The 72,089-nt window shown below is 39.8% G+C and overlaps 3 protein-coding genes across 6 annotated transcripts; all 3 read right to left on the bottom strand.

Moving 5' to 3' along the window:
• Nucleotides 1–12,069: 12,069 nt before the first annotated feature.
• Nucleotides 12,070–17,690, bottom strand: LOC131250985 (cytochrome P450 76T24-like). Its single transcript, XM_058251416.1, has 2 exons — nucleotides 16,786–17,690; nucleotides 12,070–12,796 (listed from the first exon to the last, which is right to left on the bottom strand). Exons 1-2 carry the CDS (start codon nucleotides 17,674–17,676, stop codon nucleotides 12,191–12,193), a joined length of 1,497 nt encoding a protein of 498 aa, XP_058107399.1. The 5' UTR covers nucleotides 17,677–17,690; the 3' UTR covers nucleotides 12,070–12,190.
• A 6,872-nt stretch (nucleotides 17,691–24,562) lies between these two features.
• On the bottom strand, nucleotides 24,563–50,983 carry LOC131250984 (uncharacterized). Of its 4 annotated transcripts, XM_058251413.1 has the most exons (14): nucleotides 50,834–50,983; nucleotides 49,222–49,320; nucleotides 46,611–46,748; nucleotides 43,419–44,366; nucleotides 40,994–41,084; nucleotides 40,833–40,915; nucleotides 39,564–40,686; nucleotides 37,579–37,895; nucleotides 32,882–32,988; nucleotides 30,978–31,128; nucleotides 29,000–29,152; nucleotides 25,986–26,171; nucleotides 25,591–25,633; nucleotides 24,563–25,451 (listed from the first exon to the last, which is right to left on the bottom strand). In XM_058251413.1, exons 1-12 carry the CDS (start codon nucleotides 50,870–50,872, stop codon nucleotides 26,037–26,039), a joined length of 3,384 nt encoding a protein of 1,127 aa, XP_058107396.1. In that variant the 5' UTR covers nucleotides 50,873–50,983; the 3' UTR covers nucleotides 24,563–25,451; nucleotides 25,591–25,633; nucleotides 25,986–26,036. The 4 variants fall into 4 exon arrangements, with proteins under 4 accessions (XP_058107396.1, XP_058107395.1, XP_058107397.1 ...); XM_058251412.1 differs by lacking the exon at nucleotides 25,591–25,633; XM_058251414.1 differs by lacking the exon at nucleotides 25,591–25,633 and having other exon boundaries at nucleotides 37,579–37,886.
• Nucleotides 50,984–52,633: 1,650 nt separating this feature from the next.
• LOC131250982 (uncharacterized) lies at nucleotides 52,634–62,417 on the bottom strand. The gene is made up of 3 exons (XM_058251411.1): nucleotides 61,667–62,417; nucleotides 54,932–55,095; nucleotides 52,634–54,420 (listed from the first exon to the last, which is right to left on the bottom strand). The coding sequence occupies exons 1-3, from the start codon at nucleotides 62,298–62,300 to the stop codon at nucleotides 53,332–53,334; spliced, it is 1,887 nt and encodes a 628-aa protein (XP_058107394.1). The 5' UTR covers nucleotides 62,301–62,417; the 3' UTR covers nucleotides 52,634–53,331.
• Between the last annotated feature and the right edge of the window lie 9,672 nt (nucleotides 62,418–72,089).

Here is a 72,089-nt window from a genome sequence, read left to right as displayed (position 1 = left end):
TTGAAAAAGGATTCTTGAATCCTGCTTCCCGCTGCCGTAAAATAGGGACTTGTGGGCGATTGCAGATGGCCCACCATATCAGTCCATGTTACTGATCGGCACCGTCCATCAGACCTAAAATGGCCCACTTACCATGGTCTAGGTGTTCAAATTTCAAAAGAGCATAGAGAGAACGATCTCTAACCGATTGACAGACAATGGACAACAACAAGAAAGATGATGCAGGTCCCTTAGATATAATCTAAATAATGCTTTCTTGGGCTGAAATAATTAAAGGATTACGATGGATGGCGTGCATTCATCAAACGACAGGGAATGTGGGCCCCACCAGTTACGCAAGTCAGGCCTTACGCTTGCGTTATGCACGGACGTGCGTCCAGACGTCATGGGGCGATGTACGACCCAGATGACGATCGGATCTCTGATCCGAACCGTCTAAAAGCTCACCCAGCGGGTCTTTACCCTAGCCATGGAGAAATTTTTAATCCAAGGACGATCACTGTCTTGCAAACGCATTCCAAACGCAAGTCGGTCTGCGTTTCTACGTACGTGGTTTAAATGTGCTGGCTGCGTAAATTTTCCACCGATTCCAGCCACGAACTGACTCTCTTCATACCTATAAAATAAAGAGAGAATGGAGAAAGGGGGGATGGAATTCGAAGGGAAGCTAGGACGTGAAGCGTGGAGCAGCGAGAGGGAGTAGTATTTCATATATTTTTTTTCTTTTTTTCTTCTTTTTATTATTTCTTTTTAGAGGATAGTTTATCATGGCTGGCTAAACCTCTTAGCTAGGGCTAAGAGGTGAAGCTTGTGGAGTGATGGGAGTACTCCTACGGCTTTGATTCATGTTGAATTGATTTTGATGCTAGTTGATTTTATGGAATGCTTTCAGTTTTTAATGATGTATTGTGACTTAAATTACAATATATTTGCGATGGCTTTGAGTATGTCCATTCCCTTATTATGATTATGCAGTTAGGAAGCCCTGTTGTTCACCATTGCCCCTTGGACATGGTGGGATGATAGAATCCTTCCTAACATTCATATATCTTCTGATTGGTTGTGGATTGGTTTAGTTTTATTGTTTACCTTGTCTCATGGGCATGGATTTGTGATGGATTCATATCTAATTCTTATACCTTTCATCTCTTTGCATTCTAGATCAAAGGAAGTTTAGATTGTGCTTTAGTGATATACCTTCCAACTAGATGAAGATGAGACTCAAAGTCCAGTTGAGTTCATGAATCAAGAGTAGATCTCCCTGATCTCTACAAGTGGATCCTCTGAATCCCTAGTTTCCTACCTTTGAATTCTACATATTTTAGTTTACTATTTCATCATTATTCTTTAAATCCACCTGATTTAGATTTTATCTTTTTCTAGTTCTAGTTCTAGTTATTTTCAGATTACGTATAGGTTTTAGTCCCTTGGGATTCGACCTCGGTCTTATTGAGTTTATTACTACATCACAACCCTATACTTAGGGAATGAACACAATCCACAAAACAAAAATAAATCAACAACCCAGGCGGCAGGGCCGACCATGAGGGTTCAATCCACAAAAAAATAAAATAAATAAATAAATCAACAAAAGTAAAACTAATGCAGAAATTAAACTATGTTAATCTGGAAAAAAGATTCAGCGCATGATCTTTGTGATCAAACAACCACTGTAGGACAACCATAGCACTTGGGTAATAAAATCCCAAGCAGGGCAACCTTATGTCATAATTAGTGCTTGAAAGACCCAATTGAATTTACTTTCAAAGAAAAAAAAATCTACGAAAATTTGAAGGGTTTAAAAGAGAACTTACCTTAGCTATCTTGCACAAATCTGATCTATCTCAGTCTCTCCCCGGTAACGGTGTCAAAAACTTGATTGCTTGCCTCCAAGGGTAGAGGTTCGTAAGTAATATCTTGTGAATACTGGGTCAATCCCATAGGGAGATGAATTGCGAGAAGGTGAAAATCAAATGCAAAATAAACTAAATAATAAAAACTAAATTGATGATTTGATTTTGGGATTTTTGAATGGATATAATTTAACTGAATTAAAATAACACCCAAGCTTCAAAGTTCCACACATAAGTTAATGTTCCAAAATCATGATGACTTGGATAACACAACTAGGATCTGAGCACTATGGTCAGCCTAATCGGAAAATAAAACAATTTAAATATTTTAATAAATGATATAAAAGATTAGAAAAATCATAGATTTGCACCATTGATATATATTCTCAAGCGTCAGTGATTTAATTAAGAATTCAATATCAATGAGATAATGAAAATCAAATAAATATAACATGTTGATAACCTCTCCTATCTAGGAAATCTGATTGATCTAGGGTAAGCCTATCCATCAATGTGGATCTCATATGATGGAAACATATGGATCTCACAAGAGGATTAAAAACAAAACTTAAACAATAAATAACATGCATATATGATTCTTCTCATCATTAAAACAATCAATTATCATAACTTAAAGAATTATTAAACCCATATGCTTCCCTTCTAGCTTGGGCTAAAGGGAACTTAGAAAAATATAACTAGAATAGAGAAAGAAAGCAACAAGAAAGAAATAAATGAAATAAAAAAAGATCTAAAAGGAAAAAAACAACTTATAAAATCGAAAACCCTTTAAAAACCCTAAATCTTACCCTTGAATACTTTTAATAATGTTTGGAATGCTCTAGGTAGCCCTATTTATAAGTGGGGAACTCCAATTTTCATACAAAGTTGGAAAACTCTAGAAACCGCCTCAATTTTATGCAATTTTTTAAAATAGACTTCTCGCTACACAGTTTGTTTAAAGTAGATTTTTTGTTGTGCAGTTTTCCAAAATAGACTTCAGAGTATCAGAATACACTTTTTCAGGACGATTTCAGGATTCTTCCCTTCAAATCTTCGATTCTTTTCATTCTTCACTTGGTTTTCTTGGATCTTTGGTATATGAATTCTTCAATATTGGTCTCCTAAGATCCATCCCTTGCCTTGGTGATTCTGAAGCATCAAATCCATGCTTTTAGCACCCTTTTTCAATCCAAGCTCTTAAATTCACCTTGTAACACATATATGAGTAAAATAGAACATTAAACTGATTCATGTTCATAAAACCAAGATGTAAATGGGAAAAATTATGCAATATTTGAGTCTCAACAGCCACGAATCAGAGTTTCGTTCTTAGCTGATGGACGGGTTAGTTAGATTAAGAAATAGGAAAAAAAAAAGATTAAGAAGAAGAAGAATATTAAGAAGAAGAAGAAATAGATTCGTACACCTTGTCACAATGTCGAGATTGACCGATTGGGCGAGATCGGGTGGACCGTGGATGTTCGAGTAGCGTTGCTCGTCGGGCGGGCGGGCGGCGGCAGCGAGCTAGGTGGGAGGAAGAAAGAGATGGTCGTGCAGGTGGGATGGGTAGGGTTTTCCTTTACTTAATATATATATATATATATATATATATATATATAATATTTAAAAACCTAAACATATTCCTAATCGAGCCGAGTCGAGCTCGAGTTCGATTTTCGAGGGGAGTCAAGTTAAAATGGCCCTTGGTCAAACTCGGCTCGAACTCAACTCGAGCTCCACTATTTAAGCTTGACTCAGCTCGACTCAAACATTCAAACCGAGTCAATCTGAGCTGACTCGAGCAGAGTCGAGCTAGTTACTCGAGCCTTGACTCGTGAATAGCTCTAAGTGCGAATCGAGTAGGGCCATTCAGATCCGATCGTTTTTCGGATCAAGTTCAGACCGTGATCAATCCGGACCGATCCGAACCGAATGGATCCGATCTAATCCGATCCGGAGTGATTCTTATGAATATTTATCCTGTTGTATGGTCCACTTGAGCTTTGGATATGCATCAATTTTGGGTTCAACCACTAAATTGATTTGGAAAAATGAATAGACGGCGTAGATAAACCACATGCATTCACAGTGTGCCCCAACAGAGTTTCCTCAGTACAATAAGGGCCACTGAGTTTCGTGCACTGTGACAATGACAATGAGAGGGAGAGGGAGAGAGAGAGTTTTAACAAAAGAAAGAGGGATTAAATGAAGAGAGAGAGAGAGAGAGAGAGAGAGGAAGATGAGGAAGCTTGTTTTAAAAGAAAATGAAATATGCAGAGAATTTGTACATGTGATTTATTTGGTCAATCAACCATATGGGTAACAAATCCGGTCCGTTAAACAGTCATAGTCCCTTATAAACATATAAGCATGTGAAATATATAAAATATTATTTTTTTGTAATTAACAATTAGATATTCTTCTACAAGGAAATTGATTGTTAGAAATTCATTTTAACAATTCAAATTCAACTTGCATGTGTGGCTTAAGTGATTAGGATTATTTAATAATTTGTTTGCAAATAAAATTAAATTAGTATACCTTATTTGCTAAACGGATTGGATATGTGACACATATTCCTATTGTACCTATATAAAACTTGATGCATATACCCTTTCATAAGAGGCATTACATTTGAATAAAGAGAGAGATCCAACATGCAACAATTGTACGCCTGTACCCACTGAATTACGTGCACAGCACGTCAACATGGGTAGGTAGCTAAAGAGAGTTGCGAGAGTCCCTACTAAAGTGTCATCACCAAGTTCCGTGGACCCCACCATGATGTATGTTTCGTATCCACACCTTCCATCCATTTGGAGAGATCATTTCAAGGCAATATCCAAAGAATGAATTAAATCCAAAGCGCCAATGGACCCCAACACAGAAAGCAGTGGGGACAGTGACTCCCACCATTAAAAACTTCTAAAGGCCACAAAAGTTTTAAATCAACCTGATATTTGTGTGTTTCCTTATTTCTATCTTTTTCAACTTTTGAACAAGTTGGATTTCAAATAAACATTACAGTGGGCCTTAGGATAGTTTCAACGATGGGAATCACTCTCCTTACTGTTTTCTATGGTGGGTTCCACTACAACTTTTTATCTGCATCATTCTTTAGCTCATGCCCTAAAATGATATCTCAAAATAGATGGATGATGTGGATACAACACATTTATCGTAGTGTGGCCCACAGAACTTGGTGACATCACTTTAGTAGCCCACTCGCTCAACCTGTCGTTATCTAATACGACGGGACACAGGTAGCAGATAGCATCTAAGCTGCCAGTGGGTCTACATACGTGTCGTGCAAAGACCAACAAAGACGCACCTCGAGCTCTGAGTTGTACGAACGGCTCAAATGAGATCAAAATTACATAGGCCCATAATGATGTATTTATTATGTCCATTTTTCGTGATCATTTTAGAGCATTTTAAAAAAATGAATCATATCTAAAGCTCAAATGGACCACACCGAAAATAGCTGCGAGGATAATGATTTTCACGGTTAAAAATTTTGATTCGAATCATACCCAACCCGATCAGACTCGGTTTCCCTGAACAAGTCAGACTCAGTTCGGATCAGGCCAACCGTGCATCGGATCGGTTCGAGTCAGATGTCCCAGACTCGGTCCCGGATCAGATTGAATTTGGGTCGGCCTATGTAGATTTCGGACCAAATCTGATCTGACTCAGTCCGATGCCCAGCTCTAATTAAAATAATCTCTTAACTGGATGAACGGTGTATATATAATAAATATATCATGTTGTGGGCTCACGTAACTTTAAATAACCTTTCAAAAGTTAGCACATTCAATGACTATTACAATGTCAGAAGTGACATCACCAAGCTTTGTGGACCCCACCATGATGCATGTATTGTATCCATATCATCCAACCATTTTTAGAGATTGTTTTATGGTACAAGAAAAAAAAAATGAGATAGATCTAAAGTTCAAGTTGACCCACCACAGAAAACCGTGGGATCAGTTACACCCACCGTTGAAACATTTATAGGGCCCACCATGATGTATTTTTTTGATCCAACCTATTCAGAAGTTAACATAGAGGTAGATGAAGTGAAAAAAAAAAATACATAGGCATAATAGGAAACTTCTGTGGTCCCTAAGAAGTTTTGAACGGTGGATGTCACTGTCCCGCTGTTTTCTATAGTGGGGTCCACTTGAACTTTAGATCTATCTTATTATTTTTCTCATGCCATAAAACGATCTCTACAAATGGTTGGACGGCATGGATACAACACATGCATGGTGGGTCCGCAAAGCTTGTGACGTCACTTCAGTGGCAATTTGGCTACTGACCTTGTCGGTATCTAAGCCGCGCGCTCAGCGCTCGTCTTCGCACGCAAGTTCACACCTGGCGGACGCGGATTAGCTGAGTAGCGAATCTAGCTACCGAAGAGATCACCAAGTTCGGTGGGCTCAAACCATGATGTATGTTTTGTATTCACACCGTCCATCCATTTGGAGATATCATACTAGGGCATGATCCAAAGAATGAATTAGATCCAAATCTCGAGTGGACCCCACCACAGAAAACAGTGGGGAGAGTGACACCCACCACTAAAAAGTTCTAATGGTCATAAAAGTTTCTGATCAAGCTGATATTCGTGTTTTCCATTCTTTCATGTCTGCGTTAACACATGAACATGTTGGATCTCAAATAAACATCACGGTGTACCTTTGGAAGGTAAGGTTTCAACGGTGGGCGTCACTCCCCCACTGTTTTATGTGATGGGGTCCACTCCAACCTTGGATCTGCATCATTCTTTGGTTCGTACCCAAAATGATCTCTCCAAATGTATGAAGGTGTGGATACAACACATACATCATGGTGAGGCCCAAATAACTTGGTAACATCACTTCATTAGCGACTCTCGCTACTCAACCTATCAGTAGCTAATCCGCGTCCCAAGGTGGCGTCTGCGTAGCACACCAACCAATCCACTCCCGTGTGGAGGCGGATTGCCTGCCCCGGGGCATGGAGATATTCTTGTTGAAGCCTATTTTATTCTTATTTCTCTTTCCATGACTGTAGCTGCATGAAGTGGCCTCTAATCTTATTCCACGCAACGTTATAAAATGGTGGTGACTCTTCTGTGGAAACGGATCGGATGCTCACCGTGCCACTATCCAATGGCTATTGGTCGGTGCTCTGTGGGCCTCACCATGATGTGTGTGTTTCATCCATTCCGTCCAGCCATTCTTCCAGATCATTTTACAGTATGAACCCAAAAATGAAGTTGATCCAAATCTCAAGTGGACCGCACGGTGTTGATTGAACGCCCACCATTAAAAACTTCTTAGGGCCACAAAAGTTTTGGATCAAGCTGATATATATTTATTCCCTTCATCCAAGTCTGTATGACTTAATAAATAGGCTAGATGTCAAATAACCATTATAGTGGGCTTTAGGAGGTTTTTAACAGTGGACATCCAATCACTACAGTTTTCCAATGGTGTAGTCCAACTGAGATTTAGATCTACCTTAGTTTTGGGATCAAGCCCTAAAATTATCTTTCAAAATGAATGGACGGGGTGGATAAAACACATACATCATAGTAAGATCCACATAGCACCGACCACAAGCCACCTGTGGCAGCCTCACTTACCAAACCGCGTCCCTCTTCTATAGCTGTTTACAACTATATGTCCCATTCAAATCGTGAGTCTCTCTAGGGATGGATCATAAATATGAAATTAAATGGATGGTCAAACAATAAGTGGTCCAAATTTGAAAGAAAACTCTCCCAGGGCTAATATCATCTTACCAATATAATTTCTTTGGTTACAATCGGCTACATATGGGTCATTGATTCTGAAGGTCTTGATTGTCGCAGAATTGTGCCATGTGTACGCTTTGAAGAGTCAACACTGTTATACGGAGTTCGTAACTAACATTGAAGTCCTACCCTTCCTTCACGGGAAGGGTATGAAAAACAAAACCTCATTGGGCTATCATGATACGTGTGTGACATCTGTGATGTTGTAATTTATGTTTTCAGCCCTAAAGTCACGCAAGGTTACCATCCCTGACGTTCATGGCGACGGGGATTAGATAGTGAAAGGTTGAGTAGGGAGAGTCGCTATTGTAGTGACGTGAGTGATGAGCTGGGTAGAATCCGATTCGATCCGATCCAAAACCAAAGGCCGGGATCGGGCCGGCTCGTGTTGACCCATTCATATCTGATCATATATCGGATCGAGTTTGGATCAGTGATCAACTCAGACCGATCCGATCAGATTGGATCCGATCCGTTGGGGTTATATATGAGAAGGTATGGGGTTAACCATTTCCCAAGCAAGGTAGGTGACGTGAGGGAAGTAGGTGGCGCATTGATGAGGCCTGCATGGGCCAGGCAGGTAGCCAGCTGCGGCCAAACCTAAATTGGATTGCGAGTTACCCAGGACACTCTTATCCACACCGTCCATCCATTTTTCCAGCTTATTTAAAGGGTTGAACCCAAAGTTGAAGCATATCCAAATCTGAAGTGGATCATACCACAGGAAACAGTGGGAATAATGATTTCCACCGTTGAAACCTTTCTAGGCCCCACAGTGATGTCTATTCGTCATCCAACCTGTTAATAAGATTTTAAAAAAAAAGACATGTATTAAGGGAAAAAACAAATATAAGCTTAATCCAAAAATTCTATGACCCTCGAGAATTTTTCAACGATATAAGTTTGATTTACACTGTTTCATGTGGTGCGGTCCATTTGAGCTTTGGATATATTTAATTTTTGGTCACATGCTATAAACTTATATGATAAAATGGATGGACGGAGTGGATAAAATACATAGATGATGGTGAACACTGAACCCCAAAGAGTTTACTCAGTATGCATACACGGTAGGCAATCTGCTTCCCTTTAAACCCGGATCACGCAAACGTGACTTGTATAGCTGTACTCCACTTCTCTCTCCTAACAAGTAGGTCTTCTATCCCGCTCATATCATGAGGAGTTTTTCCAATTTTTTTATTTTCTTTAAATTATTAAAAAAAAAAAAGAAAAAGACTCAATCGGAACTGTACCCAACCCGATCCAACTTGGTTTCCCTGACCGAGTTGAACTCGATTCGGGTCAGGCTAGCGGTACATCAGCTTAGATCGAGTCAGCCGACCCGGACTCGGTCCCGGATCGGATTGATTTCGGATCAGTTATTTAAAAACTCGGATTGAATCGAGTTGGACCCAATCCGGTCCAACTCGAGGCCCACCTCTACACGTCACCAAGTTCCGTGGTACCCACCATGATATATATGTTGTATCCCACCGTCCATCCATTTGGAAATATCATTTTAGAGCATGATACAAAGAATGAGTTAGATCCAAATCTAGAGTGGACCCACCACAGAAAACAGTGGGAAGAGTGACATCCACTCCAAAGGTCCACCGTGATGTTTATCTGAGATCCAACGTGTTCATAAGTTAAGATAGACATGAAAGAAGGGAAAATACAAATATCAGCTACATGGAAAATTTCCGTGGCCCTTAGAAATTTTTAATGGTGGGTGTCACTCTCTCCACTGTTTTCAGTGGTGGGGTCCACTAGAGCTAGAGCTTTGGATCTGACTCATTCTTTGGCTCATGTCCTAAATTGATATCTCAAAATGGATGGACGGTGTGGATACAACACATACATCATGTGGGTCCCACAGAACTTGGTGACGTCACTTCAGTAGCTAGTCTCGCTACTCAACCTGTCAGTAGCTAATCCGCGTGCCCTCGTTAGTAGCCCAAGGTGCGCTCTCACGGTGCTCTCTCTCTCTCTCTCTCTCTCTCTCTCTCTCTCCACATTCCTACACCTTGGGTTATCTTGATGGAATTATTTAGTTGGGCTGGTGATTTTAGGCACAATCGATGGACGGAGTAGAGTGTATGTCACACAGAAATCGTCGTGAGTCCCACACTGCTTGTTTTTGCACGATGCGGATTACCTACAAGAGCCTTTGGTAGGAACTTCCAGCTGATGGAAAGCTAAGCAGGGTTCACCATAATGCTTATAGAAATACACCCTATCCATTAGTTTTGCTATATCATATTAGGATAAGGGCCATAAAATGAGCTAGACTCAAAACTAAGTAGGCTGCATGACAGTAAAACCCAAAACTCAAGTGAGCTGCATGACAAAAAGCACTGAGGATTGAAAGCTGAAACATTCGTAGGGTAATAGAAGTTTTGGATCAGGCTAATATTTTTGGTTTTTTAGTACATCCCAGTAGGAATGACCTTATGAATCCTATACATGGATAGCGTATAAACATCATAGTGGACTTAGGAGGTTTCAACAGTAAGTTTTTTTTCCACCCACATTTTCTTTTAATGGGCACCAGATGTTTGGATCTGCCTCGTTTTTTTGGTCAATGTCTTGACATGATATGACAAAACGGATGAAGGGAGAATTTCTCACAAACATTACAATGGGTCCTACATAGCTCCACACCAGGCCTTTGCATGCAATCGGGACGTTTTTGCAGGATTCGGATTCAGCAGTGAACCAGGACCACCTTGGTGCTGGGAAAGCTCTGTGAGCCCCCCATGATGTGTGCGTTTCACCCAACAACTCCATTTATCCATTTTCCAAATGTCAGGTAGACTACACCATGAGAAACAGTGGTGGTTAAACATCCACTGTTAAATGCTTCTTGAGGGCCACAAAAGTTTTAGATCAAGCTGATATTTGTGTTTTCCCTTCACTCAGGTCTATGCGACCTAAGTAATAAGTTAGATGGCAAATAAATATTACAGTGGCCCTATGTAAGTTTTAATAGTGAGCATTTCGTCAAAATTATTTTCTTGTAGTTTAGTCCACCTAAGATTTGGAACTGCTTCATTTTTTGGACTCGTGCCCTAAAATGAACAAGACACATAAATGACGACATGGATACAACACACATCATCGCGGGGCCTACGGCAATGACCAGTGCTGAGGGTTACTAGCAATGTCACCGTGATCCAAGCAGATTTCTGCATGGACTTGGATTCGGCAGTGCGACCGCAGTGCCCACGTGGGTGCTGATCGTACTTGAAAAGCTCTATGGCTCTACAATGATCTATTTGTTTTATCTACTCTATCCATCCTTTTTGCTAGCTCATATTAAGACATGAGCCTAAAAATGAGGCAGATCCAAGTGTTGGGTCGACCACACAGTAAGAAATATAGGTGATTGAAGGCTACCACTAAAAACTTCCTAGCATGGTTAGACCAAAAGAAGGTGAACCGTAAATTGACCATAACTTTTGATCCGGGTATCATTACGGGGCACACAACCTATCAATCTTTACTATAATGGGCTATCCGAGGTGAACCAACCCAAAGCGGTTCACGTCTATCCATTTCATGAGAAAACAAGCACTTTCAACTCAAAAATGAAATTTTGAGGAAAAATTACTATTTTAAGTAATTCTAATTTTTTTACTATTTTTTATTTTTGGAGTTTTAGATTTTTTTTTCTTTTTTAAAAATAACTTGTAATCGTGCTAGCTAGAACTCTTCTATCGAAAGTTTATTTGGAATTTTTATTTTTAGAAATTAGGTTTTAGAAGAGTTTTACTAGAATTAGGATTTTTAAGAGTTAGAATTTTATTATTTTTGGTAATTACGAATTTTTGTTTAGTTTTTTTTCTTTATTAATAGTGTAACAAGGACCCATACATATTAGACAATTATCAATCAATTTATTTTTGAAATTATTAGAAATTATTTTCTATTTTCTTCCCTTATGGATTCAGGGAATCTATGTGAGGAGTACAAAGAAACTCCATAGATTTGGAGTAACTATCCTTGAGAAAGACATTGCTCATCCTCATCATGTCCATCCGTGTGTCAGGTTCTTTCTAACTAATGCCAGAAAAGTGAGTTATTTAGGAATATATAAAAAAGAATGAGTGTAATTGGAGTACTGCAAAAAGGTTATATGTATGTTGTGACATAAATGAATGATCCATCATGTAACACGGTTTAGAGAAACAAGGTCTACATACATGGCACAACAAAACTCATTGAATCAAAAACATTATAAAACCATGCATGGCACATGCCCTTTTTTAACTGACTCCCTATTATCTCTCAGACACTACAATCATTGCCTGCAGGGAAGTACGTATAGCCTAAATCAATGGTGCACATCAAAAGGAAAACACGAATTTATGGATCAGATGGCTAGAATCATACATACATGATCGGGGGTTTTTCACCAAGGAACATCCATGGTGTGGCCCCAAGATTCTTGGTCCAACTTTCATGATAGTTCAACCACATGTGAGGTGAGAATTAGAAACTAAATAAGACATATTCATCTAAGGCAATTTTAGCCATCTAGGGTAGGGATTGCAAGAAGAGGGGTTGCCAATTGTAGGGTTATGCCAAACTTAGAGTTCATGTCCATATCTTGAGGCATCATCCCATTAGGAAGTTTCCAGTTGAATGAATGAAGGAAAGATGCCAATATTAGGTGGACCATCCTAAATGCAAGTGGTAAGCCTGGACAAATCCTCCGGCCTGATCCAAATGGTATGAGCTCAAAATCTTGACCTTTGAAGTCAATGTCACTGCCTAAGAACCTCTCAGGAAAGAAGGACGACGGATCGGCCCAAACATCTGGATCTCTCCCTATGGCCCACACATTCATGGCAGCCCAAGTGTTCTTGGGTATGGAAAAACCATGGATTTCCACATCAGCTATGGTTCTGCGAGGAAAGAGCGGAGCCGGTGGATGCAAACGCAAGGTCTCTTTCACAACCGCTTGTAGATATGGGAGACGGATGATGTCTGACTCTTCTACCTGTTGTCCCAAGCCAATGGTCTCCTTAAGTTCAAATCGAGCCTTTGCCATGGCATTTGGGTTGTGGAGCAACTCTGCCATGGCCCATTCTACAGCGGTCGAGCTTGTTTCAGTTCCGGCAATAAATATATCCTGATGATTGAAAGTGCATATCTTTAGTCTTGATGTGCACAAATGTTCTTTTGTGTGTAGAGTGGGTGGTAAAGTAATCAACTTATAACAGAAAAAGGTTCATAAAATATACTAACCCATGGAAAAATTAGATGGTGAAAGCAATAAAAGTTGTCTAACATGATATTAGAGCAGAATATGTCAAACTACCAGTTACTCTAAAATCGCAACTCACATATTGCTGCTCTCAAGATGCGAACACTTAACATTCCACTCCGATACATTTCAAATCAACACTTGCTCTAAAAGCTGTCATTAGAAGATAGTGTATCAGTGTATATCAATGAACTTTAACATTCTCTCGCATGTGCAAGGTGGCTCTAAAAGCTTGAGCCTTTAAAGGATGGTGTATTGATCAATGTATATCAAAGGACTTTAACAACTTCTATGATTCTTAAATAGAAGTAACATAACGTCAACCTTGTAACTTTGTAACTGAAGATTATGTTTCTTTCTGGCTGAAGCAATGAGGATTATTATGGTTTTAGGCTTTGAGGCCTGCATCAAGGAGTTTCAGCTCACAGTCAGAAGATAGCCTACAGTGAGGAATGAAGTGCGGAATTGTTGTTATTTGATTTGGGTACCCTGTCAGCTATCTCAGATCACTTCTCTAATGCTAATAAGCTCATGGAAGGTGGGGTTGGTCCTGTATTCAAGGGAAAGATATCCGTCAGTCAAGATAAAGTGGGGAAGAGGCTTTTAGGAAGATCCCTCAAGGAGCAACTCTGACCTCCAGATAAGTCCCCTCCAGTTTCCTTTTACTTGATCTCTTTCCAGTCATGTTTGGGTTGATGAGAACGCTTGTATCTGAATGGATTCAGTGTCAGCCATTCTTATATGATAGGTGGGGCATGTCTTCCTTTTTGTTGGAGCCTGCCCGAATTGTGTTGGAATGTCCAAACCAAACCTACCTTCTGGACAGTCCAGATTCATCCAGTTCCATCCATTCTCACAGATATTTTTCAGATTCATGCAGATGCATTTCTTGACAGCTAAGAATAGAAGCCATTGGTTTTCCAATACTTTGGAAATAGGTTCATTTAATATTATTTTTGTTTTTTGTAAAAAGTAGTTAATGTAAATGCCTTTATATCACTCCTCTAGAATGAAGGCATTTTGGTCTTTTTACATGGTAGCATCTATATATATATATATATATATATATATATATATATATAAAGAGTTGTGGTGTTGCATGTTGAAAGCAAGCAAGTAGTTAGACAATTCAAAACAAATAGTTTTTAGCATTCCATTTCTCTTTGTGGTGTGTACGATCCTAAAGCTTAGTAAAGCCAATCTTCTGACCAACAAATTAATGTAATCTTCCGATCAACAAATTGATGCATAGCTGTAATCTACATAGGTCATAAGTTGGGGTAGGCCCGGAACTTTTGTGGTGCCCACCCAAGCACATGTACATTAGTTGTCTGATTAACAAGCTTCAGATGGTCTGATCCCACCCTCCTGAAAAAAGAAAAAGAGTTTCGGTTTTTGCAGGCTATGCTCTGGAGGCTAATTTTGGTAGGCAAGCCTGCTCCCTCTGTATAAAGCTGTGATATGTGGTTCGCATTCATCTGAAAAGTCTTCCAGGGATAGTTGCTTGTGTTGGTCAAGTATGGTTGTCAGGATGCAGGGTTAGGGGTCCATTTTGATTCTTTTGTGGATATTAATGCAGTTTCTGTGTTCCTGAGTGTTTTTGTTTTATTTTGTTTTGTGGTTTCAGTAGAGTGATATGACAGGTGAGGGCTGGACTTTTGTGGTTCCCACTGCAAAATTGTATAAATCTTTTCAAATGGAACAAAGTTCCAGATGGCATCTAGGTGGCATCCACCTTGCTCGATCACAAAAAAAAAAAAAAAAAAAAAAAAAATGTAACAGCAGACTAACCCTCTGACCGCTGAGATGTTAGCATGACTTCTCAAATCTCTACTGTCCCAAGACACCATAATCATTCTTGAACTATGAAAGTCATCCCTAGGTGTACATTAACCCCTTTAACTTTTAGAGCAAGTGGTGATTTGACATAGTATCATAATGAAAGTTATTGTATTCGAATCCCACGAGAACAGCAAATATGCCTCCCAGTGTATTCTCTGTTTATAGTGCCAGGGAGAATTAAAGTCCCTTGATATACATTGATACACCTATGTTTGACATGAACAATACCCAAAAAATACACCCCACTACGTGCTTCTTTTTCTACCATCACGGAGTATTGCCATCTCATTGGGTAGCAAGCTCTTCCTAGAAAGTAGATTTTTTAGTATTTTTTTTAGTAACATTATATTAAAATAGGCAACAAACTTTCGGGTGCAGCCAAACAAAAAAGCCGAGGCCCCACCTATCATATGAGCCCACATATACAAAAGATAGCCCACCCAAAACAGCCTAGAAAGAATGAAGAAGGCAAAATGACAACCCCCCTCCCAACTTTAATCCTTCTAACATTGTCAAGAGCTATGGAGGCCTCTAATTTCCCTAGGAAGGTCCGCACTCCTCTAATGTCCAAAGGAATCTCTAAGCCATATTATGGAACTTAGTAATGTCTAGACAACAACACCCCATAGTAAAATAATATCAATTTCAGCACAAAAGAATTTAATAACATTAATCAATTCCACAAAATGGTTTGAAACTATGAAACTATTTTCCATAATAATATAGTTATAAATATAGAAGGGGATTGGCTGGTGTGGGTACATGTCGTGCGAAGACGGGCACTGATGCTCCTCGATCTCCTGAGTTATGTGAACGGTTCAAAGGAGATCAAAGTTACATGGCCCCACAATGATGTATTTATTATATCCACACCGTTCATCCATTTGGCGAGATCATTCTAGAGCATGACCCCAAAAATGAGTCAATCTAAAGCTTAAGTGGACCACACCACAAATACTGGGAGCCCAAAAATGAGTCACATCTAAAGCTCAAGTGGACCACACCACAAATAGTGGGGACAATGATTCTCACCGTTAAAACATTCGTCGGGCCCACTATAACATTTATTTCTCATCCAATCTGTTCATAAGGTCACACATATACCTGGATGAACAGGAAAAACAAATATCATATTGATACAAAACTTCTATAACCCCAAAAGAGTTTCAATGGTAGAAGTTCAATCCCCCATTGCTTTTTACAGTGTGGTCCAGTTGATCTTTGAATATGTCTTATTTTTAAGCTCAAGCATTACTACAAGCTCTCCAAATGGACTGATGGTTTGGAAATATATAACACATTCCTCATGATGGAATCCACGTAACTTGGTGACATTAACACACCACCCAGGTCGATGGTGTCTGGTACACCAGCCAGTCCGCTTCCTATAAATATCATAGTTTGCGGACCAGGACTCGGCTCGAAACCCAGTCAATGACGCATGGTTGAGTTGACTTGGTGAGTCCTGAGTTAACCAGGCGAGTTCATGAACTACTTAAATTACTGTTTTTTATTGAGAACCAATTGGGGTGTGTTTTCAATGAAGTGGGTCTAATGTTTTTCCTTCAAAACCCAACTTTGTACTATGACATTACCTAGCAGCAATGTTTGCAAACCATGATAAATATCATTGATTTTTTTTTACAATCCAATTAATAAAACTTAATTGGGATTTATAATCATGTTGATTACCTACGTCTAAACCTCCATATGATTATCAACTTATATTAATTCGATCCAACCATAGTCTAAAAACTCGAAAAAAAAAAAACAAAAAACAAACAAACAAACAAACAAACAAAACAAAAAGGACTTGACTCAACTGAGTTGACGCCACTCTACCAGATTTCACCAAAGCTCAAGAAAATTTTGATTTGGTTAATAATGAAAGAAAAAAAAAAATCAGATAAAGAAACTTACCCATGTTAGAGTTAAGTCAAGCTATGGTTAAAATTTAAATTTAAAAAAAAAAAAAAAAAAAAAAAGCATGTGCGAACGAAGTAAGATCGTACCGTAAGTATAGGCTTGATATCATGACGGCCAAGTTCGAAGCCGTTCTCATCTTTTTGATTGAGAAGCACATCGAGGAAATCATTTCTTCTAGGAGAATTAGACGACATAGACAACATTCGTTCGTCGATCAATTGATCGAAAATCACATACAATTTCTTGAGATTAGCAGTCACACGATGCCTGATGCCTTGTGGGTCCATTCGCCTTAGAAATGGAAAATAGTCCACGATATTCGGCCTAGCACCATCTTTCATAAATTCCCACACTAGATTCTTAAAATCTTGTGCTGATTTGGAGTTGGGATCGACCAAATCGACAGAGAAGACTGTGTTGGAAGTCAAGTTGAGGGTGGTAGTGAAGGTGGCTTGGCCAATATCAACTGCTCGTCCTGCTAGCTGATACTCATGGATGTGAGCGATGAGATCTTGCATTTTCTTGTGTCGAAGGCCTTGGTTGGCGGCGAGTCTTGCAGTGGTGAACATTTGTGTGTTACATATCGTTCGTAGCTTTCGCCAGCGTGTGGTTGGTTGTGACCACACGATTGATGACTGATGGTAGTTGAGTGCACGAACGGCATCGACCGTGATTCGACCCGAGAAGGATTGATCATTCTTATGGAGGACTTCTTTAGCTATGATTGATGATGAAACAACGACGGTAGTTATGGAGCCCAGCTTAAGTGTCATTAGTGGGCCATACGTCTTGGCGAGCTGAGTGAGTGACTCGTTGGGTTTTCTACCGATTTTGAGGATGTTTCCTACAATGGGAAGTGGGATGGGACCTGGTGGAAGCTTGCCATTGGAAGTAGCTGATCTTTTTCTTGCAAGAAAGAGAAGATGGATGCATGCCCACACCATCAATGTCCACAGCAACGTAGTTGAGTAATCCATCTCTCTCTCTCTCTCTCTCTTCTGTCTTTTCTTATAGAGGATAGATGTATATGGACCACTGAAAATGAGGAGTTACATGATACTCTGGCATTGTATTATACTTGATACGCATGCAGTGAGAAATTTTACACGTGGCATATATTAACTTAAGTTTAATGGGTTAATTGGGGAACCCAAATGTTGCTAAGGTCAGATTGGTTGAGCAATTCTAACCTATGATGTCAATTGTTTATTGAAACAGAGAATCAATGGATTTTTTTTATTTTAACCGTCTAATAAATATCCAACTATATATACTATAATTGGATTATTAAATATATGATAGATATAGAATGTGACTCAGAATTTGGACAGTTTATTGTGAATAGATTGTGAATATATGTAAGTAAATTTAAGTAGCTATGTATCACTCATGAAAGTCCTGCAGTGCACGCTTAGCTCTTTGAGGCCCCCATGATGTTTGTGTAACGAGGATTTCTACTTTGGCAGGAACTTCCGGCCAGCAGAAGCTAGCCGGGGGCACCTTGATGTTTACGAGAAATCCACCCCCATCCATCGGTTTTTCCGGATCATATTAGGGCAGAGGCTCAGAAATTAGGAAATAAAAATATCTAAGTAGGCCGCATGACCGAGGATTTAAAATCTACCGTTGACACATTTGTGGGGCCAGAGAAATTCTGGATTAGGATAATTTTTCATGTTTTCAGTTCATCTAAGTAGAAATGATATTATGAACGGTATTGATAACAATTAAATATCATATTGGAATCAAGGAGGTTTCAATGGTAGGCATTTACCTACCCATGTTTTCTTGTTGTGTGGCCCACTCGAATTTTGAATTTGCATCATTTTTAGGACTATGGATGGACGGAGTGATTATTTACATAAAATAATCTTTAAAAATGGATGGACGAAGTTTATTTCCCACAAACCCAGATAGCTTTCAGTTGGAAGGAAGTTCGTAAAAAAAGGCTTTTGGCAGGACTGTCTTAATATATCTAATCCATCTTTTACTTTTTTTTTCTGGAGATATCATCTCAAGACAAAGGCATATCCAAAACTTGACTGAGCTATATCACAGAAAAGTGAGGATAGAAATGCCCACCTTTAAAACTTTTGGAAAGCTAACTTTGATGTTTATGTGTCATCCAACTGGTGTTGGGAGGGGCCTGATGAGGGAGCTCTCTGGACTCCTCATAGAACTTCCTCAATCCAAGATGGATAAAAGTAGGAATGATTCCTAATAAATTCGAAATCATTTGATTAATGATATAAAATAAAATAAAATAAATTTAAATTTTAAAAAATAAAATAATAATAATAATAAATAAAATTTGAAATTACAACTCTTTAAATAAGGAGCTCAAACCTAGGAAGGAGTTTTGGAGTTAAAGTCCAATTCAAACACCCTAAAAATGTGACTTATTATAAATAGCAAACTTACTATTTATGCACTACCTCTATTCCTACTAGACTTTGTGGCTTTCGGCCAAAAATGGTAAGTTCTCAATTTGGCCCACCATGTAATTCTCCTAACTTTTCTACCCCCTTTTCATATTGGGCACGACTTCTACAACTGAAATGATAAAAAGTTATACTAAAACTAAAACTTATTATTTATAGTAAAAACGAAATTAAATAAGACTTTTGACTGTGAATCCAGCATGGGTAACCTGGCATAGCAGGGTTGGTTGGCTTAAGCAGGTTCTCCTACCCCAAAATCAAATATAACATGTTGAAAAACTCATCTCATTTTGCGAGATAGGACTGATTTAAGGTTTTGATAGTCCAGATCATTTCCACCTCTAATCAGGCCTTCTCTGGTTCATTTTTGCCAGCAATCTGCAACAGACAGATTCCCTGCAAAGCCTTTGACGTGAACCGCCTGTGATAGGAAGCTAGGTGGACTCCACTACAATGTTTGTAGGGAATTTATCCTGTCCATTCATTTTGCCGGATCATCTTTGGACACAGGCTTAAAAATAATGCAAATCCAAAACTAAGTGGGCATAATGCCTACCATTGAAACCACCTAGGCTCCACCATAATGTTTATATGCCATTTAAACCGTTCGTAAGATCATTCCTATTGAGATGAACTGAAAACACAAAAAATTAGCCTGATCCAAAACTTTTATGGCCTCACAAATGTTTCAACAGTGGACATCTGATTCTTTATCGTGTGGCCCACTTGAGTTTTAGATTTGTGTATTTTTTGAGCCATATTTTAACATGATATGAAAAAATGGATGGACAAGATAGCTTTCTGACAGGCATTAATGTAGACCTCACCTAACTCACCGTTGCAAAAGGCTTTCCCAAGCAATCCATGTCCCTTTTCAAAATCGTTCACAATATGATTGTCGGTGAGAGAAAGCGAAAACAAAAATATCACTGATCTAAAACTATTATGCCCCCTCAGGAAAGATTCCACGTGGACGTTCAATACCGAAACCGTGGACCCACGAAGCTTAGGGTTAGAATTCCCCCGAGTCGATATGATACCCACACATTTCTTCTACCATGGGTTGTCCTTTTCAAAATTATTGTTGGGCCTGATTTCTGACCTCACGGTCATGGCACATCATGACGGAGTTAATGTCATGAACATCATCATCAGTGGCCCCACGGTGCTTTTCAGCTTTTTGGTACACGTTCACTGGCATCCTAGCACCATGTTTTTCTTGTTGGAATTATTTGGTTGGGCCTGATTTAAGGGACAGTTGATGGACGGAGTGGAGTGTGTGTCACACGGGATCGGATTAGGTGAGACCCCGGATCTACTTACCTGGGTGTGCCCCTGACTGTGGGGCTTACAATGATGTATGTACCTTAAATCCATACCATCCAACCATTTTGACAGCTCATTGTAGGGCATGATCTTAAAATGAAGCTGACTCAAATCTTAGGTGGACCATATCACAGGAAACAGTCCGTGATTGAATCCAGGATTCCACTGAATGTTTATTTTCCATCCAACCTGTTGAATAAGGTGAAAAACACATAGATGAAGAGACCACACAAATATCATCTTGATCCAAAGCTTATGTGGCTCACAAGATATTTTTAATGGTCAATCAACCACTATTTTCTGTACTATGGTCCATTTAGGATTTGGATCTGCTTCATTTTTTAGATCATATCCTAAAATGCTCCCTGCACCTTGTGTTGTCCTGCTCCAATTAAATCCTGCAGTGATAGATCTCATATGAAGGGGGAGGAAAATAGCATGTGTTTTATCCACGGCCAGTCCATTTTGACAGCTCATTTAAGGCATGAACTCCAAAGTGGAAAAAATCTAAAGCTCAAAAGCTCAAGTACATTGCACCACAGGAAACAGTGAGTGATTGAAGGCATGATTAAAAACTTCTTAGGGCCCAAAAAAAAAAAGCTATGGATCAAGCTGATATTTGATTTCTCCCTTCATCAACGTTTGTATGACCTTATTGGCAAATAAACATTATGGTGAGCCCTAACATGCTATCATTGGTGGGTGTCATTTGCCCCACTGCTTCTTGTGATGTGGTCCACTTGAGTTTCGAATCTATTTTATTTTTATTTTTTTCCTGTTCTAATCGTCTTCATTCTACAAGGATACTTGGCTTGTGCTTCTTTTTTTTTTTCCTGCCCTAATCGTCTTCAATCCACAGGGATACTTGACTCATGCTTAGTTGATACTAGTCAAGCATATATTATCTCGTGAGAAAATTTATTTATTTATCAGGTACTCAACTTGATATAGCTTAAGAGTGTCATAGGCCTCATGCCAATACTGCCTTAATGTTGTCTTTTGCATTCTTTGCTATCAAAACCTCTCGAAAGCAAGGCTGTGTTATGATGATGGACATCTTCATATTACTGCTGATTATGATGTTAACCGGAGCTATATAGATCATCTGATGTTGGTTAGTCTACCACTGATTTTTGTACTTTGTTTGATGGTAAGTTACTAAATCGAAAGTATAAGAAGCAGTCTATTATGGCTTGCTCTTCAATTGAAGTCGAGTATAGATTTATAGGGCATGAGACGAGTGAAGTCATTTCGTTGAGGGCTCTTCTTCGTAATCTTTAAGTTTTTGGAGGCTGGTCAGGTTTTTCTTTTTTATGACAATCAAGCCGCAATTCATGTTACTTCTAATCATATATTCCACCAAACGAAAATGTTAAGGTTGACTGTCATTTTGTTTGACAAGAGTTGTGTTGGTATTATCTCTACTCTAGGTCCCTACTCATGGCTCAGTGGTTGTTCTCAACCCCAAGTGTAGGATCGCAATGTGGTAATAAACTCAGTGAATCCGAGGTCGTCCACAAGAAATGGAAAGAACATAACTAAATTTAGTCTTAGATTAAGTTAAGATAAAGGATTCCAGTGAAATAATTAGGGTTTAAAATAGTAATTAAAAATCAATAACAATCCAAGGCTCCACTTCTAATTAATTACAATGTCTAATTCATTGATTTAACTTCAATAACTCAACTAAAATCAAATTCTAATTCATTCTAATTGGAATATAAATATGTTAAACCATTCACAAACATCCAACAAGATATGAAATTAATTAAACGATTCTCTCATAAAACACTTGGTAATTGATCGAAGAAATTTCAAAGCATCTATTGTACCCATAGTCTATAATAAATCATGAAATTTTACATAAATACCTTATCTCATCAGGCCAAGCAATTGAGAATTCAAAGCATCTAATGTACCTAGAGTTCACAACGAATCAAAGAATAAACAACTCACATGCTTATAAAGTAGAATTCAAATCAAATTCATTTAAATATATAATCATAAATCAAACCAATGTATGAATCTAACAAACTAGAACGTTGAAATTAACTGCAAGCTTGACCCCTTAGCCTTAGCTAAGAGATTAGCTATCTCTAAAAATAGAAGAACAAACTAAGAATGAAGATCGGGGAGGAAGAACAACGCTGTCAAACCTCCGCATCCGCTTTCTCTCTCCCAAACCCTAGATTGGTGCCTAGGTTCGTCCAAAACACTCCTTTAAATAGTTAGAGATCGCTCACTTTCACGTCGACTTAATAAAATCACGAACCTTCGCACTTATGCAGACCATCGATTGATGTCTTCGATCAATCAACATCGATCGAACATGGCGAAAAATGCCCATACAGTCAACTGATTAATTCAGAGTTTCCTTGATCAATCAACTTGACCAGCTAATCGATTGAACTTGTCCAAAACTATCAAGAGACCAATTTGTTTAATCCGAAGTTCACTCGATTGATCGACCAGGCTTGTCGATTCATTGAGATCCCCTGCTTATGACAGATTGAAGATATTCAGACAACACTAAAGACTTTTTTGCTCTTCTTCTTTGGAAAATTCCTACTCCTTCAATAGCTAGTCCAATAAATAGACAATTGAGAAATAGAATACAGCAACAGGGCATTTTTGTTGGGTGCAGGCGAACAGCATGGCTAATTGTATTTAAATTATTATTTATTACGGATTGAATGACGCAATTACACAGCCATATCAAGAAGTTGAAATATGAAAATCTACAGTCCACTCGAATTAACCAAACAAGGGAAAAGACGAGCCAATTCACTTATTTAATCCAACAGTAGAGAAATACATGACCTTGAGGAAGCATGAGAACGAGTCCGCTTCCTCTCTTCTTCTCTACGATGTTGTTGTTGTTACAGTTGCGCGTGCACACCTCTCTTTCCTTCTCTTCCTTTCCTTTTTCTCTCTCTCCCCTCCCGTATCTCTCCTCTCCCGTCTTTGTTCTCTCTTGCTATAGTTGCATGCACACACCCCAGCCCCACCTTCTCCCTACCATTAAATAAAGGGAGAGACGGAGGGGCATGGGGTCTCCACCTATTGCCACATGTCAATGGGCTCCACTAGGGGTTGCCACATGTCTAACATGCGCTGTTCCAACAAATTTCAGCTAAAGGGGGTCAAAATATCCTTTATCTAGCATTCCATTCTAAGCACTAATGGTCCATTGGCCATCCAAGGTGACACATTACATCAATAATTTAGATCATTAAACCATGAGCTCACTTGCATAAACTCACAAGTCAAATGTATTGTACAAAACTTTCAACCTAATCCTCTTATCAAAACTAGGGGAAGCAGCTTGTGCAACGCAATTGCAGAGAAATTGAAAGGGAGAGGGAGACAAAAAAAAAAAAAGAAGTAGAAATCGTAGGAAAGGTATAGACTACACGCATAGCATATGTACAATATGAATTTCACACATTTAACAAAGCCTTTGTTACATGGTCTCTCAACTATTACACTACTACTATGCTCCCTCCGGGACAACACTGAAAAGTTCTAAGTAGGTTACTCAACTCAACACATTGAAAAGAAAAATACCTAGTTGCAGATAAAATCTAAGCTGTTTGCTAACTTTTTACAAAAACACCCTTGACTAATTTAAAATGTCTTCCACTATCCTTTCATATTTGAAGTTATCTACCTGACAAACCTAATTATGGGGACAAAAATGTGGAGTTATATTCAAAACAAACCAATGACTTGGATTAATGTACAAAGAAGCTGTCCAAGGTTCACTATTCCATTTTGTTGGTAGAGATTTCTTACTCTTTCATGGAGTTCTATCACATGAGAAAATGTAAGAAGATTTGTAAGATGCACAAATCACAGGACACATTGGGCACCATAAACATGTTGTAATACCCAGCCCAATAGTCAAGTTGGCAGTACTACAAGAAGAAATGTAGTAGCATACATGCATGATGCACTGTTTAGAGAAAAAAAAAATGTCATATGCACCATTTGGACGCCACCGTGCTCATTGATTCATGATCTTAATGTGACCTTTATACAGTTTCCCACGACAAGCGACAACAGATGATTCAAATTGATCGATTGAACCACGAAATGTCCAAATGCAACTCAATAACTTAAAATTGAATTCAAGCAATTCCTGATACCTTGGTAAAATGGCTGCTTAATTTATTGAAGAGTCGAATGAGAATACAGCATAAGATGGGCCAAAAGGTCCATAACTTCCTACGGCTATGATGTTGGCACTCTGGCTCGCCACTCTGAACTTCTAGATTCCCTTGGCTATGAACCATAATGGGATGTACCAGTGCCTTGGGAGGACGCTAATCTGGTTACATCTTGCAAATTGCCTTCCTACTGTCGAATCATAGAAGAATGTAGGAATATTTTTTAGTCTTTGTGCTAGTGCCCTAGCTTCTGCTTCGTTTGAATCTCTTTCAACCACCTGACGATGAGATGCTATACCATTTCAATATGCAACTTGTCATTCATGGCCCATTTCTAGCTGGGCGCAGATTCCCAACGTTACCATCACGATTCCTCCCATTAGCCTTAACCTGCCACTAGTTCACTCTTCAAATTAGTACAAGGCTCCAGGTGCTGTCAGGCCTGCTAACCTGGCTAGAGCGCTACAACTTACCCAGTGTAGACATTGCAAACATGGGTGCTAATTTTGGACCCTTCAGATTGTGGGTTCCACTGGGATGGAGAATCTTAACTATCTGATTTGGAACCTTGAAATTTGGACCATTGACCATTCTCTTTATAACCTTCTTCAGCTGGTTAGGAGTGTCCAATCCATTTGATTTTCAAGCAGTGCTCCAGAATGAGGCCCACCATTTGGCGGTCTGGATTGGCAGTCATATGTCTATTGGATGGATTGTAGCACCCCAGAGAGGTCTGACCACAAGGATTTGAACTTTCCCCAGGAAATATCTGAATAAAGAATTGAACATCTTCAATAGATTGGAGTGTCCTCATGCCTGAAATTTACAGCAAATGCAATCATTTAAAATCTTCAAGTGTATGCTAATACGGTAAAACATCCATACCACTTATTTGGCAGGGCACCACGGATGCGCCATAACCAAATAACAAAAACAATCAGATGATCTTCCTAACTATTTGATTGTGAGAGCTTCAGAGAGAGGTCAGCAACCTTCCTCTTTAAAAAACAAACAAAAATAAACAAACGCCATTCAAGAAATTAGGATAGCTTTGCCGCTGTGATTTTTTGGACATGGCCCATCCACTTGCAGCTGTGAAATGAGTCAGCCCGCCATTCAAGTAAGAACAGAGAAATGATCAGGTAAGTCAGCCCCACCAACATTTTGGTTTGGGCTGACATCACCAACATCCAACCTTGATCAGACAGTTATCAGATTCACCTCACAACAGTTAAATATGAAGGACACACCACAGTTGGATGTGGTTGGATGGTTGTGATGAATGTCAGCACTCAGCAGTTGTCTAAAGAAACACAAACACACATCTGTAGAAGGTCAAGAAATGCATACCCATAACTACTTTTCTGCGAGGCATTGGTAGAATCGCAGAAAAGTAAACAATCAAATTTCTTCACTGAAATCCATGGCTGGTGGGAATTGCGGCATCCTGCTCATACACGGAAGAGCGGACCGAACATTGTTCTTGAATGAGAGCAGCTTTCCCATATGTAAGCTCTTTATGATCCAGCTTGCTGGCTGCACCAAGCAATCATAGAGAAGAACATTGCAGAGATTAGCATCCTGGAAAGCATAGCGTGTAAGGCTAGCCTGACTTTGAAACATGCAAGTATCCTTGCCAGTTAATAGTACTACGGTGTATGTACACACACTACAGGCTTGCTTGTTCTACACAACCACCTACCTGCATGCTGCATTCAAGCCATGTCTACGACCATATAGATACCATGGCTCAAAAATAAGGACAATCCAATCATCACAGGTGCATCACAGGTGCATACCTACGTTGAAGGTGGACTATCAAGAGTTGTTAAAGGTCCATCTTTCATGCATGTATGGCCTACAAGATGATTAGAATGTCCTATCTACAGCCAGGGAACCTACATTGCGGGGAAATGGGGCCCACCTAATGCGCAGGTTAGATGGGCACGTGCACTCAAATAGTGTATGGCTGCATTAATGTGGACATCTAGAATTAGCAGACCTCATGTGTACACCACCAATGGGCTATAGTTGGAACTAAGGGTTCCATTTCACGATTTGGTGCCATTTGGGAATACCAAATTCAGACCAGACCACTTGGAATATCCCATCATTTCAACTGCATAACCTGCTCGGCAAAAAGATCTCACTATTGAATGAGAAAGTATCTACAACATAAGAGCATGTTCTAGAGGAAGTCTAGATGGCGGCTGATAACTAACGCTTGCAATGAGCCAACCACGCTAAGAAAAATAAAAATCTTTAAGAGGCCCAGCCCAACAGGTCCCGACCATGCAGTTCAAAATCCAAGTTCAAATTATTACCTGCCCAACCCCTTGCCAACCATACTGATAACCATGCTTCTTGTTCTCTTTTTTGAGAAGTTGAAGTTTACAAGGTATGGTCCAAGGTTCCAAAATTGGGTTTGGGAGGAATGTATCGGACAATTGCAAGGGGCCACATAAGGCCGGCCATGTCCAAATTTACAGATCTTTTTCTCAGAAATTCCTCAGAATTATAATTTCTTCACATACATTCAGGAAATTTTAGTTGTGGAAACAAAAAATAAATAAAAGAATAAACAAAAATAAACAATTTATATAAATGATCTAACAAAAAGAAAGTGATGAGGATCACAAGTCAAAGGGAAGGTTTGAGAAAATCAGAAACTTTGGGTGTTTTAAAAAGAAGAAGAAGAAGAAGAAGATATTAAAAGGAAAATATCCTGATATTATTCGAATTTTGATAGTTGTGTATCACTCAATCTGAAGGGGAAATTTTATAGGATAATTATAAGACAAACTATGCTCCATGGGACAGGAATGTTGGGCAGTTAAGGAACAACATGTTCATAGGATGAATATAGCTGAAATGAGGAAGTTGAGATGGATGAGTGGCAAGACAAGGATAGAATTAGAAATCAATGCATCCAAGGGAACTTACAAGTAGCTTCAATAGGTGATAAGAGGAGGGAAAGTAGATTTTGATGGTTTTGTCATGTTTAACAGAAACCAAGAACTACACCAGTTAGGAGTGAGTTGTTACAAGTTGAAGGCTCTAAAGAGGCGAGGGGGCATAGATATGAATATTGGTATCATATCGGCTGATACGAGCGAAATGTATCCATATCAGCATGAGACGATATGCAATACGAGGCCATATCGACTCAGTAAAGATAAACTGACTGGTATTGGCACTAATACAGCCAATACAAACCAATATGCTCATAAAAGCCCAATTTCGATTTATTTATTTTTTTCAAAATTTCACTCATGTGTACTATTCTTTTCTTTTTTCTCATTTAAAACATGGAAGAAGCTTAGAAGCTCATTTTAGGCTAAATCTAGACCTATTTTGGATCAAAACAAATGAATTGAATGGGATTTGACAAATCGAAGCAAAGTGGACCATTATGAAAAAAAAAAAAAAAAATCAGAAAGAAGGTAACCTTGCTTTTTGATATTTGCATCTTCTTTTTGTTGTTTTTCAATTTAGTAGGCCCTAGTTCACCAAATCATGCTTGATTTGTGTTCAATTACGGCCCATGTAGTTGAACTTCAACAAGTCAAACCGATAGACAACATTCTCATCAAATAATGGCCCGATACACCATCATATGCATGTCCAAAATCCATCCAAAAAAATTGCTTGATTCTTGAATATCTTATTACTCTTTTCTTCCTAATATTTTCCTTAATTCTTTGCCTTAAAAAATTGACCGATATGGGCCAATATTGTCAGATACGAACCAATATCAAAACACAACACCTGTATCGTATCATTTTTTAGCCAGACCAATATGCCCCTCGGTAACAATATTCAAAACCATGGCAAGGGGAAAGCCCAAGAGGAAGTGGGTGGAGGTAGTACAAAAAGACTTAACGACCCATGCTCCAATTGAAGTTATGACCCATGAGAGAGTGGAATGGCAGAAAAAGATTCATGTAGTCGAGCTCAGTTAGTTGGGATAACGCTTAGATAATGATAATGATATGTGGAAACAAGAAACAAAGGAAAAGAAAAGGAAAAATAAATAAATTATAAAAACAAAAAGAAAGTCAGGGGAATCATGAGTATGTCGAAGGAAGGTTTGAGAACATCAGAAATTTTGGGTGTTTTAAACAAAAGAAAATAAAAGGATATTAAAAGGAAAATATCATAATATTATTGGAATTTTGAAGATAATTGAAAATTGGAAGCCTATTGAAAGTTTTATCTTTTTTAAAGATATCATGAAAATGTCATTGTTTTTCTTTCTTCAAATTATCATAGATATTTGTCATTATGGTTGGGCCTGCTCAACAGACTCCTACATAACAATAAAAATAGTAATAACAATGATGATGTTAAAAATAATTACTGACCATCAATGGCAGCTTCTGCTCTGAAGCGCATTGTTTAAGGTGGCGCGATGCTCGACCCTCTTCCTCAACAACAATGACCCCCACAGAATTCCTCCCATTCTTTAAGTTTTGGACCAACAAATGGAGAGTCTTGAACACCTGACCACCTCCATGCTACAATCAAAACAGGTTCAAAAAACATATTTAGATTGTAACATGACAAGTGCTCCATAGTTGTATGAAGTGCCATCCCGCAGTATATATTGCAACCGTGCATGGCAATTGGGAATGATGTTGATATGGTGGGCCAACATATGGATACATGATAGTCCAAAAATCGCAGTGATTGGACATCTTTAACCATCTGATTGAGATGAATTTTCCACTTGATTGAGAACCATAGCTCATTTTTTTAAGTTTCATTTCCATTTTGCAGTCCATTGATTGGATGGCCACCCTAGTCCAATCGCCTTGCTTTTTTAGCTGTGGTCCATCCACACAGCCCACCAAATTTACATTATCACCATACACACATGCCATGTGTCTGGTAGAGATATTTTGGTGCACCTACATGGAACTCCAAAAGCACAATTCATGTTTTTTTTAACATTAAAAGAACAATTCATGTTAGAATTACTCAAAAATGAATAGCTGAAGAATCGCATAATACAAATAGCATTGCAAGTTTATTATGCAATGCGGGTTTGCTTGGGGGATTCTGTGGACCCCACCGGTTGTGCCAGCCATCCAATGGAGAAAAACCAAAAACACAGCAGCAACTGTTACAGCTGCTTTCCAAAAATTTGGATACCTCTGTATGCATACCTTGCTGGAATGCGGAAATAGTTTTTGAACGTCCTGTTGGAAACTGTACTAGAACCCAGAAATTGTTTTCCGGCATTGATTGGCACATCCCAAATGGCCTACAATGCTCACAAAGATAGTCCAGAGACATTCCAGAGGTTAAATGACTACGTCCGAAAATCCGGTGCACCAACTTTCTCTCCATTACTTTGATCCCATTCAAATAGAGAGACTTCATGATCCATCATCCATATGGTGCACCATAAGTGGATGTTCAAGTTGTGGGACCCACGTGAGTTGCCAATGTTACCTCGAAAAGAGGTATTTACGCTCACTGATTCTTTGCTTCTTTTTTTCTTTCTTTCTTTTTTTTCTTTTTTTTAATCTTTTTTTTGGTTACTTTAGGATAGTTGCCTTAGGTGTTTTATTTTGGTTGGATAATATGTTTAGGAATTTCCTTTTTATTGGATTGTTTAGGATTTCGAAATGCCATGGTTTTGGTTATGAATAAAGAGCATCCATACATAGTGGGCATGGTTGTTGGATTCAAAAGAAGAAGGAAAAAAATCTTCTTTTTTCCTTTTCGTCTCCTCTAAGTGAGGAGAAAAGATAAAGGGAGAGGAGATCCTGACCCTGGTTTATCCCCTGGTCCCACTATTGGGCCGATCCACGTTCCGGGACCACTAATTGGGATCTACATCACATATTTCCATGATTCATGTGAAAGTTACAGCAGGAGTTTCACCGCAGCTGCCAACCTGACACAATCCTCCACCTTTATCTAGGGTTGGGACCGGATAGGAGAGCACAAAACTCCCACAGGCGCTATGTAATAGTCTATTGCATAGGTTGATTAAAACAAATGAGTTGAAATCATTAGGAATAGATGATAAATGAAATTAAAGTGGAACCCAAACTAATGCAGTTAAGATAGTGCATTTACCAATATTGGGAGCCCCAGATGGTCACTTGCAGGCACACCCACACGTGCAAGATCCTGGCCATTCATCAGGTACGCTCATGATGAATGTGCCCTATCACAAAAATCAGTCTAATCCAATCACCGGGTGGGCACGCTTATAACAAAAATTGGATGGTGAAAAAAAGGAAAACTGGCAATCAACATCCTTTCACGCATGTCGGGTGCTTGCAAGTGCATTTGCAGCTATCATTCCTCTTCAGAGCAAGACATTACCTTTACAACTTTCGCCAAATTGGAGAAAAAAGTTGGTTTTCCATAGAGCATGATTCCTACTCTGTCAAAGATTCGGGAATGGTTAAAACAGACTGGCTGCCCAATTCTCATCTGCTTCCCATTGGATGCTTGATTTGGTAGAATCAGGTATCTGCAAAACCCATATCATCTTGTAAGCCTTAAGCCTTGCATTTCTTTCAAAACAAAATTCATGACAAAAAGCAATTTGTATCATGGTTCAAAACATCATCAGATGTGACTCAGTTTCACCCAGGTCATACCAGTTCCAGTCAGGAAGGAAACAAATCATCAGACCAAAATGGGGACACAAACAAAAACAAAATGAGTTGGAGCAAGTCAGACCAGTCCCATTCTCTGGGCAAGTCGCATTGGGAAAGCACTATTTGATTTGGATTCACATTATGTATGTTTGTTCTTTTCATTTTTAGAATAAGAAAGAAGCTCAACAGAGACAAATAATAATAATAATAATATATTAAAAAAATCCATGACAATAGACACGAACATCGAACCATGGTGACTATTTTACTAAGGGATCATTTGGCATCTTGGATTTGGATTCTCAAGTCCAAGATTTGAAATCTTGAGATTTTGGATTCTGTTAGTTGCTTTTGGCAATCTGGATTTTCAATCTTTTGGAATCCAGAAATTGTGTTTGGCAACCTGGATTTCAATCCCGTGGAATCAAGAAATTATGTTTGGCAACCTAGATTTGTTGAATCCAATTTTTTTTTCCCAGGAACCGCTATGATATGAAAATGACATCCAATCCATTTATCATTGGCACCGCCATGTTTTGCTTGGTGCCAAAAAATAAGGGTGAAAACTCAGGTGGGCCACACCAGAGGGAACAGTGGAAACGCCCACTGTTAAAAATCTTCTAGATTACCTCTGGGCCCCAACCTTCTCTTTTACACACCATCTAATCCATTTAGAAGATGCGTCTGACCAGGATTCATGTGCACCAAAAAATGAGGCCATTCCAGTAGTCAGGGAGCCACACTAGAGGGAATAGTTTGGAAATTTTAACCATTGGGTTGGATTTGAAATCCTTGGATTTTGCAAACCATCTTTTTGAAAGGGAAAAAAAAAAAAAAGTGGCTTAAAAATTAAAATATGGATTTCCATGCAAAGAAGAGACTGCCAAACATGAGAATTGAGATCTTTTGGATTTGGAATCCAAATTCAACCCCAAATCCAGGTTGCAAAATGACCCCTAAAGAGTTAGTCAACTGAAAATTTTTTTATAATAAATCACTACAGGAGAAAAAATAAGAACTTGCAAAAAAGGGTGACACGTTCACTTATCCATATCAATTTCCAGATGAAGCCCATACATGCCTCTCCAAATGCACCTCTACATGCAGCCACATGTGTTTAGGGCTTCAAAACCATGCCGAGGTGGGCATAACCATCTGAACAACCTGGCCAAATAGTTGGGCTGGTCAACTCATCATACGGACCAAACATGTCTGAAACAACAAGCAATTTAAAGAATTGACTAGCAAAGAGTCCACATTCAGTGTAGACCTATGGCTTGCCTTAAAAAGTGGACCAACCTGATTTTGCCTCAAGCTTATCAGCAGAATAGGGACCACAAAATGCACTCAGCTTAAATGTCCCAATACATGCCAGGGTAGCACGTGTAGAGGTGAATGTGTGCTTAGCAAAATATTATGTACTAGCATTTGGTTTTTCTTCTAATGTGTTGGGACCACTGCATCATAAAAAGGAACAACTATTTCCACTGTCATGTTTTAAAGTTTTATCAGGAACTCATGCCACTAACATTTTTTAGTTGTGCATTCATGCCGTGGAACAATGCAGACTCATTGTAAAACTAAAAATTCCGGCATGCAAAAAATAAAAATGTTACAACTTACTTATCCGGTGATAATACAGAACCAGACAGCACTGAATCATTAAGCCAGTTAGCTTTCAGCAACACGGTGTCTATTGCACAGCCGTATAAGAACTTTGTAGTTTCCACCTGAAGGAATGGATGGCAGAAGATCAGTCAATGACAAGATATCCATGCCATTGATGAAGAACATGGCCTTCTAAGAAACTGAACATGGATTGATGACCATATTTAAGTTAAATGACTAGCCAAGAGTTCAATAACAGATATTACATAACTATTTTATGGAACAGAAGGGGAACACACAGTATATCAGTGAATGGATACAGAATATACATGAAAAGAAATCGTAAGATGATTCACACTCATCAGTTGATGCCCACCATGAACATTCCCTAGCAAAAAAAAAAAAATCCAAACAGCCCACTCATCAGATGGGCCACATGTATGAGAAATGAACGCTTTCACAAAATGGTTGTCTATATTCAGCATACAAGTATGGCCTACCTAATGAGCCAACTGGCCTGATTCTTGGACCAGGTCATGTTCATGGCAGCCCAAAAGAGCCTGTTTCTTGCACGTGTGGCATATTGGCATGTGTTCTAGGATTCACATCTTCAAATTTGCTGCACATGATCATCCTAGTGTAATACGTGAGAAATGATCATCAACAGTTTATTAAGCAACTTCTACCAAAAGAACGAATTTATCAACTCCAGTCAGACAAACCAAGCATTGGTATTACATCCAAAGTGAAAACCATCAGAATTACTTTCTCTTCTCGTAACAAGTAACTATTGAATCAGACACAGAGAAAAAGAAAGTTCTATTTGAATTTCCAAACCTGTTGATTACTTGAGATCATAAATATAAAACACAAGGAAAACTACCTGCATTCCTCCTTATGAGTATAACATCCATTATCAAAGCCATGGAAATATAATAACCCAAGGTAAATAAACACCAGTACGTACTGCACAGTCACCATACACATGGTGACACTATACGTCTATACCCATGTCAAAATATTACATGCACACTCTAAATGGTGAAGAGTCATGCCACTAAATAGCTAATACATAAACTCCTAGGAGTGACAGTATATATATACAATGATATATATAATGCATGGCATTAAGCTGTTAATAGGCACAGGCCGTTGAAAGTTAGGCCAAACCCTGCCCATTGCAGCCATAAATGGGCCTAGATTCAGGTTCTAGCCGCAGCAAAAAAGGAAATGTCATTAAGTCTAAGCCGGACCCAGCCCATTTACTTGCTGAAATGACATTCCAGACCTGACCCCATGGGCCCAGAAAAATCCAAGCCTATCCCATGGGGCTGGAACTGGGATCCTGATGAGCCATCCCGGCCCATCCCAAATGCATGTTGCAGACATGTTATATATTATGATATGTAGATTTGTAAAGAACATATTATAACATGTTAATTGTATATGTATAATCCCTACTCATCTATAGCTTCTCCTAAAAGCCCCACCATACACCTTTTGTCAATTTACTCATAGTCGTCATAGCTCTATGGAAATGGGGAAAAAAGACACATGAATGGTGATCCAGGACACAAACAGTCACCAAAAGTGGTCAAAAAGAGGACCCACTGCTGGCTGAAGGAAGATATTGCAAACCAGGGTCCAGTTGGGCAATGGGGCCCATAAGTCCAATAGACCGGACTTCATAGACACATACAAACCATATAAGAGATTTAGATGTTTTTGACCAGCCATAAAACCCCAAACTGCCATATAGTAGTGTATATACCCAGGAAGATTTGAGCAGTTGGAGTGTTATTAGATTAACGATGCAGGCCACATCTAGGCTACACCAATCTCCACCGTTGATCCTAGAGTGACCCGTGATTTCAATGATCGAGATTGTGTGGTGATTGTTGACTTCGACTTAGGTAGACAACTTCCAGCCTTAGTTATGTGCCCCACAGGCATCACTACAATACTGAGTTGCTCGCCGAATCTCAGACCTCGTCTATCTACCAGCGATCATCGTCGACAACATTCACAATCATCACGGACAGCCCAATTAGTTTCTTTGCCTACTACTTAGTCTCTTTCCTTTTGTTCTTACAATTAAATGTGGGTTAAGTTTGAGTTAATTTAGGAGGTCAAAGTTATACCAAAAGAAAGCAAGTAGAAGTTTAATTTCAATTGGGAATTTCTACAAAAAGGCTATATATTGCCTTATGCAAGGACACAAAAATACAATATTCAATTGATGGAAAGAAGCCTTTTCCTATGAGTTGAATATCCTCTAGAAGTGTCTCTTCTAGAAATCCTGGAGGTAAAACTCCTTTAGATTGTTCTTGTGGGGAGACTCCACAAATATATCTCTTCTATCTCCTATCTATCTTTAGGTGCAATTTTCCTTTTTTTTTCTTTTTCTTTTTTCTTTTTTTCCTTTTTGGAGAGAGCTGCAATTTTTATTACTTCCCTGTGTTAAGTGATTATCAGGTTTTAAATGCATCCTAAGTGAAGATTGGAAGCCCTAATTCATACGTATCCCTACCCATCCATTAGAATTTCAACTTTCCTATTTGCCCCATCAAAAGGCACCTGAATTAGATGAAATATTGATGGTGGAGCTAGAATTAGAATTCATGATGGTCTACAGACAATCAAAACAAGACCAATCAATGCCGGTCTAGAGACATTAAGTTGCATGCTATGACAAGACACAAAACCTAAAGCAAGGCATTCTATAACAGTAATAGTGGCTGTAACGGCCACCACCATTGCCTTTACGATACGGATCATAACGGCTGTTATGGCCCCCGTATTGACCGTTATGGTCTCTTTTTTCATTGGAAAAAAGAACATGGAAAACCTGTATCTAGCCCGTAACAGACCACTACAAAGCTGTTATGGCCTTTACAGGGATGTAACAGGCAGATAACAACGGTTTTGGGTCATTTTTTTCCAAAACGGTCGTTACGGCTGTTATGACCCGTAACGTGTAACGGTTGGCACCGTTACCTTTATGTAACTGCCTTTACAGCACACCATGACCTAAATACGTAGGCACATCCTCAGTCTTGTCTATTCTAAAACAAATAATGTTTTTCACTTGACCTTAAATTTTAAGGCATGAAAAATGCTTTGAGTATTTTCTGAAAAATGGTAACATTGCAACACTTTGAAACCATACATGAGAACCCTAGGAGAAAAAAGGAAAGCATCCACTGTTATCACTTATATCAAAGTTAGTTGTAAAATGCTTATTCCACTACATGTGGCACACATGTGCAAGATCAAAATTGTTCCCGTTGGGGCCATTCCACAAAAATCAAGCAGATCACATGACCCTTGAATGGAGGACTTTTGAATAATAATGTCAGAGATGTACCTGTCTGTGTGTGTCTTTCATCTTCTACACAATTTAAGCAAGGTATATTCATATCATGGCAAAATTATTCCTAGATCTTCTGCATGAACAAGCATTGGGTGCATGACTGCATGTGCTGCATCTACACCTATTTAGGTGAATCATTGGATTCATCATTAGGAGTAATAGAGGTTTTTCACATTATCGAAGTATGATCGTGAGGTTTACCTATTTGACCATCATTAAACCAGATATTGCATATGTTGCGAGCATGATCAATCAATTCATGCACTCTCCATACTCCCATGATCTCAATGTTGTTAATGTTACCAAATCCTTGAAATCAGCAATAGCAAAGGACATTTGTATGCCAACAATGGTCATCTTCACATTCAGGCATATTGTGGCGCAGAACCGGTTGGTGTTTCTGATGATAGGAGGTCCACCACTAGTTGCACATTTGTAGGAAGCAACCTTGTCTCCTAGCAAACCAACAAGCAGTCTGTTACTGATCGCCCATCAGTCGAAGCTGAATATAGCTCCAAGGCTCATGCTCCATGTGAGGTTATTTGGCTTCAATCTCTTCTTCAAGACATGGGTATCATTGTCTCCACTCCAATTCTGACGTAGTGTGACAATCAAGCCACCATTCATATTGCATCCAATCCAGTCTTTCATGAGAGGATGAAACCAGTTCATTACCACTTTCTGCATGAGAAGATACTGTCTAGGTTGCTTTATACTCCCCGTGTTCGATCCAGTGATCAGCTAGTGAATATTGCTACCAACTCCATCCATTCTTCACATTTCCAAGATATCATGATCAGGCTGGCCATGTGCGACATCTTTGCTCCAGCTTGAGTGAGAGAGTAGATGTATTCGTGCATATGCATATGTTTGGGTATTGGTGTATGTGTAAAGTATTTTTGTATGGGTGTGTTATATTTCATGCTCCCTTAGGACACCCTACATTTTTATGTTGCTTAGGGCTTTATAAATAGATTAGGGTGCAAGGGATTGATCTAATCTCCACACAACACTCTTCTCTCAAAATCCTATTTTTTTTCTTTTTCTTCTCCACACACCATGTGAATTGTTACAAGTAAAAAATCAGCAGTTACAGTATGTCCAACCAACTTGAGACATTCGACCAAAGGAACTCTAATCGGGACATAGGTAGACAAGTGGTTTGATTTCTCGGGTACAAAGTAGAAATGGTAGGACACAAGATGAAAGGATCCAGATGTCAAATATGTGTGACATGTGTAGGGAGAGTAGAGTCTTCATATCTAATTTAGAAATAAGCATTTTAACAATGAATCCTTCTCCCTGAAATAAAAGCATGTGTTAATCTTATGACACGGACCTTCTTTGGAGATAGCACGACAGGGAGCAGCCGGTGCTTTTGTCCTGATTGTCTCTTTCCTCTTAAGTTTGGTGAAGGTGATGGGACATCAGAAAGAACAATACCTCCATGTTTCCTAATTAGCATCTCAAGTTCCTTTTCCTTCTTTCTTGAAAATCCTGTCAGCAGGAACTCAAAGCTCTGCAAGAGCATTCCCTTTCTATACTTGTTGCCACAACTTTTCAAGCAATGATAATTTTCCTTTCCAATTTCGAACATGGACCCCAGGCCAGAAGCTTTTACCCTTTTACCAGCTCCAGCATGTGAACCTGCATGGACTAAAATAATGACATATCACAAACCAGAGAGTTTTTAAAGCAAAAAAGAAAAGCATTGTCACAAGAAGTTGCAAGGACAGGAACAGCGTCCTACTCATCAGAACATGAATCATCTCCTAATGAGCTGATCCATACATGAGGGGCCCATGATTCAGCGATTGGGACTATTTGCTGCTGCTCCCCGATGTCAGCATTTTAAATAGCAAATAGCATGCAGTGTAGCATTCACTCTGAAGTAGCTTAAGCTACATAGCATGTAGCATAAGCTACTCGCTACTTCTAGATTTTTAATTAAGGTTGTGCTTGGTTGCACTTGCACCAAATATCATGAAATTTTACGATATTCTACACCAAATTTCACCAAATTAGTCTTATTAATAATGAAACTTGTAACAACTAAATACAGCCTAAAATAATAGAAAAAATAGGCAAAGATTAAGTTTGAAGTTAAAGAAAGAGAAACTCATCTCCTGCTCGTTATATGAGCTAGTGTAGACAGTGTAGGGTGTGTGAGTGATCCATGGTTCAATCCTTGGTAGTGTTACCTTTCAAAAAAAAAAAAAAAAAAGAGCAACCTAACTTGTCAAATTATATTACTTTATTATTTTACTAAAATCAAAAGATTAACTAATTCTTTTTTTTTAATTAAGAAATGTAACAAATTATTAAAAACATTAATTAATTTTAATGTTTTAGTGAAAAATAAATTGAGTGTAAGTTACGTACGGTATACCATAGGCTACGTAGCATATAGTGTATGCAAAATTAGCATGAAGTGTAAGCTACACGTGACTAAAGCTATTTTCATGAGCTACGTGGTGATAAGGCTAAGCTACACTACGTTGTGTAAGCTACACACCACATAGTGAGCAAAGCTATATTTAAAACAGTACCCAACATGGACAGGGCACACCCCAAAATTTCGCTGATTGAAGGGATAACAAACTCTAGGTCAGCAGCAAGGTTGTCTTTGATAGTGAGTACGTGTTACCCTAATGGGGCACACAACTGCCACCAATACGAGTACCCTAGGGGTAGGATCATGTGGGCTGCTCCAAAACAAACTTCTAAGTACACATAATATAGTTACGTATAAAAATTCATGTTGTAATTTATATATGAAATAATGAATGTTATTATTGTTGTTTTTGTTATTATTATATGACTATTATATTGTACATGTCTGATGTTGCATAAATCAAAGTATAAACCTTTACAAGCTAAAGAAAAAAAATAAAATTACAACTCAGTTAACAATAAGGGTATAGGGCCACAATTTCATTCGATAAAAATAGTGATCCAGATAACAATTGACCTAGAATCAGGGTAGAACAGTTGAGAATGGAAACCGTAGGGGAATTGGCAGTTTAGGTGGCATTGGGCAGTGGATTAAGAACAAAGAATTAATTTATTTATAAAAAAACACACACACACAACAGTGGTCTGGAAAAGAAAACCCAATTATTTGGATGGCTAAGATTTTCTATTCTGGAAATTTTCAGGCTATCGCACCACTATGGGGCCTATAAGAGAAATGGCGTAGATCGCAAAGGCATAGTCCAACTTGTACAGATTGAATGCATCAGCACACTTCACGTCCTGAAGGAATGGGACCTGAAAATTCCTCACAAAAGGAAAAGGAGTAGAAAATCTAAATCTGAGTATTACGAGTTTGATAGCCAGAAGACTTTTCAACAGTATTCTTCGACCGGTGCTCAACTTCCGCTTCTGTAAAGCGAACTTTCTTCTTTGCTGCAGTTTGTTTTTCATGGGGATATGAATGTAAACTCGACTGCAGCAGGGAAACTGATGTAGCCTTAGCTTGATCCACACAACTGACATCTGTCCTTGAATCGTCTAATCTGGTTTTCCTCTTGCAAGGTATCAAAGCCGTTTTCGAGCTCTCATCTTCAGTATCACTTACAATAATATTACAAGCCTTAAGCCGCCGCCGGGTCCCATAATTCAATACAAGAGGTGAGGACCTTTCCTTGTGTTGATGGACCTGCACCTCGATCCCATTAGCCATCTCAGCAATGTTTTGATGGACCTGCTCTTTTTGAACGGTGTCGGTGTTTCTGTTACTAACAGAATCAGGCATCTTGACACCAATTGGTTTGCCTCTCAACTGAACTGCAAAATCCTCTTTGTTGAGAGACATGAAGCAATCAACATTTCTTTCAGAGGGAAGAATTTGTCTATGGCTCTCAGTTGGACCCACCAATGGGACTGATTCATTGATGCAAACAAACTCTCCTCCAGGACTAGTGTAGCGGGCAGGCTCCACCATGCTGTACAACCTCAATGAAGTTAGCTGCTTTCGAGTCGTTGCCGGTAAACCTTCACTACTCATCTTGGAAGCAACATTCTCTTCCCCATGAACAAATGGCATCACTGGGATAGTCTCTAATCCAACATGCTCTGTAATCAGATTCAAGCCCTTTCCAGCTTCTTCTTTTTCTAAATCTTTCTGGCCAGAATCTTGCATGGTGTGGTCATTGTCCAAGGAAATACTGCATGGTACAACAGAGCAAAGAGGATCTGCCATTGAGAAGTTAGAAGATCCCGTGACATCTTGGGAAAGCAATGTCCCCTCATTAGTATTTCGAGGAACAGCTACAAGGGGAATACTTGACAGTGAAACCACTTCGGGCACAGCGTCTGGTTTCTGCACTGAGCTCTCGTCTGTGACAATGTCCACAGATTCTGAAAGGAAGCTAGTCTCCGTAATGAAGAACTTCGGTATGCTTTTGTTGTTATTCCAACCCCCACCTATAGTGACTTCAACATCCTTCAAAAAGCAATAAAATTGGTTCAGGTAAATCCAACTGGAAGTAGGCAAGCCCAGGGCAGGGGGGCCTACACATTTGCAAACCTATAGCATGTGAGAGAAAAAAATGCAAGAAGCAGCAAAAATTGAGAGGATGGAGCACACACCTTCCCAGTCCAACCACCAAACCAACGGCTTTTGAATTGTTCCATTGTGAGTTTTGGAACATCATTTACTGCATTTTCCACAACTGCCATGGAAAGGAAAGCGTGAGTATACACATCAATTCCTCAGATAAAAACACCTAAAGACAGAAAACAGACCTTACCAGCTTTCTGTGAATCCATGATGCAGGGGGAGGGTACCATGCTTGCTTCACTACGGAACAATTTTACACCTTCTACTTCATAGTTCAGTCCCTGCAGGACAAGTTAACCTCATGTGATAACAGAGCAAATCATCTAATTATTGCAAGAAAAAATGAAAGTTTTCATTTAAGAAACAAGAAAAGTAGCCTCCTCATGCCTCTATGTAACAATTTCAACGTATATGATGCTTGATTGAAAGAAACAATGTTCCATTGCTCAACCCAGCAATATTAAGGTTCAACCCAACCTTTGGTAAACTAAGACATTGATTTGTTGGACCTCCATCATGGCATGGGCCATGCACCAATATCGACACTATCAGATTTCCAATGGAAAGGGACAATCACGATTGATGGTCACCTTAACAGGTCCAACTGCACAGTTAGAATCATCCACAGAAAGACTTTTTAGGAATCTTTGATCCACAATGGGACAATCTTTGGGCCCACATGCAGAATTTGTTGGACCGACCAAATTCTTGAACATTGTACATTCTTCTTTATCACATTATAGGTCTATCTCAGTGTTTTAAATAGCTTACGCTATGTAACATGTAGCTGACAGTACACTATGCACACTTAGCTTAGCCTTTACGTCACATAGCTCATAAAAATAGCTTTAGTCAATGTAGCTTACGGCATATGCTAATTTTGCATATGCTACACACTCCATTTCCTATCATACATGCTACGTAGCTTACACCATAAGTTATTTTTCACTAAAAATTAAAATCAATTAATGTTTTCAACAATTTGTTATAATTTTCATTTTTTTTAATAAAAATTACTTAATCTTTTCAATGATTTTAGTAAAATAATACAACTAACTAGGCAAAGAATATTAAACCAGCTAGGTTGCTCCTTCTTTACCTTTATACTTAATCTTTACCTATTTTTTTCAATTATTTTAGGTTGTGTTAGGTTGCACCAAATGTCATTAAATTTTTTCTTGAAAGGTAAAGATGATTTTATTAGAAGGGCGCCGAGATGGTGCCCAAACCTTACAACCCAATCAAACAAGAAGAAGATTACAATCCTTCAAAATAGCAATACACAAGGCCCACTCAGCCATTAGGATTTTGTCCTTCGAATAACATGAGAGCCGGCATTGCCTATGTTGTTAAAACTTCTCCCATTCCGTTTCCCCCTCACTATCCATAAAATAGCCATAAATTTAATGAAATTTCATTATTAATCAAACTTATTTGGTGCTAAATATCTTGAAATTTCATGATATTTGGCGCAAAAAAGCACAACCTTAATTAAAAATCTAAAAGTAGCATGTAGTGTAGCTTAAGCCTCAAGCGTCAAAGGGGTGAACACTACACTACATGCTACTTGTTATTTAAAACACTGGTTTATATATGATATCATACTTGTGAGTTTTGCAAAAGTGCACACGCATGTGTAATAAACTCATGCAAATGCCTGCACATGCGCCAACATGGCACAATAGGTCCAAGAACCAATCCATCCATCAGAAAGGCACCACTATATTGCTGCCCTATCCTACTAATCGAGCGCGGATTAGGTACTACCCTCGCTTGTTCGGAACTCAGGACAAGCAGAGGCTCAGAGGGCACTGAGGAGCCACTGTGATGTATGAATTCTATCCACGTTGTCCATCCATTTTTTCCATATCATTTTAGAGTACCATACCAAAAATAAGGTAGATCCAATCTTCGAGTGGACCACACCACAGGAAGTAGCGGTGCTAAGGATGTCCACCAATGAAACCTTCTTAGAATCCACCATGTCGTTTATATTTCATCCAACTTGTTGATGTGGTCATATACAGCTAGATGAAGTGAAAAAACAAATATCATCTTGATCCAAAACTTTTGTGGTCCCTAAGAATTTTTCAATGGTAGGAATTTAATCCCCACCGTGTGGTCCATTTGAGCATTGGATCTTCTCTATTTTTGGGATACAAATGTAAACTGATATGGAAAAATGAATGGACAGTGTGGATAAATTTCATATATCACAGTGGCCCCTGAATGGCCCTCGGAGACTTCGCTTGTCCTGAGCTCAGAACAGGCGGGGGTAGTACCTAATTTGCACCCCTACTAATCAGGTTGATCCACTAGTTAGGTAGGCCATGGTTTGCAAAACAAGCGTAATGGCTGCCACACTTAGTGGACCAGATTTATTTTTGGGAAAACATATAAATGGTCGAACAAACCTGATTGATGGATTGGATCTCGCACATGTGTGCCATGCTGGCATGTTTTGGCATGTACATGAGCTTTATTTAACACACGTATATGCTTAGCAAAGCTCCATATTTGTATATGTCAAAGTTCCAAGATTCATGTGTTCATCCATTATAGCTTAGAGAAGGAAATGTTGCCCTTCAAATGCAAAAGTTTTCCACAGCCCTCACCTCTGCAATCATTCCATCTTCTTTAGGACTCTTTGTTGTAGCTGAAGTATCTTTGGTTGTCTGGACTGGCTGATGTGAGCCTACATTCAAATGGCTTTCTATATTGTTAGTAGAAAAGCCGAAAGGCCCATCACCACATGGCTCCGTTTGCCGCATCTCAGGATATTCCTGTGGCAACTCCTTCGATCTTAACTCTGTGGCAAAAGCATCAATAAAATCAACATCTTGAGACCCCTTTTCTTTATTTTTAACTTCTCCATCACATTTGTAGTGACTTCCCAAGATGTTTGTATTTAGAACATGAGAAGAATTTGTATATGAATCGTGTTCATGCTTTGTAGCTGAACTATAGCTATAAGTATGATAATTCGGAGAAGAAGACGTCTGGAGACCACAGAAATCATCAGGAGAGGCAGCAACTCGTGTAACAGGCAAGCCAACATCTTCAAATGCATCTTCCATGGTGTTTTCATCCAAGTCCGAGAGACGATCAGTCTCATCAATGCCATCATCTTTGCCAGCAGGGTCATCCTCCAACTCATCCATATGATATCGATTCCGTGCTTGCTTTACCCGAAGTGCCATTTCCAGTATAGATGCAGCTGGAAAGGCTTCAGAAGGTGGACCACTCTTTACGAGCTCAGATATGGCCAACGCTTCAGATGCTGCAATAGAAAGCTCTACTGCATCATGAATATTGGTATTTTGAAGGTGCCCCAAATCAAACTTCTCTTGAGATTTCTTCCCGCTTTTGCTGTTGTCTTTGGTGACAGATAGTGATGGGGATTTCTGTGATACTTTTGGCATGCATGTGTCACCCCGAAATACTGAAGTTTCAAGAATGGGTTTATTCAAGTCCAGCCTTTCTGGTTGATGTGTATCATGTGATTGAATTGATGGGAGCTGTGAAATACCATCTGAAGAAAGATGTAGGTCAAAATGCAGCACCTGTTGAAAAGAAAGTCTGGAAGTTATGACAATAATTCATAAAGGACTTTAACAAAAATGGTTACCATTATTCTTCAGGGTGTGCATCAAAAGAAAGAAATAGTGATACAAGAAATGGAATCAGCTCACTCCCCAAGCCCAAAAGAAAATACTTACTTTAGATAGATCAGCAAGAGGAAGACAAAAGGATATGTATAGCATTCCTCCAGTTTTCAGTTCAAAAAAGTGGGGCCCATGTTCAAGCGATCCAAACTGTTGATCTGATGCAGCCCACCACAGATGAACTACTCCCCAAAATTTCCCATGTTGGAAGGCAGTAGCCAGCCAAGCTTTGCCCTTTTATACTTGAATGAGTACCATTGCTCTGTTTCTTTCTTAGATGTTCCTTGGAAACAGAAGAGAAGGATTGCCTTTATCATGAATATTTGTGGCCCTTCTATTATGAGCCCCATCAGATCAAGTATATGGACTACAGGATAGACCATTTTGTACAAACTAAGGACCTCAGGATACCTATTACACATCCTCAGGTCTCAAATCATATAATTACTGGAAAGAGAAACTCTTGTGAAGGACACCAAAGAAATTCCATGAGGCTTCAGAGGTTAATAATTCAATCTTTCACCTGTTATGGTTAATAGCATCCAAACATTATCATATGCTAATAGTTCATAGGCAGAACCCAAAATCACTGTTAGATTCACCAATCAACAGAGCTCTCTAGCTTGCACTATGACTACTAAATATGCAATATGATTACATACACTTAGTCTACTCCGTGAAATTGCTCATTTTGTTCTTTCATTTTCCATGGAAGAACGCAATTCTTTTGTGTGCTTAACTGCTTATAGAGTGAGCAACATGACAACTGTGAATTTTACAGCCGCAATCATGCATTGAAGGTAAAAACCACTTCCACCAAAAATAACTTGGAGAGACAACAAAAACACCCAAAAATCGACCCTATTCAACAAGGATACATCATCATCATCATTGGGCTTTCTCCCAGCAATTTGGGGTCTGCTTTTAGATGATAGATCGGCAAAAGTTTTACAATCAGATCTCACAAGACATCAACCTTCCTCTTCTATGCAGGCTCTAGAATCAGCCATGGCAGAGGCTCACATTGAGCATTCTTGCATGCCAACATGCTCCCACCCAAAGAGAGAGGGGGGAGATGGTTCAGTTAATAGTAACCCCCAATCCAACTAGGAGCAGGGAAGGGATGTAACTCAGTGGCAGAGTGTCACCTTGATGTGGTGGAAGTCATCAGTTCAAGCCTACTTATCCCTAAAAACACATGCACACTCCAAAGAGCAAGCAAGCAAAGGGCCGTGGAGGGGCAGTTACCACATATAAAGCTGAGAATGAGGCAACCCACATACAATACGTGGAATTCCCTCATACTGGGTAATAAACACAACCACCCAAGTTGGCAACGAAGCGTACACATGTACCACCATCAGACCAGAAGTGGAAAGGACATGCTCAAGCAGTTGGCTGCAAAGAGGCTTATACGTTTACCAAAAACCACTCACATGCCAATGCAATCATGCCCAACACTGCTCTTTAGCCTAACTATTGTACATTAATTGGAAGGGGTAATTTGCAAATAGTTAAGGTCTGGAGCATGCAACATCGAACAAGCTTGCTAAGCACAATACCCCATTGAACAGGGATTAAATAGTAAAAATAGAGGAAGGACTAAAAGCATAGAAGAAATAGATTAAATACTCTGTTGGTGGTTAACAATTTCTCATGTCAGTGCAATATAGTGAAGATAAGAACATAACTGTAGGAAAATCAGTAGAATGTGTGTATGTATGTGCATCTGAGTGTTTGGGACTTGATATGTATATGAAGTCTCATTTATAAGGGGCAGTGTGCATTTGCTTTGTTCTTTGATGACAAACCAGAATGCAATGCGAATGGCTGCCTGCTTATCATTACGTTCACGAGAAGATGTCCTCAGGGCTTCTCATAGTCCTCTTGTTCGAACCTACTCTACTAGTTTATTTGAATATGCTTAAAATACGCATGCGCTCTACTCTTCTCCAATATGAACAGAGAAGTAGCTCAAATTCCAATGAACAAATATATGCCATAAGCATATCTTTGTAAGAAACTATTTCAAGCTAAAAATTAAGGGTAAGCTCCAACATCATTTAAGCATATTACAAAGACGTAACATATCGCTAATAGCAGCTAAGTTGTATTTGGAGAGAAAACGCAATGATAGCATACATTTCCAGAAGATGGAGTGTTTGCAATTGGTGAATGGTCATCCCCAGATAAAAATAAACGGCAACAGCTATATCTAGCCGATCCCTTTGAAAACAATTTGTCCTCTGGTCCACTGCTACCTTGAAGAAACGCCACATCCTGACCATTGTAACAAGCAATTTTTAATCTGTAAATAAACACTGATTATCTAACTACCCAAAAAAATACAATCCATAAAGATATTTGTGGATAACTTTTCAGGACCTATAACAACTATAGTTGGCGCAAAAATTTCATGCACATAAATTCAAGAACAAGATCAAAATTGGACATGAATACTTTAGAGTATGTTTGGATGTCCAAAAGGCTTGCTCGAGCACACAACTACTGCTTGAATTGGGTGTTGACATTTAGAGATAGAGAGAGAGAGAGAGAGAGAGAGAGAGAGAGAGAGAGTTTTGAACTGTCTATCCACTGATTGTTTAGGTTAGAAATCAAAGGGTATTGGATCTGCTCCCTCCGAACACAGTGGAATGAATATCGGGGCATTCCTCTTGGATTATCATTCAAAAACAGAACTATCAGATCTACATTAGCAAAAATGTGTATAAGCATTTCTCATGCAACCTGCACTTATGGGCCCACCCAATACTCATGTTTTGGGTTTGATCCAAGCACATAGCAGAGCAATAATGCATCCAACCTAAACTGATTTAGCAAACATCTAAATGCTACCTCAGTAACAATCTATAGAAGCACTTCAACATGAAGTTTTTAAATGCGATTGGAAATTTGGAATAGATAGGTGCTCGTTAAAATATTCAATATGGGTTTCTCATTTTTTTAGTACTTTTTTTCCCTCAGTAATGCAGTATGTTAAATTGGTAGGTCAGAAGTGCTTGAACATAATAATTTATCATTGATCAAGAGAGCACCAAAACATTGACGATATCTTGTTAAGCATATAACAGTACCAAGTAGGCTGTCAACTGGCTGGGCTAGGGTTGTCTTCAGACTGAACTTTGAACTGTTCGGACCAGACCCATTGAAAATTTTAAGTTCGCAACAGCCTCAGTACCAAGAAAAAGTGCCCATTGACAAAACAGCTGACGTGAAGATTATGTTATACAAGAAATAAGAATTCAATATCAATGCAAGGGCAGCATGCTTCTCGTAAAAGTTAAACATTGTATGTGCCATTGGGAAGTAACCCAAATCATAGCTGAGACGGTTATCCCTGGGAAACAGACAACCGTCCATTTTAACAAGGCAGTAGGAGAGCAGCTCTCTCGATTGGATACCCTACAATGACTAGCATTACTTTTCAAAGAGTACACAGTAACAACTAACAAACTGAGCAACAAGAAAATGAAACCCTCTTTGAGACTTGAAAGCAAGCACATGAACATGAGGCCCGCTAATGGGCCTCATAAGAGTGAGGTGCAGGAGCCTCACGGCACACATGTCAGCATGACAAATGTTCGTGGCATCCAGACTACCATGAAAATACCCTGACCCAAAGAACAGGCCATTCCACATATAAAGTGTGGGCTACAATTGCATGAGAAGAATAGATGGTCGGAAGAAAGGTACAGACAATCCACATTCAGCGTACGCACCAACATGATGAGTACACCATCCTGAATTTTGGCCCAGAGCATGGTCACAGTAGAACCTACTTGATGAATGGCCAGGATTATAACACTTCAACATGCAGACACGTGTGTACACTTCAGTCAAGTGAATCCTGTTTGCATTCCCCTATGAGTATTGATTTACTATAACAACATAAAGGATGGAAAACTGAAACATTTTCAATGACAGCACAAAATCCCAAAAAAAAAAAAAATGCTTAATAGAATTAATTGCATGTCTCTAATCAAATCCAAATGGAAACCATGGTTCCTTATTGAAATCCCAAAAGAATTAGGTCTCTGGTCAAATTAAAGCAGAGAAATTGTGTTTCCTCCTTGAAATTCCCAAAGGACTAGATCTCTTGTCAAATTAAAGTGGAAACCTTGTTTCCTTCTAGATAATCATATTCCCAAATAACTGTCTCTTCGAAGTTAAACTTAAAACCTACTTTTCTTCTTTAAACTCCTAAGACCCAAGACAGGCTTGGTTGAATACATCCTAACATATTAAAATAAGATTCATCGGGACTCTAGCCGTTGGATTGGGCCGTTTGCAATGACACAAACCAAACAGCTTATTTGATAGGGCCCCCTTGGATGGAGAATGCCCAAAAATAAAAATAAAAAATCTCAGATTGAATATATCAACACATTGATTATACAAAGGTTATGCTGACCATAAAAGTTCAGAGCAAAAGAGCCAAATTGTGAAAAAGTTGACATAATCCAATTGAGAGATTTTATTTGTTGCCTTTCCACCATAAAACGTAAGACTTATCAAATAAATGGTTTAGATCATTGGAAGATGACACAGATTCAAAGGCTAAAGTCCCAACACATCATACCACAATGCATCAAGATGTATTCGACCAATTTCGTCCTAAGAACTAACTAGTCGGGATGTATTCAAGCAAATCTCATCCTAAGAATTAAGTAGTTGGTATTATTCAAGCAAATCCCGTCCTAAAAATTAAGTATCAAGTGAGATAAATACAAACCTTGCTGGCTGCTGGAGAGCCAATTTGAGAGTCCTTAATTTGCTCACTAGAAAATGGTACTTGGTGTGGCTGAAGCCATGCTGGAAGCCAGGCAATATCCTGCATTTTGGCCAATATTCATATATCAGTAGTCTTTCGGCTCCAACTTCTGACACATGACGCTTTACAGATAACAGAGGCATGCTAAACCCACACCCAAGTGGAGCTTTGCACATCCACATGCGAGAGCAAGTGCCAATATGGCACACAGATGCATGATCTGCTCTTTGCATCTAGTGGGTGGAATACACTTAATAGAACTTCTGCCTCAAAAATCAGGCCATTTCACTCATGCAGACCACAATGTACACAACAAATGGACACCTAAAATGATTTTTTATAGCTACTAATGCATGAAATAGCCTGATTTTAGAATAGAAGATCTAAGCATGGTGGCCACCTGATCACCAGCTCAAAGCTGTACACACACGTCACGTGTAGCTGTGTGTGGATGGGCAGAACTCTAGTCTCCACATGCATGTGGGCATAGCAAACCTCAAGCTCAGTAGCATCTCAACAGTGAACACCTGATTGCAAGCACGGATGTTACACACACCCGTGCGGTTGAGTGTGTATGTTCAAGTATCAAATCTACATTAACTAGAGACCAATTAACATTCATAGAGCAAAATTCCATTGAATGGAGGTCAGTAACATCCCAACAGTGTGTGTGGGCCCCACCATGGAGCCGATAACAAACACTCAACTGGCTACAATCTCAGGGATGGGCTGCCAAATCAGTCTTCCAAATGCAAACTCACCCAAATAAAAATAAAATAAAACTGAAATAGCAATAAAAGAATTCATAATACAGTGTAAAATTCATCATGAAGCTTTAAAACTATGAAAGAAAGAAAACCCATTTGAGAATTTCAATGAAAACCACAACAACCCAAAAGAAGAAAAATCATAAAATAAATAAATAAGAAGCTTCGGCATCAAAATCAGTTTTTTTTTTTTTTTAAGGAGATGGTTGTGAGCGTGTTTTTCCAGAAGGTCCCGTGCATCAACCGGGCCAAACAGGGTGGGCCCCACCATCTTGTGTCTTCGAAATCCACCCCAATCATCAGTTGCATCGCATCTAGGGCCCGGGCTGAAAAAATCAGGCTAATCCGTGATTCAGGTGGGCAACAACAAGAGAAACAGTTGGGAGCGAATGCCCACTCTTGATTTCATCTGGGCCCACCTCATTTGTAAAATGGCCTGATTGTTGGGCCCTAGAAGTAACATTGGGGTGACACGCCTATTGGACGGAGTGGATTTCACATACATGGGCTCTGTACAAAATCAAGGTTGGGTATTCCCCTCCTAACTCTTTCCATTGGTGTGGCCCACCTGAATCACGGAACCGCATGAATTTTGGGCAGTGAACCAAACATGAGGTGGAGCACCTGATGATGGGATTGGATTTCACATACAGATCATGGTATGGCATCACGGTGGGCCACGCCTGTTTCAGTGAGGATGGACGAGAAGTGAGAAAGTTTGTAGAATCCAGCTTGTTGAAAAGGAAAATGCATAATAGAGTAGCAATTTCGTTATTTTAATTGATGAGGAGGGCAAGAAGACTGACCTCTGAGAACTGAGGATGACGAAAACCTGACATCGCCATGGATTGAGAACATTGCAAAGCGCGGCAGCGAAAGAGAAGGGGACTTACGCGCCAAAAGAGGCGTTTTATTGGCGGGAGGCAACGGCTTCAAAACTACACCTACTACTACTTAAAATTTCAGAAATGCCACCCTTTACCTGTTGAGCGGATTAGGTGCGACCCTTACCGTGGGGCCCACCTTGATGTATGTTTTGTAAATCCACGCTGTCCATCAGTTTTTCCAGCACATTTTATGGCCAAAAATGTAGTAGATCTATATCTCAGGTGGACCATCCTTAGGAAAAGGTGGTGATTGACCATTAAAAATTTCTTATGGGCCACAAAAGTTTAGGATCAAGCTGATTTCCCTTCATCCAGGTTTTTGTGACCTTATCAACAGTTTGGATGGCAAATAAACATTACGGTGGGCCCTAGGAATTTTTTAACGGTAGGAGATCGTTCACCACTGTTTCCACTAGTATGATCCACCTGAGATTTGGGTCTGCTTCGTTTTTGGTATAATGCCCTAAAATGATCTGGGAAAACGGATGGACAGCGTGGATGTACAAAAAATATATATCAAGGTGGGCCCCACGGTAAGGAGCGCACCGTCTTGGGTAAGGCCGCCTAATCCTCTTCCTTTACGTGGCTCCGAATTCGTACTCTCGCGCTGAAATTACGAAAATTTCTCAAATTTCCTTCCAGCAGGGTCCGTTAGAAGGGGATAGGCGCGTCTTCGGTGTATCCATGCCTGTGGGGGCCATCTTGATATATGTGCGTTACATGCACGCCGTCCATCCGTTTCTCCAGCTCATCTCAGTGCACGAGCCCAAAAATGCAGCAGATCCAAATCTCAGGTGGACCACGCCACAGGAAACAGTGGTGATCGAATGCCCACCATTAAAAATTACCTGGGGGCCACCGGAAATTTTTTTTTCTATTTTTGCCATCCAACCGGTTGATAAGGTCACAAAGACTTGGATGAAGGGACCGCACAGATATCAACTTGATCCAAAACTTCAGTTAACCCCAAGAAGATTTTAATAGCAACCATTACTGTTTCCTGTGGTGTGGCCCACCTGAGATTTGGATCTGCTGCATTTTTTGTCTGGCGAAACGGATGGACGGCGTGGATGTAAGACACATACATCAAGGTGGGGCCCACAATCAAGGACCACCTGCCTGCCCCAATAGGACTAGCTACCCATGTACAGTGTACCTCTATGTGGAGTGATGAGGATGAAGCAATGTGTGAGCGTGGCCCATTTCACAAGAGTGATGGGGACAAGCTTTTGCATCCCATCCCATGATCCAAACCATTCATCCAACATGTCCCACTTTGATGATGGTGCAATGCAAAGATCATACCGACAGGATACACCAGCAGAGATGGGTCCTTTCTACTTCTCCAGTGCTTTGGGATGGACCTGCGCCTGGGTATTTTATAGTAATCCGATTACAGGTAATAGGATTGTATGGGCTGTTTGGATGGGTGTATTTGCTTGTAATGTGATTAATCAGCAGAAGGAACCCACTTGCCTCAGTTTCTCACAATGATCAGATTCATCAATCGTGAAAGCGGCCGACTGTGACAGGAATTGAGCCCCACTTGCCTCAGCAGCTTAAGGAAACAAAGGATCAAGTGAAACCACAGCAATATCCAATCTCCATCCAACAGCAGTTAGATGCATTCCGCTATGGTGCTATGGTGTTCTGCACTCAATCATACAGCGTTTACCCCATGCTTTTCAAAACTACATAATCTCTAATATCACAAAATACTCAGCCAAAAATTTCTCAATGCTTCATTCCAAGAGGAAAGAATATGAATAATTCATACAGGTGAACTACAAAAGGGGTATTATACAATAGTCGGGCAGACTGTTTGTACAAGTGGAGCCCATGGTTCAACTGCAAACTGTTGATTTGATAGCCCACACCATCAATGGCCCTTGTACCAAAATCCCCTATCGGCACATATAATCGAGCCATTTACTAAGTAGAGTCTTCCGAAATCTTCTCTCTTTTGTCTTCAAACAGACTTGCAAACTTTTATTATGATTGCCCCTCATTGGTTGTCCACTGATCCCATTGAGTCAAGCAGCCAAGAAATAGACGGCTATCGCAGCAGGAGTTCCAATTCAATCAAGAAGAGGCCATAAACTTTCAGTTCTTCTAAAGATCTGTCAGGTTCAAGAGTGATCACTGAATACCCGAGTCTTCCTTCAACTTGGAATTGATTCACAATAACTCAAATCGTGATCCACAGCAACATTTCTGAATCTGGGGAATTTTGGGTCCAACCGCCATCCACTGCAAGGACTGTCATTCGAACAGCTTGGATCACTCAGCCATGGACCCCACTTGTACAGACTAAAAGACCGCACGAACCAAACAAACCTTCGGCCAAGCATTGTACAATACCTCAAACTACAAAATGGTGAGAAAGCAGGAAAAAAATCTCCTCTCCACCAAAAATGCTACGACTGATGACACACAACAGCTGTACATGCCTCGTCCCCATCTATCACCCATACCCCGATGTCTTTGAGCCTTCTTTGAATCAAATCCAGACCCATCTCAGATGACCAGAAGGCCATCTTCTTCCCACTCTCCAAAGAAGTTTGATTCACATGGGCCCCACCCACTTTCAATCCGTGCTGCACCTCATCAATCCTCTTAATCCTAGCACCCTTCTCTTCCAAGGCTCTTGCAGTGAAATACCCAAAATGCATGTGATCTCTAGCAAGAGAATCACCAACCATGAAAGATTTCGCAGTCGACACCAGCTTGTGAATGAAACTGTCCACCCAAATCTTCACCGCAGCCCGTGAGCTCCTGATGAACAGAAGTTCCACATCCTTCGTGGCAGAGAAATCATAGGAATTATCAATTGTCTCGGGGAAGGCTTCACTGATCGGAAGAATATTTCCACCGATCACCCACGAATCATATCCAGATTCTAGACATTGTTTTATCACAAAGGCCTTAACCAAAATCTCTTTGATCAGTTCCGTGTTGGATCCTTGAATGCCCATCAATTTAGACCTGACATCATTGATCAACTGGGCCGCGTCGATCACAGGATGTCCCCGACTGGCAAGCTCCGATAGAAATTCCGAGTCGACGCCTATGAAAACACAGTTCTGAATGTTCAGCCTCTCAAAATGGCACAACAAGTTTCGTGTGATCATTGGTGGGGTCCGATATAAACTCACAAGCATGATGGTTTTCTGTTTCTGCACTGAGTTAAGAACAGACCCTAGTTCGTCGAATCTCGTCACAACTCTGTTGGGAAGCACTTCCCTGAAGCAGAAATCATACCATTTTAGGTTTCTTAGCGGCTGCATCTCCCAAAGATTAAAATCAAGAGAACTTGCATCTATTAATTCCGAGTCTGGCCCAGCAGTTTTTCCATAGTTCACGCCCGCATCCCGATGAGAGACGCTGAGAGCCCTTTCATGCAAGAAGTTGGTATAGATATTGTAGTAGCCACGAGAATGTATGAATTTGATGAACCACGGAGTCCAGATTCTCTCACCCATTTTTTTGTACCATCCAGTTGTTACCTGCAAAACAAGAGCAAGAGAAGGAAAACAGCCCTGAGAATGGGATAGCTGTGCTATGAGAACACAATTGGTGCAGAAAAAGAGTGATAGAAGACTTAATAGCGGGATCCCGATGCAGTGGAAGATGTATATTGTCCTGATGGGAGCAGATTGTGCAAGTGGAATTCATGGTCCGATGATCCAGACGATTGATATGATCATGGGCCCCATGATCTGGATTGTTGAATAACGGATATCATGCAAATGAACTCTGAAAGACAAGAATCAGCTGCAGGTCCCATAGAGTCTATAAAAGGAACTTCGTTTAAGGGCCAATCAACAGCAGAACCTGCAGGATGCCTGGTTCAAATTATCATCCACATGTACAGCATGCATGGTACACAATCTGGGCAATGAATCTCCTTCAATTGGGTTTGTGCATGCACGTCTCCATTTAAGTACCTATGCACATATGTATGCATGTATCATGTATGTATAAACACATTTTTATTTTTAAAAAAGCATGCATTACCATGCCTTGGAGAATTGGTTTGATATCCTTGGCCTTGTGTTCATCATACCACAGACGAAACTCTTTCCAGGGCTTTGGGAAGAGAAGCTGGCCCCACGTGCCCACCATATGGTACAAGAAAAGGCGGGTATCACCATCCAACTGCAATTTGTTCCCATGTTTACCTGTCATTGCCAACCAATTCAATGATTTAGTACCTATGTAACTTGGACACAAACATACATTTTGGTGTCGGGCACAGACATGAAGTGTCGAACAGGATATGAAAAACCCAATATAAGATGTCTACAGAAATATATGATGATATTAAACGATGTAGAAAAATTCAACTAGACGAAAATAAACAAACTATACAAATACTTCCAAAACACAAGAACATCAAGTGGCTTTTGTCACCAAGTGCTTCTTTTGCAATTATAACAGTATTGACTGTCAAAACAACAGTCATGACCATCAATAGGTGAGCTAAGCCTGCAAGAAAAAATGATGGGAAACACGCATCCAAACTGTCTATGAATTGTTGGCTCTGATTCAAAATGAAAATCGGCAATCACTCTGAGAAAAAGGACTGCTCGTGGTTTTAGTATCATGCGATGTATTTCTACAAATCATAACCACTCCAAAGTTGAGATAAGCCGTTGAAAAAAGAAACAAGAGAAAAGAGCTGTTTTAGATGATTATTCGTGCGTGTTTCCCTGGGAATTATGTTAAAATGCTTTCACATAATGGTCTCCTTCTGTTAGGTATCTAGGGAGGCCAATTTACTTGTGGATTCTATCGCTAAGGAGTCTATAGGCCTGCTTTTTTTGTATTGGAAGCAATGTTTTCAAACCCAGACGAGACCATAACCTGTTTCTGTGGGAGGTTTGGTCCCAAAAAGTCCATCCACGACTCCAACCTCTCTGGCATTTTGTTAAGTAAATAAAGTAGATATTACCGTTTAAAACAAAAAAGTTGACATAGCATATGTCATACACGTGGAAAGAGAGGAAGTGGTTTGCAATATACGAACAAGAGGGGTGTATAAGAAGTTGAAAGGGTAGGTTTCGCTTTGGAGATTTGCTAAAGTACACCCCACCTATTGTTGAGGGATATGTGGGGACTCTAGCCATTGATTATGGGTTCATGGTGGAACGATCCAAAATGTTTATATGATGAGCATTGCCATGGATGGAGAGATTGTATGATGTTGTGACGTCAATGACTTGACAGTCTATGGGGGCATTTGCCCAAAAAAGAAAACAACTCTCCATTTGGAATTTTTTAACTTTTTGATCATTTAACTGTTTTCCTCTGCATATCGATCGTCTCCTCAAGTGTTATTTTGTGAACCATTTATCCTTCTTTTTTTTTAAAGATTAACAGATCAATTTATTGAGAAGGCGCCAAGAGGCTCAAAGAATTACATCCAGAGCAAGAAGGAAAGTACAATCTTGTACTGAACTTGTACAAGATGCCCACTCGACGACAGGATTCTTGACCCTGAAAATAACTTCTGCTTCCTTACAAACTCATTGCGTAGACATCTACCATTCTGTTTCCCCCAAATCACCCAAAGGACAGCCAACAAAACTATACACCACACTGATCAAGATTTTCTCTCAGGGTGAACAAAACACCATGCCAAGTAAGAAAAAGCTCCTTCACCAATTCCGGCATGACCCAAGATAAACCAAACAGGCCAATGATATTGTTACATTTATCAAAAGTTTGGAATCTTCATCTTGAAGAATTTGTAAGCAACCACCATCAGCTGTATATCTAATGACTCATGAATGCTTGAACACGACATAAAGAAGGGAAGAAAGGAGTTGTATGCAAGCTGGACATCTGAGGGCCTGTTTGAATTACTGTAATTCATGGGATTTTGAGGTTAAAAAGGTAATCATTACCTTTTGCTGCTGTTTGAAAGGGAGGAGTAGCTGCGCCTCGAAGATTGAACTATTTTTCATGACTTAACACGTGATTGCAAGCTAAGACTCTGTGGGGCCCACCATCATATATGTTATATATCCACACCGTCCATTCAATAGTTTAGATCATTTTAGTGTATGGGCCCAAAAATGGGGCACATTCAAAGCTCCAGTGAACCACACCGCAGAAAACAGTGGAGATTGAACAATAACTATTTAAATGTTCTTCCTGTGGTGTGGTCCACTTAAGCTTTGGATCTGCCTCATTTTTTGGATCATGCTCTAGAATGATCTGGAATAATGAATGGATGGCGTTGATAAAACAAATACATCATGGTGGAACCCACAGAGTCCATCTTGTTTTTCGAACCCAAAAGGTGTTGCTGCCAACGTCATACAACCTCTTTCCAGCCTAAATCCCTATCGTAATTAATGCTAAAAAGGGATAAATACACCACAATTCCTATGAATTACATCATTTCATACAGGCCCTAAAGAGTGTATGACCATATACATTGGGGCTTTCCAAACTACATGTTGGGAAGTTCAGGATGCAGTCAAAAATGGAGAATTTAGATGGAGTGTGTTAGCTCTGTAAGGTTCTTGGCCTTGGTAAATGGCTCTCCCAAAAACTTCCAAGCTTCGAGAGGCCTTAAGCAAGGAGACTCGCTCTCTCCATTTCTATTTGTGGTGTTGGTTGAGGCGCTAAGCAAGATGCTTAATAAAGAACAAGAAGTAGGCTTGATAGGAAGGTTCAACAAGGGAGGTGTTGCGCCTCCAATCTCTCACCTTCAGTTCGCCAATGATACCATACTATTTTGCGACACAAATGATGAAATGGTCCATAACTTGAGAAAGGTAGTGAGATGTTTTGAGGTAGTATCGGACCTGAGAGTTAATATATCCAAGACCGAGCCATTCAATGTGTACCCTACTGGAGAGGAAGCGGATGCTTTGGCAGAGATTTTCAGTTGCAAGGCAGGGTCTCTCCATCAATGTATCTAGGGCTTCCTTTGTCTGTAGTAAGCCAGACAAACACCTATGGAATAAGGTCATAAAAAGGATAGAAATGAAGTTGTCTTGGTAGAAAAGCAGACCTTTAACATTAAGGGGCAGCTTAACATTAATAATAGCTACCATGTCAAATATACTGCTATACTTCATGTCACTGTTTAAGTGTAGCATCGGTGGTGGATAAATTGGAGCGGTTGAGAAGGAACTTCCTATGGCAAGCAGCTAAGGTGAAACATAAATTCCACCTCTTAAAATCTAAAGAAGCATGCAAGCTATATAGGGAGGGGGGAATTGGCCAAAAGAACTTGGAGCAAATTAATCAGGACCTATTAGGTAAATGGTTATGGAGATTATGGTCAAATGAAGGAAGATTGTGGAGAGAAGTAATAGTGAGCAAGTATGGCCTTTAGGAAAGGGGTTGGTGAGTGAAGGGATCATCGCTTTGCAATGCATCCGGCTTGTGGAATGGGATATCATCCTTGGTGAACAAGGTTAAGACTAGAATTCTAATGCAGGGGCATTTTCACACCAAGCTCGAGTGGGGTCGCCTATGGGATGCAGGGACACACTCGGGGTGGGCAGGGCCCACGGGGGAGGTCTCGTGTTCGAGACTCCTCACCAGGAGTGATTAACGCGCATTTCACACCGGGCTCGAGTGGGGTAGCCTGTGGGATGCGAGGACACACTCGGGGTGGGCGGCCCGTGTGAGGCGGTACCCATGTGATTTGAGGCCCACGAGAGGGGTTCAACCAAGGTCCTAACCCATGAGATATGGAGCTTGGGCTATGAGATAAAGAGACTAATTCAGTTCGAGCTTTTAGAGCAAGTGGTTAATTGTTCTGCATCAAATTGGTATCAGAGCGGGAGGTCTCGTGTTCAAGACTCCTCACCGGGGGTGATTAATGCAAGGGCATTTTCACATCAGGCTCGAGTGGGGTCGCCTGTGGGATGCAGAGGCACACTCGGGGTGGGCGGAGTCCACAGGGGAGGTCTCGTGTTCTAGACTCCTCACCAGGAGTGATTAATGCGCATTTCACATCGGGCTCGAGTAAGGTAGCCTGTGGGATGCGAAGACACACTCAAGGTGAGCGGCCCATGTGAGGTGGTACCCATGTGATTTGGAGCCCACAAAGGGGGTTCGGCCGAGGTCCTAACCCATGAGATGTAAGGCCTGGGATACGAGATAAAGGGATTAATTCGTCATACTCTAACAATTCAAGCTTTTAGAGCAGGTGGTTAATTGTCCTACATCAGATTCGCTTCTCTTGGAGCGATGGGAAAAGAATTTGGTTTTGAAAGGATTTATCTTGCTTCTGGCACATTCAAAAAGACTTATCAGATGAGGAAGCGGGGGAGCTTGTTCGTCTTTTGGAATGGATTCATTGTCTAAAGATGTGGCTGAGTGACTAGGGTTCCATGAGAGGTGCTTCCAAAACAAGAGTAGTTCAAAAATGGATGTGTATAAGAGGGCTTAAAATGAATATACAGTGATGGGTTTCTTGTATAAAGGACTTGGACCAAAATGAGTGGTCATTCTTAGCCAAGATGTAATTTTGTTTTGTAAATTGAGCTTTGCGCTCACTTTAATAAAATGCCGTCGTCATTCATTAAAAAATAAATAAAATAAAATAAAAAATTGTGTATCCATTAGATCAACGCTTGGATCATAGAACATGAACATGAACATGAACAATACATCCAAATGTATCGTACTAAAACATCTTTCTTAGTGCAGTTTAATACAAACTTTCACCCTAATTACCTAAATGCCCTTTCTTTTGCTTAAAAATCCATCTTATGTCATTCTATATTGCATAGTTTAATCAATTCCCAAATGATTACATATGGCAAATTTTTGCTCCTAGCTGCTCTCGTTATCCATGGTCAAGATATAAAACAGTATTCATCATACAACAAAAGCACAGATAGTAAAGTAGTTAGGATCCTAACCTCCTAAGAGGGGGGTTAATGGTTCAACTCCTGCCCAACTCGAATGACTTTTTATCATCTATATTTTAAAAAGAAAGTAGTTGAACCATTGAGCCCAATGCTTGACCCAGATGCTAGGAACAGTTGAACTAGGCAGTATGAATGGTTTCTTTCCTAGAACTGGCCTCTACATGACTCAACCCATTATTCTACCTAGTTCCATTCCAACCAGCCTGTACCGTCTATGTTTTAAACCACTGATTGAAACCTCTTATCCATTACTGTAATGGATTTTAGGCTCTATTTGCCTTCCTTTTGATAAAAGTTCATCATCGATGAAAGAAATGTCTTACGTCTACCAATACCACTACAAATAATGACTGTTATGCCCATAACTTTTTTTTGTCAAAAAAATCCAAAAAAATATGGAGTAAATCCCAGATATTTAGAGTATTCCAAATATATATTCTTTTTTGTTTTGATCATGTTTATGATGGCGTAATGGTCTACTCTTTGGTGAAAATGTTGTATCAACCTGTCTGATGATTTTATAAACCTAGCAACCTTGGATTGACTACAAAACTCCTATATTTAACATAACTAATATAAGGCATGGTTTTTGTACATGCAATCATCCTATATCTATTGAAATTGTCAACATTAAATTTTAGCCCAAAAAATTGTTTTTTAGGTTTTTTCCTAGTGATCACTATTCATCAGAAATTAGAAAGTTTTAAAAAATAAAAATGTGATTAACATTACCAATCTAAGGAATGGTCTTCTACATGTAATCATTCTACATCTATTACAATCATCCACATTAAATATTAGAAACAATACACATGTGTGTGTGTGTGTGTGTTGTGTTGTGTTGTGTTGGAGGAGACCCCGAATCCTGTAACAGGTGGTGCCGCTACTGTTACAGAATGGCCATTTCAGCAAACCTTGCATGAACCAAAAATTCAAAAAGAGCATCTATCATGGTATTAAAAAATGGTTGTGTATCAGCCACATCAGCCGATATGTAAAGAAAATTATCACGCTCATGACATGAAATGGTAGTGAATTAGTTTGTTACAGAAAATTGGGCCGGGCTGATATGCACCGTATCAGCACCGTTACAGGGCTGATACGGTCGTTATAGGCTGATATGACCACAAGAAGCCCGTTTTTAAAATTTTTATTTTCAACTTTTCTCTCATTTTTCTACTTCTTCATTTCAACCATGAAGGAAGTTTTGAAACTGATTTTAAACTAGATCTAAGGCTATTTTGAGGATCAAACAACAAAATTTGAGTTGGATTCAATGACCCGAAGCGAACCAGACCATTTTGGCAAATATCAGAAGAAGGGGTAAACCATTCATTTTTCCATCCTCTACTTGTTGTATTTATATGTAACAGACCCTAACCCAACAAATAATGTTTGATTTATGGCCTATATTTCATCAACTTTCAGCAGGTCAAGCTGACAAAGCCCAGAAGACAACATTCTCATAAAAAAAATGGCACATTGCACCATCAAATAATATAATTTGCGATCCTCACAATTTTTTAGAATTGTACCAATATTTTTTTGAGATTTTTCCCCCAAAAAATGGTTGTCAAAGAGCGACCCATATCATATCAGATGCTGGCGGATATTGTTACGTGATACCTTGGCATCTAAAGGAGCATGAGGTCTTTGGGCATAGGCATCAGCAAAGCATTGAAGCTGTGTAGTAGAATCCAGTGGCTAGAGAGCAATCAACCATAGATGACCAAATGCAATGCTCTGATTTGTCCAATTTCCCACCAATGCCGAATCCATAATGCAGCCTACAATATGAATTGCCCAGAACACCAAATGCAAAACCAAAAACAATGCCCAGAAACCTCACCTGCGACGAACCGCGGCCGCTGCAGTGATGCCCCATAAACCATCGGGCTGAAATTCTCCTTATTGTAATAATAATTCAGAATCAATCCCTTCAGGAACCTGTAATACAGCGGCGAGACTTCCAGATCATCTTCCACCACAAATGCAAACTCCTCATCCGAAGCAGGCCACCATGCCTCCAGCCACTGGGCCTGCAGACCGACATTCCCAGTCCGGTAATGCACCACCTTCTCCCCAAATTTCCAAACGAATGCATCAACGAACGCCAGGATGGCACGGGACTCGGCGATCTTCCGGCCCACCTCATCGGGCCCAGCCGAGGGATCAAGCGGCTTGAAATGGTCGACGAAGATGTGGAGGTGGACCCGGTCGGAGGCGTAGTCGGCGGCGGCGACAGAGCGGAGACAACGGGAGAGGGAAGCGAGGCGGTCGAAGGCGAGGAGCTTGATGATAAGAGTGGGAATTTGGGAATTTCGAGGGGTAGAATTGGAAATGTGGTGGTTTGGGGGGCTAAAATTGGAAATGTGGGATTGATGAAGGGGGAAGAGGTGGAGAGAGGATTGAGAGTAAGAGTAGAAAGAAAGGACCGTAAGAAAGAGGAGGAGAAGAGGGAAGAATCTGCGCTTGGGAAACATCTAGGTTTAGGGTTAGGGTTTTGGGATTGGGATTTTAGGGTTACGTTTTGGGAGGGAGGAGAGAGATTTGGGGAGGATTCGGAGTTGCAGTCGAGAGGTTGGGGAGAGAGAGAGAGAGAGAGAGAGAGAGAGAGGATTCAGAGGAAGCGGATTGCTTACTGAGTAAACTCTGTGGGGCCCACCATAGATATATTTGTATTATCGACGCCGTCCATTCGTTTTATCAGATCATTTTAGCGTAGGGTACGAAAATTGAAGCACATAAAAATCTCAAGTGGGCCACACCACAGAAAACAGTGGGAATAATGATGTTCACCGTTGAAACAATCCTAGGGCCCACAGTAATGTTTATTTGCCATCCAACCTGTTTATAGCTCACACAGACATGGATGAAGGGAACACATAAATATCAGTTTGATCCAAAACTTTTGTAGTCCCTAGGAAGATTTCAACTGTAGTCTTTTAATTTCCACTGTTGCCTATGATGTGGTCCACTTTAACTTTAGATATGGTTCAATTTTTGTATCCTTTATTAACATGATCTTCTAAAATGGACGGACGGAATGGATAAAATATCTAAGTCGCAGTTTGGGTAGATCCCTAACTGTGGGGCTCACTTTAATGTATGTTCCTTACATCCACACCGTCTATCCATTTTTAAAGCTCATTTTAGAGCGTGATACCAAAAATAAAGTAGATCCAAATCTTGAGTGGACCATACCACAGGAAACAGTGATGATTGAATCCTCACCATTAAAAACTTCATGGGGTCATCGAATTATTTATTTTCCATCCAACCTGTTGATAAGGTCGCAAAGACCTGCATGAAGAGATCACACAAATATCATGTTGATCAAAAAAATTTGTGGCCCACGAGAGGTTTTTAATGGTCGATTACCACTATTTCCTGTATTATGGTATACCTTAGATTTGGATCTGCTTCATTTTTGGGATAATACTCTAAAATAAGTTTTCAAAACGGATGAACGGCTTGGATATAAGATACATGTATCAAAGTGGGCCCCACGGTCAGGGATCCCACCCACCTCGGTGGATCCGGGGATCCAACGAAGCCGCGCCGGAGAAAAGAGAAATGGAAGGATACTTGGGTCGGGTCGTAGAGTTACCTAACCCAAGCTAATCCGCATCAAGTCTTGCCGGGTCCCCGTCTCGCTTGCCGAAAGAATCAAACTGATCGTTATCGGGTTCACACTCGGGTCCAGTCGGGCCTATCAAAACGATAGGTTTAGATCGCACACACGTGTGGCAACTTGACACATGCATGGTTTGGAATAATTATATAACATAATAACTACTAAAATTAGTTGGACCCAGCCCCATCTGATTTTTAACTGAATTGAAGAGGTGGACCCGAATCTGAACCGATTCCCGATGGGTTTGAGATGTTGCACCGGAGCCGTGGGTCAGATCCATCGGTTCCCGGCAGGTCCGGTTACCCACTGGTAGCCGTTGGTTGAATGAACCCTGGCCCATGTGGGTGGGGTGGAGAATGAGCCAGGCTGAAGGATATCGAAGTTCAGCCCATGATGTAAGGACTAGCACAAGGGATTGGATTGGCCCACCAGAAAAAGAGGTTTGTCATCGGGCCCATGTGTCCGCCTTAAAACTAGGCCCAGTACTGCACACACCCGGATCCATCACAACGTTTTGTAGGTTAGCTTAACCATCAACATAATGTGTGGGGCCTTCCTTCATGTTTCCATGACATCCAATCCATCCATCATGTGAGACCCACCATACCCTCCTGGAATGTCAAAATTCACGCCAGTCTAAAACTCTGGTGGGCCACACCATGCCCCTGAAATCACGCTTTTGGGCCCAAAAATCTAGTGGGTCACACTAATAGCCGTCACGATCAATATGAAAAGGTGGCCCACGCATACGATCAAATCAAATACTATTGTTTTATAAGGCATTTATCGAAAGTTTAGGATTTTTCAATCTTTGAAGATTTCCGAGGCAGCCTCGATCAGCTATTCATCTCGTCAGATGAACGGTTTGGATTACCTAACATGACCTAACAAGACATCTTAATGCATGGCAACAAATATATCTCAATCCAACCGTTCAAATCGTTGGACCCATGTTGGATGTAGCAAAGGTTAATTAGGATCGTCCGTTCAATTATACTTTGGACCAATGCCCAATTTTAAATGGATTTGTACCGACTCACGTGTTAAGTACGTGGCTGTCTGCATGCATGTGGACGTCTAATACACTTCTACAACACCCGACTGTTCAGCTTGAGAGGCAGGAAGCAACAACAGAGCCCACACGAGTCGATCCGAGTCAACCTTAGCACAGCTCGGCTCAGCTGGGCTAGTAGCAAACCCTACTTTGAACTCTGCGGTCCTCGAGCCTGTCTAGCCAGCTCAGCCCAACCCAGTCTGCAGCTCGTACCCATTGCAGCCGAATTTAAGCCTGTGCGGCATTTTCTAATACAATTTGAATGCATCTTCAATTTCTCACATGATGTAAAAGAGTAACAACTCTTTATAGGTACTTCTTCAAACACTCGGTGAGTGGAGTCAAAATTAAGATATAGGTCAGTTTTTATGATATATATTTTTTAAGTGTTTTGTATTCATTTCTTTCACTAATTCTGCGGAGAAGGTACACAACCTGAATCAATAGTTCACTTAGTCATTTTATCGAACACACCTGGCAAGCAGCATCGATATCAAAACAACTGGGTCACCAAGCTGATTCGATTTAAGTCGATTTGAGCTGAGTTTCAATCCGAGTCGAGTCAAGCTCCGGCAAACTCAAACTCAGCTCGAATTTTTTTGAGCTTCAAAAATCACTCAACTCAGTTCAAATCCAATTTTAAACAGAGGCGAGGCGTGCTTTTTCGAGTCGAGTCAAGCAAGTTGACCGAGCTAACTCAACTCGTGTACAACTCTAACTGTTACACAATAACAAAGGGATACAACCGGCCTGGTCTGGGCATTGGCCCATGGATCAGACCTGCTTGAAAATGTGGGCCCAGCAGGGAAATGGGCAGTCGTCGATGAGTCCCCCTAGAGGCCCGCATTAGTCTGGTGGGCCCAAGACAGTCCATGCATCAGTCCTTTCATCCTATACTTCAGCAGCCATCATCAGATGTTTAAGATCGTCTGAGTTTGTGGGCCATGCTCTATCCATGGTGCCAGGCAAGAGTTCCACGGACTAGATCGTTCGTACGTGTGCCATCAACTCCCTTGATCACAGTTGTTTATTTATAGGGGTTTTGCTAGGGTTGGCAATGGGCTGATCTGGGCCGTTAGTTTTGAAGGATGGGATTAAGCTGAAATATTGTGCCTGAAGGATGTGCCCAGGACTAATAAAAGCCTGTTTATATTAACCGGGTCGGTCATGAGCTGTTTCTATGAGCCTTTTGTCCTGGACACATAGCCCAGCCCCGACGGTTTAAGGTTTTAGGGCATTTTTGCAACATATCAGACATGGCTTGGAGTTTACACACAAAGTGGATAGTGGACACGTACTCGGACTTGGGCCGTAACGTGTGAGAGGAATGGCTCGGTATGAGTTAAAGTATAAATGCGTTGATTTTTAGATTTGAAAACCATGTTTTACCATTTCAGATATTTTATACTAAGTGGGTCCCATGTCACATATGTGCATACATACGATTCATACCATGTGTTGATGTGTTGATTATGATGAAATGCATATGATTCGATCCGTCCGTCAAAATGGATGCATGTCATGCATCATGCTTCACCAGTTTCTTTTGGACTTGGACTGGGCCTAGCATGTACTTTGTGGGCTGGGTTTTGACAACAGATCCAACCCATTGACAGCCCTAAGGTTGTGCAAGCCCCCAACTGAGCCCTCCATATGCTCCTCTATCGGCAGTACCCATGCCAACCTTGCACATGTACTGGACAGCTGAGCCGTGTATCAAGTGGGACCCACATCTCAGGCAGTCTGAGGCTGAATTTCTGGTCAGACCGTCTTTGTGGTGCGTCCCACCTGATACACGACTTTGATGTGGCTATTTGTTAGGTGCGTGTGGAGGGGTGCGTTTTGGTCATGGACCATGCACCTCTAATCTCTAGATTGTTCTAGCCACCAATCTTTGGTCCTTCTTAGCTGAGCGTGGACGGTTACTGCATTTCGTTTTCCATCTACTGTAGCATCGTTTGATGAATTGCCTGAATTATTAATAGTATAGGATCTACATTCCAACAGCAGGCCGGATCCACTACAAAGCTTCAGATAAATGTTCATGACATCCAGTCCGTCCATCATGTGCAGCACATCATGTCCTCTTACATGGCCAAAAATTCAGGCTGATCCGAAACTCAGGTGGTCCACACCATTGAGAACAGTGAGGATGAGACACCCACCAATTTGTGTAGGACCCAAATTGTTTTGAATATATATCACCCAACCCATCGAGAATATGAGTCTCACCAGAATGAATGGAGAAGCTAAAATGTACGCTATTCTTAAACTAAGGTAGGCCATGGCCTAACGGGCATTGGATGAGCTTACTTTTTGGGTGCCAAGGAGAAATAGGGGGTTACATCAAGTCGATGGATAAACTATTCAAGGTCATGAGTATTTGGTTGTAACGCTTAATTTCATGCACCATCAGATGAGACAGATAAGCTAGACCAAATGGCTAAAAATTTACATTTTTGTCGACTATGGTGGTGATGTGAAGGGTTAAAAGCTATATGACAGGGTCATACGGAAAATTATCCTTAGTTGTGGCATCAAATTTGACAAATAATCCTTGCTCCGTAAAGATGAGCACAAGGATGTTCAAAAGTTGGTTGTGGACATTTAGGTAAACAGATGAGACACAAGCTAATGCTGAGATGTAAGTAGAGGTGCAAGAGCAGATGGAGCAGCCACCCGTGAGAAAGAATTCGCCAATGAATTATACGTTACCAACGAGATACAAAGATGATTTCAATGTTCCATTTTCCTTCATTATGGATAAGAAGGGCACGTCTACTTTTTAGGACGCTCTTGATGATGTAAACGCCAAAAAGTCGAAAGCATCAATGCATGACAAGATGGAATCTCTGTACAAGAATGAGACATGGGAACTGGTAGAGTTTGTCATTAGTCGTAAAGCGATCGGGTGCAAATGATTCTTCAAGAATAAACAGGACAGATTTGTATTGGCGTTGGTTGCCTAATACAATCTTGAGGTAAAATAGATAAATATAAAGATGACTTTTCTACATGGGGAATTAAAAGAGCATATTTACGTGAAACAACCAGAATGTTTCGAAATACAAGGGGTAGAGAACGAAGTTTGCAAGTTAAAGAGGTCGTTGTACGACCTAAAATAGTCGTCTAGGCAGTGATAAAAGAATTTTGATTCTTTCATGATTAGTCAGTGGTTTACGAATAGTGAGTATAATTATTGTGTCTATTTCAAGACACTCAGTGATGAGAAGTTCATTATCTTGGTATTGTTTATTGATGATGTGATTATCGCTAGTAATAGCTTGTTTGGCATCTACACACCGAAGACTCAGTTATCAAGGACATTTGAAATGAAAAATCGGGGGGCTGCAAAGAGATATCTCGACATTGACATACACAGAGACAGGAAGAGGATCAGGTTATGGTTATTTTAAGATGAATATATTGAGAAGGTATTGATAAAGTATGGAATGGACAAGGCAGAGCTGGTCAACGTTCCTCACGTGGCTCATTTTAAGTTTTCTTCTTAACAATGTCATGAAACAGATGAAGAAAAGTAAGATATATTTCATGTGCCTTATTCTAGTACAGTTAGCAGCTTGATCTATGTCATGGTATGTATAAAGACCAAATATTTTACATGCGTTAGGTGTTGTTAGCAGATACATGTCTAACTCCGATAAACAATACTAGGAGGCAGTGAAATGGTCATTTTAATATATTTGATGTACGCAATATTCTGTCTTGACATTTGAAAAATCATGATACAAGTTAGTAAGCTATGTAGATTCAGATTACGTAGGCAATACGGATAAAAAATCGACTTCCAGTTACTCATTTGTATTAGCGAGTGAAGCGATCAATTGAATGTCAAAACTTTAGTCTATGGTGACTCTCTTTTCACAACTGAAGCTGAGTATATGGCGGTGACAGAAGCGTTCAAGGAAGGTGTTTGGTTGAGAGGAATGATAAATCAGTTGGGACTTTAGTAGGAGGTCATGCCAATCAATTATGACAGCGAATGCGCAATCAATTTGGCTAAAAATTTTGTTTATCACTCACGTAGTAAACATATTAATGTGAGTTATTATTTTATCTAACAGGTGATTCGCACAAGCGTGAATCTAACTAACATGCTTACTGTGGTGGTTCCCACAAAAAAGTTCAAACATATTGATGTGAGTTGTTATTTTATCCAACAGGTGATTCACACAAGCGTGAATCTGACTAACATACTTACTATGGTGGTTCCCACAAATAAGTTCAAGTTTTGTGCAACTTCTCTGGGCTTGGTAAAGCCGTAATGAGGACGAAATGTATATGAGAAGCGATGATGAAGCTATGATGTAAAGAAATTAGAGATAGTGGGGACGAAGGGCTATGAAAAATGAAGATTAAAGACATGGCAGAGATTGTTGTCGAATGTCTTAAATATGTCTATAACAGGGTATGTCGATGCCATCGACAGACTACTTGATGCCATCGAGAAAATTCAAAAAATTATTCTTATTTGCTTATTAGGCAGTTTTGTAATTGTTATTCGATGGCATCGAAAGATCTTCGATGTCATCAATAGAGCTTCGATGTCTGTCGATGCCACAAAGGTTGCATCAAGCGTGCGCGCAGAATTGCATAAATGCAAGATTTGTTTCCTATTTCGGTTGTGATAGTATATATAGGGTGTAAATAGTATTAGGGGGAGATTAAGGTGTATTAGGATTTTCTAAAACGTTCCTAAGGATTGAAGGGCATAACTAGGGTTTGAAGGAGATTCTAAGTTTATTCGAATATGTAAGATCATCTATCTCTTGTAATTCTGCTTTCATAGTGTATTACTCGTCGCTTTAATTGTGATATGATTTTTTTCCTACAAGAATTTTTCTACGTAAAAATCGAATTGTTCTTGTTTGGTTTTGTTTGTGTGATTGTGTGTACTTTGCTTGATTCTGCTCTATGTGCTTCCGTGGTTCCCAACAATCCAGACACCTAAGGATGCTTTAGTTGTAATAGAAAGTCCTTCTAAAGAAAATGGAATGATTGCATATGTAAGGGTTGTGGAAAACTTCTGCATTTAAAGGGCAACATTTCATTCTCTAAGCTTAAATGGATGACATATATGAATTTAGAAACTTTTGAATATACAAATATAAAGCTTTGCTAAGCATATATATGTGTTAAATAAAGATCATGAACATGCCACCATGGCACACAGGTGCGAAATCCAATTTATCAATCAGGTTCATTCAACCATTTACATGTTTTTCTAAAAGTAAATATGGTCCACTCAGCGTGTGGTAGCCATTATTGGAAATAGGTGGATGGGTTAGAAAAGTTTAACCAAGTTTTTTGAAGCCATACATTTATTTTGTAAACTATGGCCTACCTAACTAGTGGATCAACCTTATTTGCAATATCTTCTCTCTCGAGTTTTATGGTAGTTGACCTATCCTACCATGCCGGCACATGTGTGGGTGTGTGCATGAGTTTATTACACATGACTGTGCACTTAAAAAAGCTCACGAGTATGAGATCATATATAGACCATTCTTTTAAATATCAAATAGCATTGTAAAGATTATTTTTTTTTAGAAAGGTGAGTAACATAACGAGTTGGGTTTGCTCCCTATAGATGTGAGTTCGATTCCACTCCCTGCATTACTCAATGCACATGGTTGTGGGTGATTGTGTATATTCGCAAAGAATATTCTCACTTAAAAAAGGGGCGGGTCCACCCTGTGCTATCAATTTTTTTAAAAAAAAGACTGAGTTCCAAGTTGGAGAAATTTATATAATACTTATTTGTATAATTCTTCTAATTGAGTGCCACTCATTTCAATCCCGCTTCAAAGTCACCCCAACTCCCACTTCCTATCTATTTTTATGTATTATAATTTTTATAATTTTAAAATAGATACTTCCCTGCTAACTTTTTTATTTTTTACATTTGGGCGCCTTAGTATTTTTTAATTTATACCACATTTTTTCACATATCAAGAAGTACTTTTCTGCTTATATTTGTTCTTTCTCATCTTTTTTTTTTTTTTAGGTGGTATAAAATAGCTACACACCTGTTAGACAACCTACAATGAAATATAGAGCAGTTGGAAAACTAAGGCCTATATCTGATAGTTGGATAATCTGAATTTTTATTTTTTGGCCACATAATCTATCTACACGGCATTTACCTACCTCTTGATATACAATTGAAATGTCATATACATGTTAAATTGGCAGGTGTAGCCATTAAAAAGCATTTTCAATTACTCACACTAACATGCGAGGCATGAATGATTTGAATGGCTGAGATTTAATTTGTGATAATAGTGATAAGAAATTAGTCATTGATCATTTCAATCAATATGATTCATGAAAGTTGGAGATGATGTGATTGGATTTTCTCATTTGATCTGCTTGTAATTGGAAGATATAGATAATGATTCGGTAATTAAACAAATCCCATCATGATTATTTATTTATTTATTATTTTCTATGTTACGACATTTTTCTTTTTTCATTTGATGTAATTTCACATTTAGATTGATCACAACTATTGTGGGGCCACCAATATTCTTAGTTCAAATAATTCAATGGTCATGTCATTTAATGTGAGACCTGACCCGAGTTCACATGTGTGTATGTGTGTGTGTGAGTATGCACTCTATCCATTTTGGTCCCGCGGTCCTATCGGTCAAATCTGGCAACCCGCGACCCTCAGATAGTGTTTGCGGTCATCCTTGAGTTCGATCACGTAGACCCGACTCGGAATGACCCGAGACCTATGTCATTGCGACCGCATCGTCGTCGCAATTCTAATGCCGCGTCTTGTGCATAAATCCGATATGTAGATCAAAAGTTGTATACATTTCATCATATAACCATTGATCATGTGGCCCACTTAGGTGGAATGCATGTGGACTACCATCACCCATGGCACAAGTCCCCATGCACACTACACACACATGACACAAATGCTATGAAAACACCACCCATCTCAACAAACACCACCCAAGCCTAGTCTAAAGGCCTAAACATTGTAATCTTCTCCCTATGCTATGATGACTTCTCTTACAAAATAATGATGGCATTTTTCTCTCTCTTTATTCTCTCCCTCCCTCTCATTTCCCTCAATTGCTAGAATTTCCAGCAACCTCCCTTCCATCTTCCTCTCTTCTCCAACCCCTTCTCCCTCAAATCCCCTCCCATCTAACCTTCAGCAATCCATCTCACCCATTGAAACATGTCCCTTGGAGCATGAAGAGTATATTGATGTAACTTTGGAGTGGAATCCATTAAGGTAGGTGACTATTCTTTTGCTGAATTCCTTTCTTTTCTTTAATCTTATTATTTCTTCATGGATGGATCACATGGGACCCACCAATCCATGGCGGGGATCCCATTTGATCCCATGGATGTGGCCCTTTGGCCCATCCTACATGCATGTCATGATCCATGATGGGGCCATTCTCCATGGAACCCATCATGATGTATTTAATGATCCACTCCATCTTAAGGTCATCTAGACCCTAAAGATCATGTAGAGATGACATTTCAACCATCTATAACAATTATAGATCATGCATGTAGTGATTTTATGTTGCA

Source organism: Magnolia sinica, chromosome 7, assembly GCF_029962835.1.
Source record: "Magnolia sinica isolate HGM2019 chromosome 7, MsV1, whole genome shotgun sequence".
Taxonomy (NCBI): Eukaryota; Viridiplantae; Streptophyta; class Magnoliopsida; order Magnoliales; family Magnoliaceae; genus Magnolia; species Magnolia sinica.
The sequence above is the reverse complement of the archived record's forward strand: the minus strand, read 5'-3'. Positions and strand labels throughout refer to the sequence as shown.

What these genes read in the sequence shown, in the direction of transcription:
- LOC131250985 (XM_058251416.1), bottom strand. Translation starts at nt 17,676, where the DNA reads ATGGATTACTCAACTACGTTGCTGTGGACATTGATGGTGTGGGCATGC. An exon ending in ATATCAAGCCTATACTTACG is followed by an intron (nt 12,797 to 16,785) that starts GTACGATCTTAC and finishes TTCAATCATCAG; the next exon opens with GATATATTTATTGCCGGAAC.
- LOC131250984 (XM_058251413.1), bottom strand. Translation starts at nt 50,872, where the DNA reads ATGGCGATGTCAGGTTTTCGTCATCCTCAGTTCTCAGAG. An exon ending in AAGATGGAATGATTGCAGAG is followed by an intron (nt 41,085 to 43,418) that starts GTGAGGGCTGTG and finishes CTTGTCCTGCAG; the next exon opens with GGACTGAACTATGAAGTAGA. An exon ending in ATTTGGCGAAAGTTGTAAAG is followed by an intron (nt 29,153 to 30,977) that starts GTAATGTCTTGC and finishes TTTTGATTGTAG; the next exon opens with CATGGAGGTGGTCAGGTGTT.
- LOC131250982 (XM_058251411.1), bottom strand. Translation starts at nt 62,300, where the DNA reads ATGTTTCCCAAGCGCAGATTCTTCCCTCTTCTCCTCCTCTTTCTTACG. An exon ending in GCGGCCGCGGTTCGTCGCAG is followed by an intron (nt 55,096 to 61,666) that starts GTGAGGTTTCTG and finishes TGGCAATGACAG; the next exon opens with GTAAACATGGGAACAAATTG. An exon ending in AACCAATTCTCCAAGGCATG is followed by an intron (nt 54,421 to 54,931) that starts GTAATGCATGCT and finishes CTTGTTTTGCAG; the next exon opens with GTAACAACTGGATGGTACAA.